Raw genomic sequence first — 60948 nt, 5'->3', positions numbered from 1 at the left:
GTTTTCAAGTATGTGTAAATAATGACTAGGCTGAATCGGTTTGGCGGGTCGGTGACCTGGTTGAGGGCGTGCCACCATACCTCGGCAGGGTCGCTCATAATACCAACCACGGGTTAGTATTGATATAGTCTGTCATACAGATGCTGAAACAAATATATCCAAGAAAGCCCATGCAAGTCTAGAATATGTGGCAAGTCTAGATTTCCACAGTTTCTGAAAATGAAGAAAATCTCAGGCTCCTTTTCATTATATTTTTTTTATTATGAACTGTTGTTTCTGTAAAATATGTTCATTTCAGAGACTAGTCGTAGTCTAGTATTGATATAGCTGGAACATTGCTGATTCGGACCTCCTGGCGACTGTTCACTTGTCTCTCACAATCTGGCACCTCTATAAACAGGAAATTCTATCCAATGTTAGAATAGACATGTATATATATACCTATGTATATGTTTAAACCATATTGTCTATATATCATATACCACTTTGAATTTATTTTACACGGCCAATGGCCTATATACCGAAATAAATTCTTCTATACCTCTATAAACACATGTTCAAGCTTGAGACCTTCATGCAGTCGTATATGGGTGAGTTTGGGTTTTTTTAGTGACCGAGCCTGGTTGTACAACTCTTGTAGCAATATTCCGGGTGAATACAGTATCAACGCGTACACATTAGCCTATACTCTCGCCAAACATGGAGATGCTGTTATATGGGCTTTCACCCACTGATACAGTGGATATGTTGTGACGTTTCCTGTCATTTCACGTCGTGGTCTGTCATGATGTGTCTTCCGGCTTGTCATGGTGTTTAAAGTGACTTGCGTGTTGTAGCCTGTCATGCTGCCGTGCTGGCGCCTGTGTGTCGTGTAATAGCCTGCCATATTGTAACCTGTCATGTTGTCGGGTTGTTGCTAGTCATGAAGCGTCATGTCCGCCATGTGCTGTGGTCTGTCACGTTGTGTCGTGTTGTGAACTGTCATGCTATGTCGTGCTGGGATCTATCAAGCTTCCTGTTGTGGCTTGTCATGCAGCGACATGTCATGTTCCGCACTTCTGTACCCTGTCACATGGTCTGTCATGCTGTGTCGTGTTCTGGCGTGTCATGTTGTCATGTGGTTGCCATGCTATGTAGTGTTGCAACTTGTCATGCTATGTCGTGTTGTCGCCTAATTGCTGTCTCGCGTTGTGGCCTGTCATGCTATGTCTTGTTATGGCATGTCATGTTGTCATGTGGTTGCCTGTCATGCGATGACGTGTTGTGACTTGTCATTCTGTCTTGTGTTGTGGCCTGTCATGCTATGTCGTGTTATGGCATGTCATGTTGTCATGTGGTTGCCTGTCATGCTATGACGTGTTGTGACTTGTCATTCTGTCTTGTGTTGTGGCCTGTCATGCTATGTCGTGTTATGACATGTCACTACTGTCGTATTGTAGCATGTCATGTTGTCATGTGGTTGCCTGTCATGCTATGTCGTGCTGTGGCCTGTCATGCGATGTCGTGTTATGCCATGTCATACTGTCGTATTGTAGCATGTCATGTTTCATGTGTTTGCCTGTCATGCTGCGTTGTGACTTGTCGTGTTGTGGCCTCCCATGCCGTGTCGTGTTGTCAACAGTTATGCTATTATCACCAGTATTTTCTTCAGTGAGAGCAAAGCCAAATAACACTGCGAACATAAGCAGCTTATACCATGTCTCTCCCCTGGGCCACCCAAGGGGTACTCGTGTATATTTACAATAGGCCTTGACAAATACATTCAGAGGTTAACACATAATATCAAATAGAAAGTGGTCAGATGTAACACATGTTATATATGGAATTACCATTTCTCTGTAAGGTACTCAGAGTCTGGGGGGTTGAGCCCTATCTGGGCTTCGAACCAACACTCTCAGAGTTTACTGAGAAAGTGTCATACCAAATATAACATTTGACCACTTTCTAAATGGCTTTGTATAGTCATGGCTTTTGTCCGTGGGAGCCTTGCCAATTTACTCGTCAGAGAGGTACACAAACTACTGATCAAGAATACCATTTGCTAGACTTCCATTTTTGTGGCTGAGTTGCTTAGATCGCTGACTTTGTGTGCTGGTAATTAAGTGCATCGAGTATTAAATTATGTACACTACTGATAAAGACTAACAACAAGTAAGACATACGTTACATTCAGCAGTATATATATTATATACATTCTTTCTGTGTCACATATCAGTGTTCCGGAGCTATCACGGTTTTTACCGTGAACCATTTATCTATCTTTAAATGACATTTTATAAACAAACGTATGAAAGAAGTCTAATCTGACCCAGCGATGTCCACAATTCAACAAACACCGAGAATAAAGGGGTTGAAATACATCAACCCTGTCTTGACCCTATTAAAGAAATAAAACTCTACTAATCCGCCGCCACGTATTTGTACTTTTTATTCACCTGACTATAACCCAACCACCAGGTAGACCTTAATCTAATAATCCAGTGTTTATACCTTTAATACCGTTATATAATAAAGCGCTCTCAGAATCGAGCACGCCCACACGAGGCTCCCATATGCCTGTTAATAATATATAGGAATGACGAGCAAGTCGATAGGGACACGGTGTGTGACTGCTAGCAAGTATAACGACTGCATGGTACAAGGACCGGGTGTGTTATGGACAGATTTTCTTTCTACCATTGTTCATGGTCCTTTCAGAGCTGACCCTACTATTTCTCCTCACTAGTCCTGAACGCCGCGCCGCTCATTGTTTGCTTTGAAAGGATTCGATCTGCAATTGACAACCAATCCGATTCCCTGTGAAGCCTGCTTTCGATTGCTTCGATCAGTGACGCATGACAGGTCGCTGCTTTTGCGTCTTTGGAACCTTGCGGTTTGTGAAAATGCTTCAGACATTTGGTGGAGTTTACACGCGATATACTTGACAAGATACAGATGTTAACAATGGGAAGTTTTGCTGTAACAAGTTCTCGACTACCGTCAGTCTTCAAAGGTGAGTGTCAACTTTTAGCAGGTGTCCTTCAGACATGTTAACCAAAACACAAGCAAACAATGTTCACATGCCTTGTCAACAGCCCCTGTACATGGCGAAGTTGTTTTCATAAATCATCAGTCAATTTAAAGTTCCATTTACCAGAACAGATCCAGAATACAAGTTACTGAAAGTTGTCCACTGTTAAGGTACTTTGCGTGAGTATGTAATATGCGTCAATCGACTTAAGCAAGCAGCTTCTTTAGAATGAGTTCGATATGCTATTGATTCTTGTTGTTTTGCCCGATCTCCCGTACAGAATAACAAATACTTTTAATGCATTGCATGCCTGTTTCCGTAGCACAGGCATAAACTGAGACCTTACATAATTCAATAAACACTCCACTAGTTTGATAATAACGCTCCACAGGCCACGGACAACTCAATAAAGGAAGCCTAGATCTTACCAGGCCGTTGAACAAGTAAATGTGTTCAGGTATTGTACTACACATTGCCTATGTTTGTGAAATGTTAAACGAAGCTTTCGAAGGACTACCGTAACACATCTACCCCCACCTCAGTACAATATTCACAGTCTGATGGATAACATATGGCGTTCTTACGCTAAAACATATGATTATATTTATATGTTAAATAAGAAGTTAGAACACTAACACGTGGTTTACTCCCTACCCGAGGCCTCATGGCCAAGTTTACAATACATACGATCACCCACGGGCACAAGGACAGGTGGGACAAATATTACACTATTTTAGTATTTGTTTAATACATTGAACTGGCATTGATAACCTAAACGGTTTTGATGTGAATAAATGATTACCTTTTGTTCGCGATGGATACATGTAATTGTGCCCGTCGATGTAAAGTTTCCCCTTTCCTTGTTAAATGGACCAACCAAGACAATGGTATTCCTCTTCAATTATATTATGATCACATACACTGTACTTACAATGTTTAAGTGGATACCATGGCTACTGATATCTATATCAGATTCCATCATCATGGTATAAAGGTTGGCTTTCACACTGCACATCTGCTTTTGACAAAGGTTTCCCAGCGAGTACATCGGTACACACATATCTTGATAGTCTTAAAGGCCTTCAGATATGCACCTGGAAAAATAGCAAATTAACCCTTTAGTTATTCTATCCAATTTTGAATTATTAACGTAAGACATTAATCTCCTTTTGAGGAATTCCTATGATGGCACTGATACTTACAACACTGCATATTCCTGGAGATGGTTGCATGTCAGTCATGAGACATATCGTATGTTGCAAAGAGGCGGAGGAAGGAATGAAAGCGCAGTTTATGAAGTCTATCGAGTCTGGACATGCATTCCAGTGAAATATCATGTGCATCGATCTCAGTAATTTGGAAACAATGACGTTCATCAACGACATCAACGATCCCGACCACCCCATCCCGTAAGTCGCCTCATACTTCTAGTAGGGGACGAATGCTGAAAAACACGTCTTACCCAGACCTCTTACCTGTTACCTCTTACTCGATGTCTGTATTTTATTATGATTATGCAAACAAAATCAACTGTTCATTGAAGAAAAATTAAGTAAATGGATTATAAATCCGAACGTATATGGTAAGCGAGAAAGTATATGGTAAACGATGCAAACATATTTCCTGTTATCAATCTTAATAATCATGAATTCTGTTTTGACATATATGCAAAATATGTCAACTTACTCGTGAACTCCTAACACCGAACTGAGTGAAGTTATAAATTTGCATAGTTTGTTTGTTTTTGTATCCTGTTTGAATTTGTGAGTTAATATCCCGCAGTTTAAGACTTGCAAATAGGCATGCATCAGGTCAGGTGTAAAAAGTGAGCGATGTTTTTAATTTGCGCCTTTATAACGAATAGTGTTGTATTAGTCATGTGATAGTCATGTATTAGTTGTTTGTAAGTCATTTTTTTCTCACACGTATGTGTCATGTGTTTGTCATGGATAAGTCATTCTAAAAAGTCAGTTAAGAAATAGAGTCATCACCTTGGTTCAACTAACCAGAACGACAGCACTACTGTACGGCGCGTGAAAATAACACATGGAGTCACCCAAGGTTCAGTGCTGCAATCCCCCTTCTTATAAACCATTCTAAATCACACTGTAAACTATACTTATACGTAACTAATACACTAAAGTCTGTGTCCACGACATGTACAAACTTACAGGTATATTTGTATGTGCGTTACCGGGTAAGCATTTACGGGTATTATCCTGTCATTCTTGTGATACAAAATCAACTGTGAATTTTGTACACATGAATATTAATTTAGACACGCACGTCAGTTCCTCTAAGCCTGTTTTAAGGAGTAATCGAGGCACCATTAGTGTGTTCAGCAGGGACTGAAAAGCATAGGCTCATCGCAATTGTGTATTGGTGTGCGTTTGGATTACAATAAGTCGAAATAATCGCCACAGCCGCTTAGATTCTTAACTTGGTATATTCACTGGTTTGTCAGATTGGGCGTTAGCAACCATGAATTTGACCACGTGTAGGTCGTGTCTGCAGGTGTAGGTGTGTTGGGGATTGAGTTGGGTGTGTATGTGTTGATGTGTTTTGGGTGGAAAGGGGTGGGTGGGGGTGGCATGGAGTGTTAACATTACACACAGGTGCTGAAATCCCCTTACAACAGTTTGACACATGGTTAGCTTTTGCTTGAACGATTATGAGTTATGAGAACGATCATGCATAAAGCAGACAAGAATTTTACCCTAACTGAAATAATACAATGAAGTTCATTCCACATACAGTGGGTCCAGGAGCCGCTGATGCCTCAGTATTGAGACGCTGCAACTCGCTGTACAGAGTTGCGTCCCTTTTCCCCAAATCGGAAACATTAATTTTGAGACCTTTCTTGGGGCTTACCTCCCATAATTAACTGAAACACCGTGATATAAGTGAAAGCAACGTGACACCCATGTCACAAACCCTGTGAACCACCTGTGGGACCAGTGGAGATTACGGATGAAACAGTCGTTCCTATGCAGAAACGACCCGTAAAGATCCGGGTAAGAATTGGCCTTCATAACCCATGCTTGTCGTAAGAGGAGACTAACGGGTACGGGTGGTCAGGCTCGCTGACTTGGTTGACACACGTCATCGTATCCCAGTTGCGTAGATCGATGCTCATGCTGTTGATCACTGGATTGTGATCACTGGTCCAGACTCTATCATTTACAGACCGCCGCCATATAGCAGGGATACTGCTGAGTGCGGCGTTAAACAACAACCAACCAACTATGCAGGAACAGTCGTTCCTCCGCAACCTATGCGTGGGGAATGATGCACCTTAATCTATAGCGTGGTGAGGTTCAGTGGTGAGGTTCAGTGGTGAGGTTCACAACCACGGATGTAATATGGACAACGCAAGAAGCGAATCTATTCGAGGATTCGAACCATGGTGTTCGTTTCCTGCACGCCCAAGGGTCGCAAATCTGCCCTCTGCCGAGCCACCCGTTAGGCCGCTTGACCATACTCAGAGTGTCAGTGATAGGTAATTATCCCCTCACCTTTCAGTACTACCTAGGCCTCCTGGCGATAGTTGACAGGGTCAGGTAATGTTTCCAGTATGTTGACACTCATTTCACCTGATTGATGTATCTGATAACCCTCAGGCCATAGAGTAATAGAAGGCACATCCGCCCCAAAGTCATATCCGAACACATGTGGCAGAAACGGTTAACAACAATATATTATTGAATTTTCCTGCTGTCAAAGCACCGCGGGTTCACTGCCATACAGAATATCATTGTACACGAAATCACTCTCCTACCCAGAGTTCCATGCGGCCAGCAAGCATAGTTCCTCTGCCACAGGCCAGAAAGATGTGACGATTCGTCACATGTTGTACCGTCCTTTCAATATAACGTACATATTTCTTAACTCTTTAATTTTTGACGAGTCTACACATCTAATTAAACACCTTTGATAGAATGGTGTAGTTTCACTGTGAAAATATCCTAAAACGTGTAACACTATTTCAACTGCGTAGCGGTCCTCTGTTTACATAGGTTGTACGGCTCCACGTGCTGTCATCGAAGCCGACGGAGAGCAAACTAAATATCTAAATATGTACCGTCATAAATCTTACTGTCGTAGTTGGGGAAGAATATATATGTAACAATGTAAAACATTGTGAAGGGCGCGCCGAAAACTTGCGTAAGGCCGGTCTCTTCTTATTATGAATATGCGCGTTTGTTTACAAACAAGAGAAAAGTCCGGTCACGTGATATGCAAATTAGCCTGTGGCAGTGATGTTATGCTGAGTCATCACTGCGCCGGAGTGTGACACGAAATATGTAATCTAATGTGAAGCTGTTGAGTATTCACACCTCGATATCCGATAGTGGTCATGCAAGGATCTACGCTGCTTTCAACACTATTTCAATCACTGTCACCTGAATATTGAATGAAATCAAAAAGTAATAAAGGTATTGGACGCTTACTATTCTGATGGAATCAAGGAACACCTTAATACTGTAGCTCAAACCTAGTAATATATTAAGAGTGAATTCTGATTCGAACCCATGATCGTAGTTTTAGGGTACGTTGTATTGACTCAATCCGGAAAGTGCGGCTTTAAACTCAGGAATCAATTATGCTTCTAGGTACAATAATATTTGTTGACCATTTATCATTATATGTGTATATGTAAGCTTCATTGAACGGTCTTTCTTTACATTCAGTTCTCAGTATTATAGTATACATGCCCTAGTTTCGATTACCAAAGTTGAAGGGGTCGTTAGGTTGTGTTGGAAGCTTTCCTTACAAAACGAAATCGTTTACTGGACAAATATAGGGGAAATGTTTTGATGTCTGTGAGGAACATGACGTTTCGTACTGTATTCATAAAATTAATACTAATGGTGATGATGATGATAAAGATGATGGTTATGATGATGCAGGAGTAAAAGTGTCCTCCGAAAGTTCATGTTCCGCATAATACAGAAGTTTGCATCCATAATTTCCACCCCAACACCCCCATCTCCTCACCCCCCACGTGTTTTACTTCTAAATATCATTCACAAATTTGTGGAACAGGTAATCTAAAACAAACTGAAGTTGTTTGGCTTATCCTCTAATAAATAGTTGTATTTGTTTAGCACAGACTAAACAGAGCATTCTAGCTCATGCAAAAATGCCATTATGATAAAAATTAAAAACATGATCAAACCCCAACTTTACTTTGGCTTACATACACCGAACCTCTCCATCTTGTTCATCTCTGTGTTCCACAGCTGATATGATCTGCTCCTTTAGACAGACAGGACAATTTGTGAAATTATTACTTATCTTAAGCATTGAATAATATACATGTACTCATTCTGTTATATATTGAGTGACTACCGATTGTCTTTTCAAAGAAATTGAGTTTACACTAACAATAGATCTTAACAGGTTGGTTTTAAGCTTATAACGACACCACTGTAGATGAAGCCTAAAGAGATTAGTCAGAGGGTCAGATTACGAGACTCGTCTTCGATGGCATTGTTCCTCCACATGGGTCAGATGCGTATCTGAATGTGTTTGTTTTCAGTCCAGATGGAGCTGACCCTACCACTCTTAACACCTACAATTTAGCAAACGCATTTCTATAACGTTAAGTATGTGCATATGATGCAATTCCCTATTTTGACTTGTAACGCATAAACCCGTGCTTGTGTACAATTGGCGTGCCATTGCGTGTGTTTGTGACTGTGCCATCGCTGGTACAGGATCCGCTAACCTGCCGTAACTATTTGGTAGTGATTCACCAACACTTGGCTGAAGTTAGAACCGTGGACCCTGCTTTTAGCGGAGATATATGTAGCTTATGGAAATACTTTCGTCGCTTTTTTGACATACGTTTCAACATCGCAAGCAGTAGTTTCGGCGTCGTTGCGAACCTTCTTTGCTCGTATCAATCTACTCACACAAGACTTTACAACAGATTTACTTTATATGTGCGTCTTTGTTTTCTTCTTCCACTGGAGCTGATAAGGTGAGTGGGTGAGTATAGTTTTACGCCACCTTTAGCAATATTCCAGCAATATCACGGCGATGGGCACCAGAAATGGACTTGTACCCATGTGAGAATTATAACCCGGGTCTTCGGCGTGACGAGCGAACGTTTTAACCACTAGGCTACCCCACCGCCTGGGAGCTGATAAGCAGCTCCATCTTCAATCACTTCAGAAACACCTCACTGTCATGGCTCCAATCATCTTCTCCAGAATACGACCTTCAGCTATGCATACTTAATAACGCATTCTGCTAACATATTTTCTCACGTTCGGGTACAGTGAATCATACATTCCTGTGATCACACGACACCAGAGTTTGACGTCATCGCATTCTGCCTCTTCCAACGAAGACAATAGGTGTTATCAAGGCTGTTGCATCGGGTAACGTTCACACAGCTGTAGCTGTCCCATCTGGTGTACTTCGACCCCCCAATAATTGAGTGTCATCGATTTATCGGTGACACTGGTATCCGTGCTGCCTTAAGCTTCTTTTCTTGTGTTGTAGGGATAACGGTCATGAATGAGTGAAGGCGTTTTGGCTTGTGGTGTGTTTGTTTCTGTCTTTCTTAAAGCATGGGAGGGAGCAACGACGTCGTCAACGATGGTAGGGTAGCTCGTGAAGGCGTGTACCCGAGTCCCTCAAGAACTAGGTCAAGCACCCAAATGGGTCCAATGTGTGAGGGACAAATTTGCTTGTCTGGATTAATGCTGTGTGGCCCGAATAACCCATATCAATCAGATACACATACACACGCATGCACGTCGTCATATGAGCGAAATATTCTCCAGCGCGACGTTAAACCCAAGTTCACCTCACTACATCTACAACTACCACCACCAGCCTAGTGGCTAAGGCGTTCGCTCGTCACACCAAAGACTCGGGTTCGATTCCCCACATGGGTACAATGTGCGGAGCCTATTTCAGGTGATATTGCTGGAATATTGCTAAAAGCGGCGTAAAACCAAACTCCCTCACTACCACTACTACTACTACTACTACTACAACTTTAATTTTTTAATTGCTATATCAGGGTCCCGATCCACAAAGCGTTCGCAGCGCTACGACATTCGTAAGCCTATGATAAACTATAGAGTTACGACAGGTCGTAACGTTACGAACGCTTTGTGGATCGGGCCCCAGCACTGTAAAAGTTGAGTCAATAACGAAGCATACAACTTTATTGATAACAACTCCTTGTTTTCACTTTTAACTTGATAACGGTGTAAATATCTACACCGAAACGTCACTCTATGCAATAACAACAAGTTGTTGTCCATAAAGTTGAATCCTCTATTACTACCTGCTGCTCTGTCGAGTCCTTAGCTTGGATTAAGCCTGCTTGCCTGAAACATGAAACTGAAAGTTTTCCGTTTGCTACTCAGGACGCTTCCCATTCGTAACCAGCAATGTGCGTGTTTGCTTTAAAATGTAAATTTAAAATGTATTAAATACCTTAAAGCAGCTAAGTTCCGCCATCGCTGTACAGATGAAGTTCAATACATTTGCATTCAGTTCATTAGTTTTGGTCTCGATAAAACCTCATCAACATTTGAATAATAACACAAACCTGCTAAGACATTTGATGGTTATTTGCATAGAATATTATTGATTTGTTGGCGCTGAATCCTTCCCGGTGTGTTTCCCTGGAGACTCAACAGTAACTTGACACGCTGCCATGTAACTGACACTTGCATCCCACTGATCTGTTGATGTTTGATCGTCTTGCTTACTTCCATACGAGATGTTATGAACGGTACGCTGAATACAAATGTCGACGGATGTTTATCAAGTGCACTTAAGACAAGAGACAAAGGCTTTCGTTAACTCACTGAATAGAATTATAAACAAAGAAAAGGTAAAATCCTTTCAGAACTGCTAGGACGTTAATGAGTAGAATACGCACAATGCGTACGATTGAGAGCGACGAAGTACCCGTCAATGTTTCATGTAGCCTGCATGGTGTTATAAATACAGGTATATAAGCGATACCACAAGTCATACCTGTTTACTGAGTCATTAGAATGACTGAAACTTGATATGATGTTACATTTCCGCCGCGTTTGTGGAGCACCGAGATTGCGGGCATTGCAGTGCTTCCCACGGGCGTCCATGTCTCTTCCATTTCAGACGACTGCCCCTTGAAGTTAGAGAGAGATAGACGAGTATTATGACGAAATCAGTCGCACAGTACCCGTCGTTCGGAATGCGTCGTGCTAATCTTCTCCAGATTGAATGGTTGGATTAGAGGTGAGGTGAGGTGAAATTGGGTTTAACGTCGTGCATGAGAATATTTCCCTCATATGACGACGTGCATGCGTGTGTATGTGTACGTGCGGCTGCTTGTACTGGTTCATGGCCGGGAAGGCTAAAATAGTGACACTTCTCGGTTCAATGAGCGTAGCCTTCCCGGTACTTGCAATGCATTGTTACAGGAGAATACGAACGAAACCAAAACTTTTGATATGTTGTAAAGGACATTCTAAAAGTCACCTTCCGTGATTAAAATTGAACAAAAGGTTTTTAAAATAGCAATAAAAAAACCAAAACGTACTCGTATTTCCGCCTATTACGGAAACACCCGACAGTTAATGAGCAGAGGGGGTATCACGTGACCTGACGTCATAAGTGCCTGTTGCTGATGGCTTCCTCTTTGATTTTACCTCACAACTTAACAGTGTCCGTGGATGCTGAAGCAGTAAAAGATGTTCCTGATGTCATTTCTGAAATGAACAGGGCGCGCCTCACTCGGAGGCTCTGACCAATTACAAAGAAAACAGGATTATCAAATATTTACAATTGGAAATTCCCAAACATGCCCAAAACCAAGTTCATACAAAAACATTTTAACACTACGTAACCATGATTTATAACCATTATTTTGATCATTTAAACATAAACCATAAACGGCCCGCTGTATACAGTTGTCACTGGGTAATAACTTAAACCAATAGCGTAACACACTGATGTACCTATTTATATACCTTATATATACCTATGTAGATGATTTGGCATTGATGCGTCTGCAAAATTGTGAATTCTTCAAAAATTCAGAACATTTCACAATACTTCGCCATACATCATAGTAGAGGTAACAAAAGTGTCGAATAGTATACACAAGGTTTTCAGTGAAAAGTTGATATCTTTAAGACCTTTGCCTGCTAGAGTTCTATAAGCTTGTGTAAAGGAGCCTGTGTAAGAAAGCACTATATTTCCCCCGGTCGAAGCACTATATTTCCCCCGGTTGAATCTTCCCTCCTTTACAAAAACCCATAATTTTATTTTTGTCTACATTAACGTTAAGGCTCCAGTCGGTGCAATAATTGGAAAGTGATAGCTCCCTTGGAAATTGGAAATCCGAAATATACATTTTAGCCTTCCCGGGACATCTGAAAAATACATTTTAGCCTTCCCGGCACGACACCCTTGTACTAGCCCAGACTTAAGCTGGTTTTATAGTGCTAGCCCACTGAGATACCATGCCGCAGTGAAGCATGAATACCCCACTCAGACACATTATACTGACTCCGAGCCGACCAGTCCTTGTTGTATCCATTAATGCCGAGCACCAGGCAGGGACCAACAAGTACCATATTTTAACGTCTTTTGGTATGACGCGGTCGGGGATCGAACCCGCGACCTTCCGCTCTACACCACGGAGGCGGTCCGATTGGATTAGAATGATCAGACACATTTGTAGTTTCATTAAACATTTCGCTCTGATTTGTCTGTGGAAAACTTTCGGATCTTTGTGTAGCAAAAGGGAAATCTGAGATATGATATTAATGAGATTGCAGAGAAGACAGAATTTCTTGCTCAAAGTGTACTCTACAAGAACAATTATGATGACAGCATCGACGATGGTAATGACTATGTCAACAACGATGATAAAGGATGATAATCATTATCATTAGTAGCATCTATGAAGTAGCCAATAGTATTCCCAATGTAGCGGATAATAAAAATATTGAATAACAATAACTAAGAATAACTGAAAACGTCAAATAGCACTTCGATGTTACAGTGTTATTTTGCCTACGCAATTTTCGAACTGTCAAAATCGGACTTGAATTAGCCATGTCAATATTTTACATTTGTACATCACGTTGATGGTTTAATCAGAATCTAACTAGATATTGAACACAGTTACTTACTCAATACTTAAACGCTGTACAGATTGTATATTATATGTGTGGAATGAACAGTGTGCTGCGGTACAGTATGACACTGGGTCTGCTCTTGGTTAGGAGAGAAACCCGAAGCAATACTCTTGTTTGTGATGTATAATTGTAAACTGCGTGGCAAAAGAAAGTAAACTGTTTTATGTAATTCAAAATTGAAACGCGTTTATCAAATTGGATTATATCCATTAAAGAGTTTGTGAAAGCTGTGACTGATTATCTTAGTATTAAGCAAATTAGTACAAAGAAAGAAATAGAGCTAACTGAATTGGCATACACACGTCTCCAACCATGTTTGAAATGTAAATGTTACGGAAAAAGAAAATTGTTCTCAACAAAACAATGTCAGTCATCCATCAGCCGTTTAGTATTGGATTTCATTTTTCATATTCTGAAGTTTTAAATAAAAGTAAACTTTTGAAAGGCGACCAGCACCACACTTAACAAGAACTGAAGAACCATAAACCATGTCATGTTGTTATGCTAGGTCAGCTAACGATTGGCACTATCTCTCGCTCACATTGGCACAGTTACCTGCCATGGCGGAAGTCCTGATAACGTCGACTGCAATAAAGACCTGTGCACGACCGAGACGGTGCAATTCAAAAGTACCAAGGCATATCGAAGTAGAATGGACAATTTGTGGACCAGGGACATTCTTCTACGTCATAGTCTTAGAACCGTAGCTGCTTCTATCCCGGAGGCGTGTTAATGTTTCATAAACCTGAACTTGCCAAAAAAATGATTGTGTCTAATTGTTGTTATATACAATACCGACTGGCCCGTGGTGGTCATAAGTGGACTTGTTTTTGTTACTTCAGCGGATTAGTTCATTTGTTTGACCTCTGAAATGAGTATCAAGGGACCCATGCTGTCGATGTTAATCGGTCTCCTAGGATTATTGATTATCGATTATCGATTATTGATCACTGATGTAGGCCATGTTTCACCTTCTGGAGATGCTTGTATTTCATAGCGTTGGTTAATCATTACGTTTGTTCTATGTATTGAGAACTATTTTAATGCATGGTAGTGATGGTACTGTGAATTACATTATGACACATTACAACCTGTGATGACCCTGTGTAAAGATTTATCTGAAGCAACCCATGCATGTTGTATCAAGCGACGAAAGGGATCGGGTGATCAGGCTGGAATACCATCGTATTCCTATTGAGATCCCAAAGATTGGTTCCCAGTTACTAGATTGTCTGTTCCAGACCGCAGTCGTATAGAATTGATGAGTGCATGCTACAAACAAATGAAAATATATCAAAATAGAAAACCTTATTTAACTCGAACACTTTCAGTTAACGGAAACGACATAATATTGAGTTATCCGTCGTTCGAGAAAACAATAGTTTTTTTCCATCTTCTTGTCTGTAACCATATAATGAGTTACTGGAAATATAGATCTGTGAGAGGAAGAACTGTGTGCTGATGCATGACTCAGTTTGGTCCTGCAAACGATGGATATGTCGCTTTCTCCTATCCAAACAAAATAGGGCAAAGAAGACTCCCTGTCGTAACCCCATTATAAAGTGTAATCGGATCACTTCCGTGGGCTACTAATAAGCGTCTGTTCTGAGAGCAGAAAGTCAGTGGGTCGATCCCAGGCTGCATTATACAAAAGCTCCTTAAAATATGTTATTTGATGTTGCCCTGCCTGACTCGGCATTTAGGGGATTAATTTTTCTTGGTTTACTTATACACTTTTCAATAACCCGTACCCACCCCTTAAAAGAAAAGAAAAATCTCATTCCGTTTGTTTACAGTTTATCCACTTGTCATGCCCAATAATGCTCACCCTGTTTAAAGTTTAAAAGCTAAATAACTGTTACTTAAGTTATTTGCATTTATGCCGAAAAAACATAATTAAGCTTAAAACACGTATACGTTCTATGCATATTTTGATTATGGTGATTTTGGTTTAGCCCCTGGGAGTCGTATTTCATATGTTTATACCCTAAACATGTTTAAATAGAACACACCAAATGTGTATTCCGTCTTAAAAACATTCGTGAACATACAGCAATGTACCTTGAAACCTATAGCACTACATATCATATAACCTAAGCCTCTTGTATGGCCGGGAGCATATCTGTACATTATGATGCCTATAAAAAGGTATTGATTCCAGCACATATAAGTTTGCATACAGTTCTTTGAGACTAAACGAAAGACTTATTTTTTTAAGAATCAAAAGAATGCATGTATAATAACATTTGCATTTGTATGTTAGCTAGTGTTATTTTTTTGTGTTTGTTTTGTTTTGGTGCATACCTGAAAGTGTATCTGAGAGATTTTGTGTACAGGAGCGATGCAAATTTGAAATAAAAGCAGCGGTTTCCTGCACGTATGTGTAGGAGAATAGAATGCGTTCTATAACAAGCTGAGTGCAGATTATCAAACACGAAGAACATTTGCTAACGGCAGAAATATTGACCGATCTCTCAGGTGGAGGTTAAGCATGGATTGAGTGTGTATTGAAACTGATCGCGCCTGGACCGATGTTCGCAGACATATTGATTTTTTAATTTTTAAAAATGCGAAATTCTTTTCATTAAGGGATCATAATTTATAGCTAGGGGCGTGGGTTGATGCTGATTTTGCGTGTGTTTGGGGGGAAGGGGGCTGTCATTCACATTGTACATGCTTCACCTTAAAAATCATCACTCTCCCCAGCCATAAATTATGAACGGCCCCTTAACCTTCTCCGGTAACGATATCCAGTATTGCAACAGTAAGCATATTAGGCGATTTGGGCGGCCATTTTGTTTTTAATTTTGATGGTCAAAACCACTTTTTTTCAGCTTGGTATCCTCTTTTTTCGTGATCGGCACCGTCTTCATAGGTAAAATACCCTGGAGACCAATTCCTTCTAAAACTGCCTCAACATCTTTGATTTGAGTCATTTCCCAGAATCGGTCTTTATGCAAGCTCGTCAAAGTTCATCTGGCTGAAGTACGGATTAGTCTTGTTGGTTTTTTCGATCGGCCCGTTTCCTGCATGATATCGACCCAGGTGAAGGGGTAATTACGGGCAGGTAGGAGACATATTTTATTGAGATGCTATCGCACACCCGGCAGCCCTAAAGTAAACAATACAAATAGACTGAGCCACAATGACAAACGCATTGTGATTCATTGATTAAATATTGAACTGTTGATCCGGTAGCCGTGCGACGGAATTAGAAAAACAGAATTGCTGAAACGGATACGGATCGGGTGGATCGTTTGGTCTTGCTGCACGTGCTCGTATTTAACTCCCGGACAACTTCCGCCATGTTTTACATGCTCCAAAAACGAAACTTGCATTAATCAGGTTTCTTTATTGATAGATGTAAAAATGGATTGTTGATAGCGATCGTTTAGAGTCGCTTTTAGCAATGGTCCAGCAATATTACGGAGGAAGAAACTACCCTGTGGCTTCATATATTCACACTTCTCATGTTGGGAATCGAACTCAGACCTATGGCGCAGAGCAAACGCTTTATCGACTGTTATACACGCTATATGCTCTCTGTTATAATGGGATGTGAATAGGGAGGGATTAAGAGATAAACAAGCTGTGTTGGAAAATCAGAGGTATATATCGAAATTTTAATAGCTCTAAATGATTAACAACCGATCCACATTATTAAAATTTTATAAACAAATACATACTGTGTTGCAAATTAGAGGTATATAACGTGACTACATACCTCTGGGTGACTGTAATTAATTATCACAGTATTATTGTCCAGTATTTACTGAAGCCACGGTAGAATATGTGTGTTATAAAGGTGCGTTTGGTTATATTATTACTGACTGACTGACTGACTGAGTTTGGTCTACGCCGCTTTCAGCAATATTCCAGCAATATCACGGCCGGGGACACCAGAAATGGGCTTCACACATTGTGCCCATGTGGGGATTCGAACCCAGGTCTTCGGCGTGACGAGCCAACGCTTTAACCATTAGGCTACCCCACCGCCCCGTTATATTATTAATGCAAAAGGGAATTAAAACTATATTTCCATTCGAAACTGAACGTCCTGTTTAACAGAATATATGAATATCGTAATCGCACAGAACGTCCTTTAAGCTGCACTACGTTATTTTACACGGAGCTGTTTGATATAAATATGACAAAAGCTTATAATGAGTACATGTTTACAGAATCCAGATGATCAAATTCCACGCGCGACAGAGAACGTGTTTTCAAAATTCAAAAGACTCGCTGATATCAACAAAGACTAACCCGGCATGAAATCGATCGTTAGATACAAGTTACCGATTACCAAGAAGAGAATCGATAGCACTCGTGCCCAAACACCGCACAGTAAACACATTCGCTGTTAAACATCCCCATGACATACTGTAGGGCATCTATAACTACTGTCAGCAGCGCAATAGACACATGTCTATTTCAATAGCCAAGTGTAGTCGGATATGCGTGACGCGTGTCTATTGTCTGTTCATTGCTATTGACATCATGGTTTATGGAAGTACAAAGATATGTTTTGTTTGAAGTGCATTGCGTTTGACAATGTAGGTCAGTGGCTCTTTCTCTGGCATCAAGGATGATATGTAACCTGAACTTGTGGTTGACTATGTCACTGCAGTTAACGTTCTAGGTGTGAGGTATGAGTTCTGGTGTAAACTTTTCAATGCACTGTGATTAAACCCCGCGGATGCCAGAGGGACATATATGTCCCCCCTATCCAATCTTCAGTTTGAAGTCGAATAAATTCAACACACAAATATATTTAACTTTTTGAAATTTCAAGTCTCTTAATATTATTCAACGTCATTCTAAGCAAAGCAAGATTGTTGGCAATGATGAAAGTGAGCTTCATCGTAAATCTCGACACATTACGAAATCACCATTCACGGCGTTATTTGGTGCATGTTTTTGAATGTGCACATCGTGTGCACATTGAATTACATTTCAAAAATAGCATTTTAGTGATCACTGATATACGTTTTTGATCCAGTCACCAATAATTAATCTGAAACGTCGCCGGTGACCCGAATTCTGGTTGAAATGTTTTAGAAAACACGCAAACACAAACACTAAGCTTTCCGTCATTTTGGATAGTGCTTACAATATTTCGTTTCACCATATGCTGTTACTTTTCATATCTTATAGAAATGTGTTAGAGAAATAACCGAAAAGAGACTAAGAAGTGAATATGGTTTTACGCCGCCTTTATATCCAGCAATATCACAATAGAGAACACCAGAATTTGATGTGTGTGTGTGTGTGTGTGTGTGTGTGTGTGTGTGTGTGTGTGTGTGTGTTTTTTAATCACACATAGGTGTGACCTTTGTGTACCCTAATCGATTGTTGAACCCCAACCTCCTTTGGGAGTCCCCTTTCCGGCCCAGGTGTGTGTGTGACCTTCAGGTTCACCTTAGTGGTCTGTGATTATTATTCAATTATATTATGAGTGGTATGAGTTTGCCGACTCGAGTGTTCACACAGTAAACGTGTTCAACGTAGAATTAATATCACACTATGAGGGGGAATTTAGCTGCTATTTATTAGGTCAAAAGTTAGATCAGAGCGCATTTTGTTAAATCAAATCACTAGCCAGTTTAAAATACGCTGTCATTTGGTACACAAGGAACAACTCCGAAGTTCTGAGTATTTATTTTACACATCTGTCAACAATAAACGTTTGTAGCTGTTAAAATTCAAGCGTCATGTGGGCCCGTATATGATATGCGTGAATGGGGCGCTGTCTATGCACTAACAGCAGAATCGCTTGCTCGCTAAGCCGGGCCGCAACTGAAGAGACATGTGACAGCTGTGATTGGATGAAATAGTGTAAGGTGTTATGTTTGTTAAAAACACCTCCATTCAGTCATTAAAACTGACCACCATTTTAAGTATTTAATGCTGTCATTTGTATCACTTATGCTTATGCGTGTATAGATATGTTCAAGTAGGTGCGGACCTGGGAGGGTTGATGTGTTTAGCTTCCCGTGTGTGGCTTCCTGTGCTCGCAAAGTTAGCCGGTTCAAGTTGACCAGAAATTGTTTTATTGTAATTTAAAGGTCAGACTATAATCATGTGTACATGGAATGGTTGTTGATAATTTTGAGCGTGATGGCGCACAGCCTACAATGAATGTATACTCACAAGTGGTCAGCTTCCGTTCCGAGAAGTGTCTGACCGGAATTAAAGACAGGAATTAGTAAGCAGTTGAGGACTGATGGTCACTGAATATCTCAAGTATGGAGTCAAGTGGTTGTACAGTGATGAAATGATTTAGCATTTGTCATATATATTACTGGATAAGAAAACAAATCTACATGTGTTCTCCTGTAAAACTTTCCAGTGCTTTTACTCAAAATGTTAAAGCTGAACTTTACTCTCAAACTGCAAACATAAAAATAACCATCTGATGTCCATGGATACTATATATGACACTTTTTTTGCCATTATGTGACAAATAGGTTACTCACATGCCGTTAGCCGCTCTTATTCCACAGACAGTACAATGAAATACTGGTGTAAGCTTCTTGTGACTGTATTGTGTGGGGTATGAAGAGGTTGGGACCTCCTGGTGTTAAGAATTGTATTGTAGGTTAAATGTATTCAGTGACATAGGAAGGATTATTTATCAGTTGTAAAAGAAAGATTTGTACAACGAACAGTTGTCTCATGTCAATCCTTCAGCAATGCATTGAGTGAGTGAGTGAGTTTAGTTTTATCTTGCACTCAGTAATATCCCAGCTATATGGTCTGTAATAATCGAGTCTGGACCAGACAATCCAGTGATCAACAGCATGAACATCGATCTACCCAATGGGCATATGATGATGAGATGTGTGAACCATGCCAGCGAGCCTGACCACCCGATCCCGTTAGTCGCCTCTTACGACAAGCATGGGTTACTGAAGGTTCATTCTAACCCGGACCTTCACGGGTACAATACATTAAGAAACAAGAGAGATATACAGGTTTCATTGATTATTAGCTCCGTTTCAAATGAGTAGGCTTTAGGATAGGAGCTCTTGCAAATGTTTACTTTACATGTTGTGCAAATTGTTTTATTGTCCTTCCTCATCGTCCTGTGCAGTACCTTCACTCGTTTGTAGAGCCATATAATACGTTCAGGATAAGGTTTAATGTTCATCCGTTCTAAAAGATGCTTTATTATGTAGGTTTTCCCACAGGAGGTGGGCCCTGAGACGATCATGGTAAATGGGTGTATTAGTCTAAATTCTTCCAATGACTAGGTAGTACTTTCTGATGAATGTGGTTGCACTGGTTGCATCATAGGTGATGGTACTTGTGGTGGTTGTGGTGTTGGAGGAGGAGGAGGAGGAGGAGGAGGTGCTTGGTGGTGGTGGTGGTGATGGTGTTATGGTGCTTGTGGTGGTGGTGGTGCTGGTGGTGGCTGCATTGCTCATCTGTGTTGATTCCTGTGATGTCTAAGCATGGCATCCCTTCTGGAAAAATTGAAATTGCACACGGGACACGTTGTTGACTGCATGGTGGTCCGAGTCTAAATGGCAGGGAACCTGTCTACTGGCTGCTTTTATCTAAAAAGTCATCTTCCATTTCTTCATGGGAATCTGGGAGGAACTGTTTTTACCAGCTTTAGTTCCCTCTTTCTTCTGCATCTGAATACGAGCCTTCGCCTGTTCGACCACTTGTTGAGTAGGAGTAACAAAATTAATCTTAGGTTGCCCTGAGGTTTCTGGTTTTTGTTTGTCTTTCTTCCACTCTGGATCATACAATTCCAAACATCGATCGACAGACATCATGGCAGATTTTTCTCCTCCACGCATTATAGAATGATAAGGATCTCCTTTCCCTTCAGCCTGGAGCATGTAAAAGCAGGTCCATTTATCGGCATCGGGTACGAAGAGTTTGTATTGTTTAGCCCTTTTCTGATGTTCCCCGCTGTGATATGGCCGGAATACGGCATAAAGCGGCGTAAAACTAACCCACAAAATATCTTTGGATTGGGCACGGGCGGCCATGTTGTCTTGGGAGCCACAGTTTCAATCTAAAACCTCTCATGCTCAGAATTTTGCAGCACAATACCTGTGGTGATGTGTTGTACCGAAGTGGGAACTGACTGAGGCCTGCATCACTTCCGGCTTTCTACCATGATATATCTATACTCACTCACTCACGTACTCACGCACACACAGTTAACGTATAAACAGTCAAGTGAGTGAGTTAGTTAAGATTTAAACTCACATCGGCAATAGTTCAGTCATATCGTGACTAAAAGCAAGTAAGAATTTTAGAATAAATATAGGTAAATATAAAAAGGAAATGTCAGTGAATGACAGTAAAACCAACTAGAATTTCACAGATATGAATATAAAACAGCTTAATTTCAGAAGACAATACAATATGAAAATAGGCTATATATTGCCAACAACTGAAGGTAGATCGCCATACAAGGGACCATGGTGACTTACAGTTCTTCTTTACTTCCTGCATGGAGCCTAGCTGGATTTACACCAACCCTTCAGCTGACAGCAAATTTAGACAATCTAGCCATAAATTAAAATGGCATATATACTGAGGTTAAATAGTCAATAAATGTCTAATTACTTTCAGCATCCAGCATCATTATTAGTGAGGAAACAAACTGGCATCGATTGGTTGTGGCATCCGGGACTCAACCTAAAAAGTATTAGAATCTGTGTATTTCATAGCTTTCGGCCGTGGGAGCCGTGCCAATTAACACTTATCAGAGGGGTACACAAAGTCTGCAAAGCTACAAAGACGGTCTAGGCGTCTGACGTTGTGTGCTGGCGATTAGGTGCCTGACTCTGAGGGTGCGGGTTCGAATCCCGGATGGGACTCAACCCCAAAAGTACTAGAATCTGTAATCCCAAATATAACATATGTAACTAAGACCTGTTGTGTTGAAATGGAGAATGTGTTATTTATCCAATAAAGTTAGAATAGGACATTGTTTATCCACAATGTCTTTATTCCATCATGGAGGTAAGCTCCTGTACCTATGCTCTCTGATTTGGTAAACCTGCTTTGACGGATGGTTGATTCCTATCTACTAGACCACAATATATTGAGGGAGAGCTTTATGGATGCCAACGTCTTTATTTTGAGGAACACAACGTTTCGGAGAATAACCTTACTCCTTCGTCCACATATTGACTGACTGACTAAGTTGGTTTTACGTCACTTTTAGCAATATTCCAGCAATATCACGACGGGGGGACACCAGAAATGGGCTTCACTCATTGTACCCATGTGGGGATTCGAACCAGGGTCTTCGGCGTGACGAACCAACGCTTCAACCACTAGACTACCCCACCGTCCCGTCAATATATTGATTATTGAATCGTAGCATCAATTATTTTTCATGGTTTGGATCAGTAATTCGCGCGTTATTGACATGCGTTTTAGGTCATGATGGCTTTGCACAGTATTTCCGTTCTATGGCGTATCAGAAGTAGTCGTGGCGATACACGGATGGAAGACTTTAAACATATTGTTGACACAAACGAGCATAATCTGGGATTCAAACCAAAGTTAGCGGATCCTGGTAGACTAAGGGACGCTACTCTATACGGTGCCACCTTTAACCCAACGTGTCTGATAACTTGTTCCCGGGGTTACTGAAGCTCTCCAGCAACCCGGTCGTTAGAGGCGAACAGCTGAATCAGATTGTCTTCTTGTTTGATAGACTGTCAGCCTACACCGGCGACGTGAATTATTTGTCCCAATATCAATCAATGAATTGTCTTTTATAAATAGTTAACTCCCTTGTATGGGGAAGGTCGTTTATAGTCAGTTAACTCCTAAATAACGCGTTTACACCCTTGTATGGGGAAGGTTTTATAGTCAGTCAACTAACTTGTCTTGAGGATGGTCTTTTATAGTCAGTTACCTCCCTTGTCTCAGGAATTTGTTTTCTTTTAATAGTCCATTAACTTCATTGTCTCAGGAAGGTCCTTTAAGGCATATGCCTCCCTTGCCTGGGATTCTAATCAAAGTTAGCGGATCCTGAATCGGCTAATGGACGCTACTCTACGGTGCCTGTTATCGCAAACCTGTCTGATAACAAGTTGCCGAGGTTATCATAGTTCTCCACCAACTTTGTTGTTCGTTAAAGGTGAAAAAATGAATCAAATGCGTTTTTGTTTGGTTGACTGTCAACCTGCGCCGACAACGTGACTTATTGCTCACATTTTCAATCAGTGAATTGTCTGATCCAGACCCGACTATTTACACAATTACACATATTGCTGGAATAAAAAGTTGAGTGCGGCTTTAAACAACTACCAGAACATAACCGGCCCTGTCGCTTCTCCTTGAAGTCACCAATATGTTTGAGTTATAACACCCTTGATGTTTTAGGTAAACACAATATTCGATGCACAAATTGGCCATTGTTTATTGATCACATGTAATGCAATTATTGTAACTGGTCCTCTCGAGAAATCGATATTTCAGCAGGGACCTGTGTTTGGCATGAGTGATGGACGCATTAGTTGGAGGATGCGGTGCCATACGTCACCGTCGTCCCCACTCAACCATCGCAGTACGGCTTGTATTTATTGCAAATATCTTTTTCACGCGTGTTATTTGCCGTATGACCCGTGAAGATCCGGATTAGCATTGATCTGCAGTAACCCGTGCTTGTCGTAAAAGCCGACTAACGGGATCGGGTGGTCAGGCTCGCTGACTTGATTGACACGTGTCATCGTATCCCAATTGCGCAGATCGATGCTCATGCTGTTGATCACTGGATTGTATGGTCCAGAATCGATTATTTACGAACCGTCGCCATATAGCTGGAATATTGCTGTGTGTGGCGTAAAACTAAACTCACTATTTGCCATATTCCTGAAACCACATCCAGCAGAAGAATATAGGTATTTGAGTGATTTTAGGTCGCTTCAACCAGTATTGTTTTCCAAGGGGACAACATCTTTTTTAAACACAACCAAAAACAATGATGGGAATGAATTGACGGCTTGTTTGCAAATTCTGCAATAAATTGAAATCTGTTGACTTTTTATCAGTGTTTCTTTGCGAGTCGATTTTATTGACCTCGCATAGATTTGTTTGTCCGGTCAGAAATTACTGCGAAAGTCAATATTACAGAATACTTGCATTTTCTTCACCTGGAAAAGAACGGTCAAAATTACCCAATCCATGTTAGTCTAGGGGCAAAAGCGTTAGCTCTGAATAAAGAACAAAAGAGAAGTTTCCATAAACGTGTCAAGTGTTCACGTTCGCCCAACTTCTAATATCTTTCGACCCGTGAAGGTCCGGGTTAGAGTGAATCTTCTGTAACCCATGCTTGTCGTAAGAGGCGACTAACGGGATCGGGTGGTCAGGCTCGCTGACTTGATTGACACGTGTCATCGTATCCCAATTGCGCAGATCGATGCTCATGCTGTTGATCACTGGATTGTGATATAGCTGGAACATTGCTGTGTGTGGCGTAAAACTAAACTCACTATTTGCCATATTCCTGAAACCACATCCAGCAGAAGAATATAGGTATTTGAGTGATTTTAGGTCGCTTCAACCAGTATTGTTTTCCAAGGGGACAACATCTTTTTTAAACACAACCAAACACAATATCTGTCGACGCCCCTTTACGGTACACATGGTTTGCAAATTCTGCAATAAACTGAAATCTGTATGACTTTTTATGACCCGGATTTCTTTTGTCGATTTTGATTGGACCTCGCATAGATTTGTTTGTCCGGTCAGAAATTACTGCGAAACTCCAAAATTACAGAATAGTTAAGTTTGTCTTCACCTGGAGAAAGAACAAAAATTACCCAATCCATGTTGTCTAGGGGCAAAAGCGTTAGCTCTGAATAAAGAACAAAAGAGAAGTTTCCATAAACGTGTCAAGTGTTCACGTTCGCCCAACTTCTAATATCTTTCGACCCGTGAAGGTCCGGGTTAGAGTGAATCTTCTGTAACCCATGCTTGTCGTAAGAGGCGACTAACGGGATCGGGTGGTCAGGCTCGCTGACTTGGTTGACACATATCGTCGGTTCCCAATTACATAGATCGATGCTCCTGCTGTTGATCACTGGATTGTCTGGTCCAGACTCGATTATTTACAGACCGCCGCCATATAGCTAGAATATTGCTGAGACCGGCGTAAAACTAAACTGACTCACTCACTCTAATATCTTTCAAGAACTCGTATATATATTCCGTTCACTTTCACGTCTCGGAAAGGTATTTTGTATCCAGTTATCTCTGCTGTTTCTAGGTGATGTGATATGGTTTGAATCATATTTACTATCTGTCAAGTACATCGTTCTTTCGCCTACAAAACGGGGAATATTTTAGTGTTTGGAAGTTCCGACCTTTTCCTTTGCCTAAAACAGAATGTGCAGAATAATTCATCATAAACGGTACATGGTGATCATGGCGTGGGTACAAGGCTCGTTACCCACAGCGTTAGCAGGAATGATTCCTGCTTTGTGTTCACCATGACCCTGCGTGACTTCATCGTACAAATCACATTGGGCTGACCCACCTAGATTATGCTGGCATATTGCTTACAGCGGCGTAAAACTCTACGTTCATATAGTCCTACAATGACATGTATGTGTGTGCGTGTGTGTGCTTCCAGCTGGTCTTTAGTTATCCTCTTCTCCCTATCTTGTTGTTGCAGATGCGGTCCTCCTCCTACTATTACACATACAGTGTACATCATCGACAAGTAAGTGCCAACATACATGTACAGTAAAAATATGCATATCAAAATGACATTATATGCACAAAGTTTGAAAGTAAAGGTGAGGTGAGATGAAATTGGGTTTAACGTCGTGCTTGAGAATATTTCGCTCATATGACGACGTTCATGCGTGTGTATGTGTATGTGCGGCTGCTTGTACTAGCCCAGACTGAAGCTGGTTTTATAGTGCTAGCCCACTGAGATACCATGCCGCAGTGAAGCATGAATACCCAACTCAGACACTTCATTCTGACTCCGAGCCGACCAGTCCTTGTTGTACCCATTAATGCCGAGCGCCAGGCAGGGACCAACAAGTACCATATTTTAACGTCTTTTCGTATGACGCGGTCGGGGATCGAACCCGCGACCTTCCGCTCTCCGGGCGGACGCTCTAACCACTACATCCGAAAGTAAAGGAGCCAAAAGTTAACGTCCGAGATTCGAAATGCTCCAGCAACGAAAATCGGAAGCACCAAAAAGCAGCCATGTTAAGATTAGATCATTATCAAACACACATTGTCTCTGCAATTCATGCTCTCCCTAACCTGAAACTACGACAAACCAATAAGAATGCACGTATGAATGACATGTACTAAGTATTTGTCCTAATCCCGACCTAATATTTCTTGTTTACCTGAATATTTTGTTCAGGTATTGCCACACTATTGTAAAAGACAATCGTATTGTTTAGAAAATATCATTGCACACTTTCACAACAATGGTGAATGTGGTACAATAAATGACAGTTTCGTATCAATGCCCGTTTGCTCTAAGACGGAACCCAGTTGGAAACATGACCACAATAGTCCCTGTATGAATGATAACACGGGTGGTCTTTTGTTAAATGATGGAAATAATACGTTCACTGATAGATTAATATAATAATGCCATTACATGTAGAATTTCACCCAAGAGTCTTCAAATTTCAAATGTGTCCAGATGAGTTGCTATGAGATTATGATTATAGTCATTTTTCTCGAAAGCTGTGAACATCCTTCAGCAACCCATCCTTGCCGTAAGAGGCGACCAACAGGATCGGGTGGTCAGGTCTGCTGATTTTGTTGACACAGGTCATCGTATCCTAATTGCGTACATCGATGCTCATGCTGTTCATCGCTTGATTTTCTGGTCCAGACTCGATTATTTGCAGACCGCCGCCACATAGCCGGAATTGCTGAGTGTGATTTAACAACAAACAAACGAGCAACATTCTTCTCAGTGACTGAGTTTGGTTTTACGCCGCTTTCAGCAATATTCCAGCAACATCACGGCGGGGGACACCAGAAATGGGCTTCACACATTGTACCCATGTGGGGATTTGAACCCGGGTCTTCTCCATTCTTCTCAGTAATCAATTATAGGCAATAGCAATTAGTGTCTTGCGTGTAAGCAGTACAGCTTACTAGCTTCAGCAGCGGGGAGTTGTGTGAAAAAGTGATGTCGAAACGGCATGCAAAGTATTGTGATGAACTTTCATTGAAGCTATCTACCTTGTGGAAATCAGTTCGGGATAATAATGTGATCAGCAAATATTCCATCATGACCCATCTCTGATATGTTTCGCTTTTACGTTTACAGATTGTGGGGGGTTCCATTCAATACACGGGGCAGCTTTGGGCGAGATCACGAGCCCAAACTATCCCAACGCCTATCCCAACTTTACCCGCTGTATCTGGACATTTGAAGCCACGGCGGAGTACCAGGTACTACTGACCATCAACTTCCAGGGTCAGCAGGAAGGGAATGTCTGCCATGACTACATCAAGGTAAGCATCCCTGCTTGAGGTGAGGTGAAATGGGGTTTAACGTCGCGCTTCAGAATATTTCGCTCATATGACGACGTGCATGCGTTTGTATGTGTGGATGTTTGTACTAGCCCAGAATGAAGTTGGTTTTATAGTGCTATCTCACTGAGATACCATGCCGCAGTTAAGTATGGATACCCCACTCAGACACATGATACTGACTCCGAGCCGACCAGTCCTTGTTGTACCCAGGCAGGTACCATATTTTAACGTCTTTTTGTTTGACGCGGCCTGGGATCGAACCCGCGACCTTCCGCACTCCGGGCGGACGCTCTAACCACTACACCACGGGGGCGGTCCATCCTTGCTTGATGGGGGAGGGGGGGGGAAATTCTCGCCTATTGTGTTATTTTATCACAGTTCTAAACGGTTGTTTGGACACAGGTGACTGTCGTCTTAGACCCACAACCTGATGTGCAGGATTGCCGCTCTTGGGCACACTAGACAGCCATAGATCATGGTTTCGAATCCTGGCGTAGATTGTGTTGCCAAGCTAGAATACTGCTCCACCCTATTCAGTCAAGCGCGTTTTGCGAACCCAAGCATACAAGGTCCGTGGAAGGCTTCAACTGTTTTTTACTTTTTTTTTATAAATCACAAGTATCATATCAAAAGACACTTGAAGTTATTCTGGTTGCAACGATGACATTTAGATAGTATGTACATTGTTGTGAGTTATGCTTTAGTGACTTTATCACGACTGTGTACATTCGCTTCACCAAGTTCATCTGATTTTTGTATAATTTCTATTCAAATGTATGTGCGAATATTCACATATTCCACTGCAGGCAATAATCTATTGGTACTTAACTTGGCCACAAAAATGAAGAAGATAAGGACAACCTTTAGGGATGAACAACTTCTTTATTCAGCTGGTGCGACGTTTCGATACAGATTCTTGTATCATTGTCAAGTTGTCTGACAACGAAATACAAATATCTGTATCAAAACGTCGCAACAGCTGAATAAAGAAGTTGTTCATCCATAAAGTTTGTCCCTATCTGACTCTCCACCTTCAAAAATTGCCACTCAAAGAAAAACTTAAGAAAGCCGCTCTTTTAAACACAGACGACTCTCCCATTACAGATCCGTGATGGCAGCGCCAAGTCTGACGTTCTGTTCACTTCCTGTGGTAGTCTGACGTCACATAACGTGACGTCAACCGCCCGATGGCTGCGGATCCTGTTTTCCAGCGACGGGAGCGTTGGAGCTCAAGGACTCAAAGCCACGTATTCACAGATATATGCAGGTAAAACCACTGAATGAAGTACTAATACTTGATGAGGGAAATGTTTTGATGAGTGCGTCGTCATTATTGAAGGCATAGGCAAATTACGATGATGGTAAACACTTAGGCTCTAATAAGTTTAGATTGTAGAATATCGATTCATATTTGGATTGGTAGCTCGAAATAAATTTATCATAGATTTGTACAGCATGACGCTGATATTGTGGTCGGTGGGGTAGCCGAGTGGTTAAATCGTTCGCTTTTCACCCCGAAGACCCGGGTCCGGTTCACCGAGCCCCACATGGATGCAATGTGTGAAGCCCATTTCTGGTGTCCCCCGCCGTGAAATTGCTGGAATATTGCTAAAAGAGGCATAAAACCATACTCACCCACTCTTTCTGTCGGCATGTTTAACATAATAGTCAATGCTTATGCTATTAAAATACAGGCCGCATAGCATAGTTACAGTATCATGTATATGGAGCTGCATGGTAGAAAGCATTCCTGTGTTCACAAGAGCATTTCAGTGACAAGAGATTGGAGAATTGTATCAACTGTTATCCAAACGTTGTTGGGGCGGTGGGGTAGCCTAGTGGTTAAAGCCGTTCGCTCGTCACGACGAACACCCGGGTTCGATTTCCCACATGGGTACAATGTGTGAAGCCCATTTCTGGTGTCCCCCGCCTTGATATTGCTGAAATATTGCTAAAATCGGCGTAAAACTAAATTCAGCCAGTCAAAACCTTGCTATTTTGCATTGTTTTGTTTTGTTTTCTATGCATTGTTTTTCTATGCATCGTTAACGTTCTGGGGTGGTAGGGGACTAACTGGTTAAAGCGTTTGATCGTCAAGCAACGGTCACGGGTTCGATTTCAGACATGGGTCTGATGTGTGAAGCCCATTGCTGGTGTTCCCAGCTGGGATACTGCAAAGCGGTGTACACTCTTCTCACGCACCCATTCATCCACTTACACGTTATCCAATCATTCCATTATAAAAGGGTGGGTGAGGATGTTGCTTGTGATACTTTGTATTCTTTTAATTGAGCGATTGGGTTCGAATCGAGCTGACAAAAAGACAGAACAAAATAAGAATAAAATATACAAAATATGTCACACTGTTCACACTGGCGTTTTTTCTGAACGTTATATTCATGTTATTGATTTGTTTTCGATGTTGGATTCGTGTGCTTTACATTTTAGCCTTGTCTCTCCACAGGTCCCGTCATAAACAACATATCATCACCGATACCTGGTATGTAATCCACAGTACTTGATAATGTCATATCACGATTACACAATATCTGGTATGTAATCCACAGTACTTGATAATGTCATATCACGAATAAACGATATTTTTTATGTAATCCACAGGACTTTATAATGTCATATCACGATTACACAATATCTGGTATGTAATCCACAGGACTTGATAATGTCATATCGCCAATACACAATGCCTTGTATGTAATCCGCATTACTTTATCATGTCATATCACGAAAATACTCTGAAGTACATGTAGTCATGAAAAAACGAATTTGCCTGTGAAGATCCGGGTTAGAATTGGTTTTCAGTAACCCATGCTTGTGATAATAGAGATCGGGATAGGGTGGTCAGCCTCGCTGACTTGGTTGACACATGTCATCGGTCCCCAATTGCGCAGATCGATGCTCATGCTGTTGATCACTGAATTGTCTGGTCCAGACTCAGTTATTTACAGACCGCCGCCATATAGCTAGAATATTGCTGAGTGCGGCGTAAAACTAATCTCACTCACTCACTCTAATATCTTTCAAGAACTTTTATATATATATTCCGTTCACTTCCACGTCTCGGAAAGGCATTTTATAACCTTGGCACCCTCAAGTTTATTTTTTCATGCTATCGATTACACGTCACTCACGGGGGCAACCGGGACGGTGTTGTAGTCATATAGTGTGACAGTATGTAAAAGAATAAAGTGATATTCAACTACTTCTAATGTCAATTCAAACGATCACATCTTATTTCTAACTGTATACAGAGGCGGTGGGGTAGCCTAGTGTTTAAAGCGTCCGCTCGCCACGCTGAAGACCCCGGGTTCGATTTCCCACATTGGTACAATGTTTGAATCCAATATCTCGTGTCCCCGCCGTGATATTGCTGGGATAATTCTAACGCGGCATATAACTATAATCACTCACTCACTTTCTCTTTTCATGCTATCATATAATTGATTATCAAACCGAGGCACGAGTACTAAACTCACTAGTGCAACCGATGGCGTATTGTACGACAGCTTGTACTGATTCCATTTCTTGTACTCTTCCTATTGTTGTATTATCTAATTATATTTTGCATCTGTGGTTTCAGTTTGTCGGAGTCATGAGTACCTCTGTTCAAATAAAGAATGCATTAGCATGTCCTATCGGTGTGATGGGTATTTCGACTGCGGCTGTGCTGACGGAGGTTGTGACGAGGATGGATGCGGAGGCATATCAATGAGTGAGACATTTCACCAACATTATTTATAATATCAGTGATTGACTTCAGGTGCATCGATCTGCACAGTTATGATACAATTTAATAGTTTAATAGCACCAACTGTGACCTGAGTGATCAAAATCACACCATATACATGAAGTCATTGCTGGTAAACTCGTGACGTAAACTGTGACGCTTGACAACCAAGTGAGTGAGTGAGCGAGTTTAGTTTTACGTCGCTTTTATCAATATTCCAGCAATATCACGGCGGGGGACATCAGACATGGGCTTTACACATTGTACCAGTTTGGGGAATCGGACTCGGGTCTTCGGCGTGACAAGCGAACGCTTTAACCACTAGGCTACCCCACCGCCCTTGACAACCAAGTAGCTGGATCGTTTATATTGTCATGGCAATTCATCTTCATGACAAATTAAAAAGACAAGAGACACAACAGTTGGTATAATTTCACAAATATTATACCCAGGTTCGATTTCCCACATGGGTACAATGTGTGAAGCCCATGTCGGGTGTGCCCCGCCGTGATATTGCTGTAATATTGCTAAAAGCGGCGTAAAACTAAACTCGCTCACTCACTCACTTGGTTGTCAAGCGTCACAGTTTACGTCACGAGTTTACCAGCAATGACGTCATGTATATGGTGTGATTTTCATCAGTCAAGTCACAGTTGGTCCTATTAAACTTAAAGTTAATGCTTGTCGTAAGCGGCGAGCGACGGAATCAGTGAACCTCGTTACCGAGGTAGATGCATGTCATTGTATCATAACTGTGTAGATCGATGCTCCTGAAGTCAATCACTGAATTGTCTGGTCCAAACTCGAATATTTACAGACTACTGTCATACAGTCGTAATATAGCTGAGGGCGGAGTTAAACTACAAGACTCCGACTAACTCATTGTTTTGCTTGTATGTTCTGGTCGCTTGACTGCTTAGCGACCTGGTTAGAATTCAGCAAAACCCATGCTTGTCGTAAATGGCGACTAACGGGATCGGGTGGATCGGCCTTGGTTGACACATGTCATCGCTTCCCAATTGGGTAGATCGATGCCCACGCTGTTGATCACTGGATTGTCTGGTCCAGACTTGATTATTTTCAGACCGTTGACACATAGCTGGAATATGGCTGAGTGCGGCGTTTAACAACCAACCAACCAACAACCAACTTTGACTGCTTTAATTTTTCAGAGATTAACGTATTTCCGATATATTTCAGGTTATCTTGCTCGGATCGCAATGGGGATAGGCATTGGGATTGGCATGTTCGTGTCGGTGTGCATGCTCGCCTTATTCATTGAGAGAAGACACAATTGGGCAAAGTTGAAACGGGAAAAAAATGAAAAAAATAAGAACAAGCGCAAGAAGTAGTAATACTGGCGGCGAGTTGGAACATATGGCATCAATGCAATCTTAGTCTTGGTTGAAAAACTGTTGAGTGAATATGGTTTTACGCCGCTTTTAGTAATATTCCAGCAATATCACGGCGGGAGACACCAGAAATGGGCTTCACGCTTTGTTCCCATGTCGAGGATCGAACCCGGGTCTTCATCATGATGAACAAACGCTTTAACCACTAGCTTACATACTGCTCTGTTGAAAATCTGGTACTTGTACGGGAAAGATTGTCTATGAATGAATGTGATTTTAACTGATAATTAAGAATATATTGGGATTCACGTGACTGATAGGCAGAACGAGTCCTAGACCAATGAAGATTCGGATTCGAATTGGTGTTCAACCCATGCTTGTCGCAAGAGGCGAGTAACGGGATCGAGAGGTCAGGCTCGCTGACTTGGTTGACACATGTCATCGTATCCCAATTGCGTAGAACGATGCTCATGCTGTTGATCACTGGATTGTCCGGTCCAGACTGGATTATTTACAGACCGCCGCCACAAAGCTGGAATATTGCTGAGTGTGGCGGTAAACAACAACAAACAAACAAACAAACAAACAAAGGCACATTGAATCCTGGCTTTTGATATAAACCAACCTAAGAGACAACACGACGACAATTCGAGCACACGTACGTACCATGCGGTTGATAACATCAGCTGTGGTGAAAATTGATCATGAACAGCTGCGTATGTGTCAAGATCACATGATGAAAACACGCACCCATGATCTCCACCTGCAACGAATCACATTCAATAGCGGCCACCCTCAGAATAAAAATGGACTCTTCCGTTGCACACGGAACGCTCGCAGTCACCAAAATGCGGTTTTCACATGTTTTGAATTTTCATGTCTTGAATGCCAAAAGGGGATGACAGGCATGCATTGCTGCAAAGGATGTGGTAAAATGAATAATTCTAAGCAAAGACCAATTTCTACCGTCCCTGTACGTTACTTTATCGTGGATTTTGTGTAAATAGATTCCTCTGCTAATAAAGTTGAAAATAAATATATCATATTAGAGTTCTGCACACGAATTTTCAGCACATGATTTTACATACGTAGAGACATTCTGCTCCCTAGACATTGTCCTGTTCCTTGATCAAACATTTTCACCATGTCACACTTGGTCATGTGTCTTCTGCTGTCCGACCTATGTAGGTTATTTTATATTCATTTGTAAATAAAGCATCACATTGAACGTTTGGTGATGTCATTTACTGCAGACGACTGTCAAACGAAGGGAGGATTTTATGACGCTGTAGTCAATATTACAGCCGTAAAACAGCGGGTAGAATGGAAACCGTATCAGATATAGAGTCAACGTTGGGATGACGCGAAACAGTCTTCGACATGTTTCAAGCGAAAAGCTATTCCTGGGTATAAACAACTTTAATAGGCATAATCAACTCATTAATGTAACAAAATGATATACCCGTGAAGATCCGGGTTAGAATTGGTCTTTTGCAACCCATGCTTGTCGTAAAAGGCGACTAACGGGATCGGGAGGTCAGGCTCGCTGACTTGGTTGACACATGTCATTGTATCCTTATTGCGTTGAACATGCTCATGCTGTTGATCACTGGATTGTCTGGTCCAGACTCGATTATTTACAGACCACCGCCATATAGCTGGAATATTGCTGAGTGCGGCGTAAAACAAACCAACTAACCAACCAACAAAATGTAATGATAAACGAAGAACTTGTAGTATTTGTTGAACTTCTATTTCCATAAAAATAATGAACTAAGTTTTGTCTGAAAATAATTTGCATTAATCAATTCAGGAGTTATTTACATTCAGTAACAATTTACAGCGCAATCATCTCTATGATTACACAATGCCATCTTGAAAGTGTTCAAATGTAACATATGTTATATTTGGGATTACACTTTCTTAGTAAAGTACAAATTCTAGTATGTTTTGGGTTGAGTCCCAGCCGGAGAAGTACTAGAATTTGTACTTTACTAAGAAAGTGTTATCCCAAATATAACATATGTTACAAGCATCTCTACTCCCTACTTCCAAAATCTGGGCCGAGAAGATCCGTCAGTGGAATATATGTAACTATGCTCTTTTAAAGACCCGTAAAGATCCGGGATAGAATTGTCTTCAGCTACCCATGCTTGTAGCAGCTTGTTGCAAAGGCAATTGGCTGGATAGCGTGGTCAGGCTCGGTGATTTGGTTGCGTAGAACTATACTCAGTGTTACTCGCGATGGCAATCACTGGATTATCTGGTCCAGACTCGATTATTTACAGATTGCATCTGAAATATTACTGAGTGCGGCGTTAAACAACATACAAGTAATACAAAAACCTGTAATCACTCACCCGCATTTCGAAAAAGATCTGCGTCACAACAATCACTGGACCATCATTTCCCAAACAAAATGAATTTACCGTTTCCAAAGAGCTATGTATCCCCCATTTCCATAAAGCTGTACACCTCCCACAAGGTGCATCCTGGCCTGATATTTAAAAGAACTCCGAAAGTGAGTGAAAGTTGTATGCCACAATGTCTTATCTGTTTTATTCAAACGAAGATCATTACACGATAATGCTGGAGGACTAAAATGTATGGCAAGCTTTTGTTTTTGCCGGTGAAGTAATTATTCATGTATGTTTTTTCTACATGTCCTTTTTTTCATTTATACACGTAAAAACCGGTTTTGCAGACTTTGTGTAAATCCGCTATGCTCATTGTTTGCATTTCTTAAATAGCCTGATATAAAAATACCCAATCTGTCGCTGTAATTGGGATTTAGTTTGTTGCATATGTATTGCAAACATACAGAACTGCACTAACTGTTTTGACTAACTAAATGTATGGTTTAACGCCGCCGTATTATGGTTTGAATGTTGCTAAAGGCGGCGTTAAACCTTACTCGCCCACAATTTCATTCAAAGATAACAACCTACGGAGTGTCTGCTATTAATGATATCAGCATGTTGAAGAAATAATTTAATATTAGGCCCAACTGTTACCCAGTTACGTCGAATATTAATACATCTGGTAGAACTACTGTATATGGTGAATATAAAGATTATATGAATGTGCTGTCCTTTTAAAAAACAATATTATACTGTTTGTTTATTTTTAAAGATATATAGTCATTTGTGACTTTTCAATGAGTCCAAAAAATGTAGACGAGTGACTTACTATTTACTTTAAAAATAGGTCACCTGACGCCTGAGGACAGAAGGTGTTCAAAAAGGCACGTTCTCTGATCGCGATCAATGACCCGGTGATCAAGAGCACAACTTGCTAACCGTACCTCTTTCCAAACTTCCCCCTAAGGATATAATAACTTGTGAAACGTGTAACCAAGAAGTTAAAGCTGAAGGGTCACCCACCTTGTTGTTGAGGGATACGACTATCTACACCACTGTACGTCCTACTATAATTATGTGATATAAGAACTCCTGATTATATGTATTAATATGTTTTTTCCTTAACCTGAGAATCAGAAAGTTATTTTTGACGAACATATATTTTGGAAATTTTATATTCATAATTTAAAATTTGATTTGTGTAGAACATTGATATTTTCCGTAACATATGTTATTCAAAAATATATTTTGTCCAAATTACTTCGTTCAGTTGATGGGCGGTGGGGTAGCCTAGTGGTTAAAGCGTTCGCTCGTCACGCCGATGACCCGGGTTCCATTCCCCACATGGGTACAATGTGCGAAGCCAATTTCTGGTGTCCCCCGCCGTGATATTGCTGGAATATTGCTAAAAGCGGCGTAAAACTGTACTCACTCACACGTTCAGTTGATATGCGGATGCTGTTTCACTTTCTACTACCAAGAGCATTGCAACATGGCGGAGTCATTTCTTTTTCAAAGAAAAGAAACTAATTAAACAGAAATGATTGAAAAGCCGAAGGCGAAGGTAACGGTGCATGACTAGGGAACTCATACTGCGAGAAAGCCGTCTCTCCAGATCTTGACAAACTTGACTGATGATCCCCAGCACAGACAGGAAGTCAGAGGATTTAGGTGTGAACACCTCCAAGCGAAAACGTCATACTAAATATACTTAATATACCTCATTACACAATCGCTAAACAACGTTATTCTCAAATCACCATGACTAACCCTTAAAATAGCATACACGTTGCGTCAACGCCTTAAGGTATGTATGCGGCTCTAGCACAGGAAGAGAAACATCCACACCTGTTGCTACTGGACAATCACAAACCTTGTTGTATGAACAGCGATGACAACGGAGGCGGTCTGTAGCACCTGAATCTGTGATGGTGATGTTCACAAACTGCATAGTTAGCCTTATCAATAATATATGTCTCAATATGTATCTCTCACAAGTATGGCGGGGACAACCGTAGCTTGTCTTAGGGCCATTTATTTTATGGAAGGAAATAAAAGTACATAGCTGTTGAGGCAAGCACGTAATAACATTAGATTGAGAAGTAAAGCAAACTTTCAACAGAACATCTTTCTCGGGAGCTCAGTGGCCGAATAGTTGGACAAAATATGTTGTCACCATCATAGCCTTTAAGGGCCATTTGTACCTTCAACGTCTTTTTGAAGAAATGTCAAAATGCTATGTTGAATAAAATGGACACAATGCATTTTAAGATAATGAACTACCTCGGAAACATGATGTTATTTGTTTTCTTTACACTGTTTTTGTTCCTTTACTAGTAAATAAGCAAATGGGAATCTTGAAATCTGAAAAATGATATTTAAGTAAATGTCTTCTTTACTGAAGGGCCTCTGTAAATTACAGATGAGGACAAAAAAGATGATGATCTGTATGTTGTGAAAGATAGGCCTTACTGAAGTGATATGGTAAGAGCAGCGACGTTCAGCAGGGCGATATACTAAACCTACGCTTAAGCAGTTACATGACGTCATCCAATCATTTATACTCGCAATCTCGCACCATATTATCGCATGTCGCGATATCGCGTAAATCATACACGGCGACATGGAGCCTGGCCTAATCAGCACCAAACATCCCAAGGGGATATGAGGAATAATTACACATGGCCTCATGATGAATTATTGCAATAATCAATTAGTTCCGGGAATTCATGACTGTCTGTCCATGTTCTAGATGACCCCACTTTGATTGGAAGCCATATTCAATTGTAAATCTGTTTTGTAGGCCATTGACCCTTGTACGATGTAAAACAAATATTATATTTATTCATACAGCACATTGGATTCTATTATAATACGTTTGGGAAACTGACATAGTAATACAGAGTTAAAGCTTCAATAATGTACTTTGATCATTTTCTAATACTATGTGTACAATTACTACCTATTAATTCATATTATCCATTAACAATCCTTAATTTGTCCAAGCCTATTTGGTACGAACGGTCTCGTAGGCTTGACAAATCAAGAAATGGATCTCATTATTTACTCATATCACCTCATATTACACTTTAGTCGCAGCGCTTGTTAACTAAGAAAACAAATACAATGTACATATTCTCCAACCTTTACCTGAATAATGAAGCTAACATAATATTCAACATTTGACAATAAGGCACTGCCACTTTATAACAACAGTAGTTATCACCCTGTACAGTGATCCAACAAGATAGACTCATTATCTGTATCTCAGGACAAGCATTTCGGCAAAGCAGCACCGATCCGTTCCCATGGTTCTCGCGATTACCTGCCCTTGATTTTCATCGACACTTTACCGAACAGTCACAGGACAAGAAAGGAGATTCGTACATCACATGAAATGCCTGGTAGCAAAGGGTATAATCATCGCCAGGTTCGGCAGAATGTTGTTGACATTCCACAATTTGATCCTTCAGTGACAAAATGATGTCCGCTGCAATTCCGTATTTTGATTTTTACAATATGTTCACCTTTTTTCAGTGAACAGTTAGCTCACTTGCCTTAACATATGTTTATGACTTGTGCCTCCGATGGGGCAGATACGTTCACCTTGTGTCGAACATCTGATATCATCACTATTTGATATTGATTCATAAACAAACGCTCACATATCATCGAATCTCATTATTTCATTCATCAGATTGTCCGGCCCTAACTCGATTGTTACAGACCGCCATCATACAAGCTGTAATATTGCTGAATAATGCGTTAAACAAACAAACAAACAAACAAGCACAGGCTCTTAATATACTGGACAAAAATAGTTAGGGATATATGTAAATTTTGAAATTATGAATAATGATCTATTTATTCATTGACACACTGATAAAGTATCAATCATAACAATACCAACATCCCTAACTTATTTTGTCCAGCATATATGGTCGGAATTGAACAATCGACAGAGATTTCTTATGAATGTGGAAAGGGCTTTGTCGCTTTTATGTACCAAAATGCAAGTCCTGGAGAAACAGGGTGGATATACGTCTACACATGAAAGAGTCAGCTAGATGTTGGAAGGGTTTATTGCCGGCATCGGGCTTCGTCATATTTACAAAGTGATAATTCAATATTATAACAACTTCATTCCATATTTACTTGTCCACATGCGATGTTCATATGAAAATCCTATTGTAGTATGTTTGTAAAGCCATTTCATGTTAGCAGTGAGAAAAGTTATATTTAACTGTTCAAACTCAAAGATATGTTTGAATGAAACTACTCTGACTGACTGAGCCACAAGATTTGTGTTGATATAGTGTGTTTAAATGATGCCTGTGGGACAGATCACTGTATGACTGTTTAGATGCGGCTTTTCGGAGTCTACGTCACTGACTACACTAAGATGACCTCTTCTATGACACTACTGTATATTGCAGCATACATTAAACAACACAATGACATGGAATAAATGCAACACGAATAGGTTCATGTTACGGTATAAAATCCATTTTAAAATGGACATGAAATCACAGAAGCTTTCCAACTTTATTGCTCGTAGAGTACCATGTATGTCAGATTCCAAACACCCCAAAAACAATCGTCAATAATACTGAGAGGGACGCAGTATGAAATATCATATTAATATCCAGAAAACCATTGAATATTTAAGGCAGAGACCAGAATTGTTAATACATAGTGAAATATATTGCTTATACATCTGTTAAAATTTTCAATGCAAATGCTCGTTAAATTAAATGTTACGATTTGTTTATATGTATCAATTTAAGATGTTTCCTGTCAGATTATCCGGGTACAGAATCCAAGCATGCACCATGTCCTTGTGTATGTTCCAGGAAGTTTACTTCTTCTTCTTGCCGGGGAACATCCCTGCAGCGGATTGACCCCAGAAGCAGCTTCCCCCCTTGCCACCAATAAGGGGATTCCACTTGGTCAGGGAGTCCACCCTCCCGATTGTGAACGCACCATAGTCATCAGCCAGACTTGTGAAACTGAACGTCAGCTGGTCATAGAAGGTGGGGGTTCCGCAGCCAAGGATCATGAACTGGAAATATAATGGAAAACATTACTCATTCAATATGTGTATTGTACAACTGAACGTCATGTGTTCATAGGACATTGTTCCGCAGCCAAGGATCATGAACTGGAAATATAATGGAAAACATTTCTCATTGATACATTGTGGAAATATAATGTTCCGCATCCAAGGATCATGAACTGGAAATATAATGTACAGCATTACTGATTCAGTATGTCTATTGTAAAAGTGAACGTCATGTGTTCATAAATGTTGGAGTTTGTTTCACATCCAAGGATCACAGACTGGAAATATAATGTACATCATTACTGATTCAGTATGTCTATTGTTAAAGTGAACGTCATGTGTTCATAAATGTGGGAGTTCGTTTCACATCCAAGGATCATGAACTGGAAATGTAATGGAAAACATTACTCATTCAATATGTGCATTGTGAAACTGAACGTCATGCGGTCATAGGACATTGTTCCGCATCCAAGGATCATGAACTGGAAAAATAATGTACAGCATTACTGATTCAGCATGTCTATTGTAAAAGTGAACGTCAGTTGGTATTAAAGGTAAGGGTTCCGCATCTGAGGATCATGAACTGAACATACAACGATACTGATGTCTATGTCTATTGTACAGCTGAACGTCAGCTGGTCATAGAAGATGGCGGTTCCGCATCAGAGAATCTTGAACTGGAAATAAAACGTGAATTTCACTGATTCACTATGTCTATTGTACAGCTGAACGTCAGCTGGTCATAGAAGATGGCGGTTCTGCATCTGAGAATCTTGAACTGGAAATATAATGTTGAACTTTACTGATTCACTATGTCTATTGTACAACTGAAAGTCAGCTGGTCGTGAAAGATGGGAGTTCCTCTTCCGAGGCTCATGACCTGGAATTACAATCAAGATCTTTGCTACCTCACTGTATGTATTGTAAAACTGAACAACTGGTCAAAGAAGGTAAGGGTTCCGCATCTGAGGATCATGAATTGGAAATGTAATGTAGAACTTTACTGATTCAGCATGCTCATTGTATGACACATGCAACTGCCCCAGTACTGTACAAATGATACAGATGGGTTAATTATTATCTGAGGAAATATGTCAAGTTCATGATTCATTTCTGTTCAGATGTCTATTGACTGAGGACTTGCACGGAAGCCGCATAGCGCCTATTTGGAAGCATAAATCCAATTTTACACCGAAACTATTTCCTCATTTCGAATATTTCCTAGGTACTTTAAGTTTATTTTAAAAACTCGATTGAAATAACGAGAAATTCAATGAACTAACGAGAGAAAACGTATGGTATCCGATCGTGTCTAGTCATCCGCTCAATATGTTAAGGCAAGCTCAAAGGACTGCGGACCATTCTACCACTTCAGCGCAGTTTCAACAGTCTTCAATGAAGGAACCCGAGCGAATTGTTTAACTCAAGTTATCCAATCATGACCATTCCAGATAAATATAATAACAACAATTCCCACTTCCCCAAAAATGGTTTCCCTAGGTGTAGCAGTACTCACAGTGGCAGGGATTCTTCCGAGGTACTTGTACATATCCAGGATGATTCCTACTCTTCTTAGACGCAACAGCTCAACGGTGAACTTCCTCAGCGATGTCTGATATTGTGTAACGTTTCCTTGTAACCAAAGTTTGTTCATTTGTTATGTCGTAGCTATGGCAACGAGACTTAAGCAAAACGCACAGCATAAATATCTTAGAAGATACACATACCTACGTTAGCTTGTTCCGGAATATTCTATATTCTACAAAATAACAACAGTTTAAAGTTCATATTAAAACTTTTCTAGGACACAGGGGACCCAGTCGTTTAAGACACCGTAATTCGCTGTACAGAGTTGCGTCCCTTGGGCTCTCCAGAAATTGATCACTATGAGTTCAAACTCCGGTATTGTTTCTTGGTTTGCAAGTACCTCACCCGTTTGGCCAAAGTTGTAAACCCTTGAGACCCGCTTTCATACGAAATCAATCCGACACGGAATAAAAAAACAACTTTAAACCCAAATCTGTCACTCTTGTTGATATTCACTGGCTTACATTGTCGGCATTCATTCCTACGGGGTACCCACACTATTTCCAGAGACAAGTTTCATGGTTTCTATAAAGAGATCATCTGTTCCCGTAGCTATATGGTAAAATAGTTTATAGAGACTTTATAATTTAGCAGAAATATCACGGCGGGTGAACACCAGAAATAGGCAAGACATGTTATACCCATGTAGGGATTCGAACCCGGTTCTTCGGTGTGAAAAGCGAACGTATTTCCACCAGACTACCCCACCGCCTTTACTTGGTTTATAGTGTTAGCCAAGTGAGACACTATGCCGTGGTTTAACAGCTCCAGATCAGTCACAGTATACGACGAGACAACCTATTCTTTGTTTCCCGAGGGTCATGCAGGGTAGCATCATTTACCATTTATATACGTCATTGGTATGCCGTGACCACGGGATCGCGATCTTCCGTTCACCAGGCAGACGCTCTGTCCACTACACCACTGAAGCAGTTATCTTCTTCAGATATAGCAACATCATGTAACTAACATATACTCATGCCAATAATGGTTGTCACCCCCTTCAATTTGTTTAATTCGAGAGGGGTGTGGGGTGAGGTGTGAGGTGTGGGGTGGTGGGGTGGGGAGGGGCTGACAACCATTATTGGCATGAGTATATTATCATGGTATTTGTCATCAAATCATGACAACCGCCACCATCATCATGACAATAGCGTTGAAATACAAATATAAAATACATCTTGAAAAGAGATAACTTTTTACCTAGGGGGACGATTTCGAGCTCCATCAGATACACCCTGGCGCAGGGTAGAGCCCTCAGGGGGGCCACAGCTAATGGGGGAGCTACTCCGTTAAACAGCGAAAACGCCTCAAATGAGTACAGAACAATTGCCTCTATTGCCATTCCGAGGTTTGTGATCTCCACAACGAGGTTGGAGAGGATGCCTGGCTTCTTCACCTTGGCAACTGGAAAGGAATAATGATCAAGTTATGAAGTATCTTGGACTTCCCCATAATGGTCCGCGTAGGATACGTCCGTGAGCAAGATCAGTGCATTTGAGTGGTCCTACTTCTTGATATGGTAGCCTGGCCTTAATAATTCCTCCGACATGGAACGTTGGATGCCTGGGATCTGGGATTATTTTGACATTCAGAGCTTCCAGACATTTTCCCCACAACCAACCCTTTTTTAACTCAACATATACTACTCACACTTTGCTAAGGATAACAAAACTTTCACGAGTTAACTTAAACGTAGATTCATAATTTGAAATTGTATCCATTTAAAACTGGATAAATTATAATATGGTAACCCCTCTTTAGCCATGCAGTCACTTTAATCTAACCTTATGCACCTGATACATGAGGAACCATAAAAATGGTTTTCATGGCACCAGTCAGCCATTTTGCAACTCATGGAACGAGTCACTGACAAGTACACAACACCTGTCATCCACAAGATGAAATGACTAACTGAAACCTAGGACCCATGCTTATAATAAGCTTAGATATTTAAACCAAATTTGTCCCCACATCATAATTTTTTGTTGAATCCATGATTTGTTCCTTAGCCAAGTGTGAATAGTATATATTTTTCCGATCATCCCGCATGTCCAGTGACAGCGTTATTATTGTGTACAACCTGAGACAAAATATTTGTTTAGTATTTTTTATCGGAAGAGTTATTTTTTCTTGAAATATGTCAAAATGGTGTCAAACCATATACTTGATAACAAATTTGAATTTGAAATAAACCATATTATAAGTAAGATATGACCTCGTTGAGTATATGCCAATACTTATGCCAGTGGATTCAGTCTTCATTTTGCGAAATGCCTGGTAATGTTTAAAACGGAAACTCCTTACAGATAATAACTTTCTCTGAAGATCACGGTCAAATTGTAGCTATCAAGAAAACAGTTATAGTAAAACTATCTACTCTTTTCTACTCTCTACAAATGAAGAACTTTCTGCTACAATCCGATGTACTACTCTGGGACCACTATCAATATATCAAATAGTGGTTGTACTTGGCGTTCGCGAAAAAGTGAGCGTAGTCACCCTGCCCTTCCAGTAGCAATCGGCACGTAGCAAAGGCTATTCAATTGTTCATCTGACCAAAGAGGGCAACATATGGCACAAGTCAAAACATGGAATAGAATCCGACATACATGTGTACGATTTAAGAATATTGTACATAAGTATTCTTTTTAAATTAATGTAATAGTGTAAAGAAATACAAAATATTGAACTTACTTGCGGCGATCTTCTGGTGACCTGCAATCTGAGATGCCATTGGTGTAAGTAATAATCTACATAAACATCTATTCCTGATTTTAAATCCATGTAAAGAAACGAAAATCAGTTACTATGGAGACGTCATTTCTAAATGTAGATAAATGTAAGATAAATTTCGTTTTTGTACATCGTCAACATATAGTGCAAGTCTGCAGCAGGAGCCTAACACTGGATGCGTGTGTCTGGGTTGCTTTTCCGGCACCTTCAGACTTGTACTTTTCGTTGTTTTAACAGTGGTTGCCCATTATCCATCTATTCAGTGTGAATCAGGCAACATCAAGATGTTCTTAAACTGTCAACTACAGTGTCACCATACTCAGACCCACTGTTGCTTGTTGGCACAGGTTTATGTTTGACAACTGGGTGACCCTTCAATAATGACGCTGAGTTTATTGTTGGACTAAGGTTATGTTTTACCAAATATTCACTTGAACAGTCGACATACCATCACACTGACGTCCGACGATTTGTCATTGCAAATAAAAGTGACAAGGTCGTTTTCATGTTCTGAAGAACTTTCTGCTACAATCTGATGTACTACTCTGGGACCACTATCAATTATTAAATAGTAGTGAAAAGGTGAGCGTAGTCACCCTGCCCTTCCAGTAGCAATCGGCACGTAGCAAAGGCTATTCAATTGTTCATCTGACCAAAAGAGGGCAACATATGGCACAAGTCAAAATATGGAATAGAATCATACATGTGACATACATGTGTTAAATTCATGACCTGAGCGTGCTTTTCGTTTTGTAAATATAAATATTTTCGAAACGTAAGAATAGTTTGATGGTATTTTTCTCTCACCAAGAAACATACCTTCATCCTATGATCCAAGTCTCATCGTAGTTAGCCTTAATATCATCTCAGGTTAGCAATGTACTTTGAAATTGAGTTATGTGGCACTTACAAGTACTCCCAATAAAGCGTATCTTCTAACTTAGATGCAATGCAAATATTTTGATGTGGTAACAGAAATTTAATACTCTTTTTCAAGATACCGAGACGAGAACACATTCTTACCAAATATAACAAAAGATGCCAGTGAGACTGTGTTCAATGAATTAATACAAACAGGTAACATTGTCACATTAACCATCATGATACAGCCACATAAAATGTCAATTGTTTAATCTTTGACACTATAATATTTTTTAGTCGTGCTAATAATAGATACATCTGCCATGGGTATCGGTTTACATGCGCTCTCCAATCAGTATATTTTCTATTACTACAGCGGAATAGATTGGATATAAACATGCGTTTCGTCATAGATGTGCCATGTCCTTTCAAGGGATTCACTTTCAATATATGTACTGAAATCGTTTTATGTAAAAAAAGTCCCTTTTCTTGTATATATATTTTAGTCCAATCCTAGATTCGAACCCACACTCTCTGAATGAGACACCCACTCGCCAGAACATAAACTCAGCGATCTAGCCCACTCAGCCTGCGCAGCTTTCCCTTGACAAATGTAAACTGGCATGCCTCCCATGGCCGTAGCTATGAACTCACAATGTCTTTTAGATGCGAATCACGGATGGAACAAGGCCAAGAAAGTGTCATCTCAAATATATATATAGTAGGTTACATTTGTTAACTTTCTCAAAGGCATTGCTATTGGAAGTATACAATTAAGCGAACACGACTTCGATGAAACCCTTGAGAACGGAGAGGAGCTATGCATGTATAAGATTCATCAGGGAGTACCCTCTCATGTAATACAAATACTAACCTAGTTAGAAATTTCGAGGTTTTTCGTCGAAATTTGTTGAAGGAAACAGATCAAATATAGTCCTCTCAAATGGATAGTATGATTGATGATAGTAGTGTTCTTATCACAGAGAAATGTCAATTAAGCCAATTCCACCACGATTCAACTGTCAGTTATGTTGTGTGTAAGTGTTCATTCTTTTGTTAAAGAATGAGGTATTTAATCAAATAATAACTACAAACAGATATGCCTTACTTTGACATGACTTCAGTTTGTGTCGATAGAAACTGTCAAATAAAGTCCGTTGAAAATCAATGTGAGCCTAATATACTAATATATTACCCTTGGTACATATGAGGGGTTCAAAGCACAACAATCAGATAATGGATGTGTCTCATGTGGGTCGGTATATCCGAAGGTTACTAATGACAGTTTTACGAAAATATACCTGAAAAGTTCGAAATAAGAAATGGATACCTGAAAAACGTGGATCGGAGATAATTTGGGCGCATAGTTGTACAGTAGTTGTCCTGCTGCGCTGTATGTGGGTTGAGCATAAGTAGGCATTCCTTGAGTTGGGTAATATATCTCAATGTAGTAAAACTCACAATCCGCACATGGAACAGTTCCATCAGCAACCCCGAATGCAAGAGCAAATAGGGTTATAGTAACCAATCCGAGAAGCCTCAACGACAGAGACATCTTCGCCCGACAGATCTCCCGGGAACTGTGACCGTGGAAAGGAAGCCAGAGTAGAGTCATACAGATCTAATGCTGACTTGGTGTCCTGCAGGGCGCACCTTTCAGCCCAGGACTATTCCTAAGGCGTTCGGGTTTTTTTTCATGTTTCCTCAGCTGTTAGTGCATGACGCAGGATATCGATTAAGGTGTTTTCATTGATCTTGTATTGAACCTTAATTATATATGACGTTTAAACGATCCTTAATGCTTTTGTGAAAATAAAATGATGGTCACATCTTATTTGACGATAACTGGTATTTTTGTGTGTATGTGTTGTTTTTTTGTGTGTGTGTTTTTGTTTTTCTTATGTTTGTTTTTTGGTTTTTGTTGTTGCTGTTGTTGTGTTTTGTTGTGTAGACTTGTTTGGGTGATAAAAAGGGCCACCTCAGTTTTTTTCTAATTTGCGTTGTAGTAACATCAGGAATGCGTTCAGCAAGCACATCAGTAGTGATTTTGCATTCATAACATTTGACACATACACTTCGTCGACCACCTACAAATATGATTGAAATCCACAACATAAAATGTCATAATAGTAGCAGTATGGACAACGTATCGTTGCATACATCACTGCAGGTCTGCGTCCCTACTATCAACTCGTCTCTATACAGTCAACCCTCACAGACTAAACATTTTATATTCCCGTATAAAAATAGAGACAGATTGTTATGTAAATATATTCGAGAAAATCTTGGAAAAATCATGTATTATTCAAGCAGAAGTAAGTTAATAATCTGACAAGCTGGATGCTATGAGAAGTAGTGTGTTGTATGGAGCTGTTTTGCTTCTCCTCAAAGTAGTTTTCTGTACACAAATCACTGTATTAAAACAAAAACCGTTGTGTTCACCAACTTTATTCTACCATAGTGTGACAAATGTAGTGATTGTTACACAAGTATACACGTTCTTCCCTTTTCACCGGTATAAAAACAAATATGTTGGAAATAATTTACGTGATAAGTGAATTGATTCATGGAATACTGATTGAATATAAATAAGATTCATTGCGACGTCTAATGCGTCCTTCCTTGAATAAAGGTTGTTTATCATTTTTAAAATCATTTTCCTTATTTTATTTATTCATCTCGGCGAGACATTTTTCTGCAATTTCTCAATTTATTTTAAGTGTGGATATAACGTCCACATCAAAAGTTATGACTACTACGTAATTCATTCTGTATGAGGCTCAGCACTTATCCATCAGTTATTTCTTTCCAGTAGGGAAGAGGCCTGCCGCGTTGCCACCCCAGAAACAGGCTCCACCCTTGCCACCGATAAGAGGGTTCCATTTGGTGAGGGCGGTGGCACGTCCCACTTCGAAAGAACCGTAATCATCAGCCATACTGCCAATGCTGAGCGTCAACTGGTCGTAAAAGGTGGGTGTTCCACATCCAAGGATCATGAACTGAGGAAAAGGAAGATGTGAAGATCATGTGCTAATGTAAAACCAGGTTTAAAGGATCATGAGCTAATTAACACAGGGCATAAAGGATCACGAGCACCAATAAATGCAGGTGCAAAGGATCTGCAGTAAAGTAAATGTAGGTGTAAAGGATCATGAGCTTAAGTACATTCAGGCGTGCAGACTCATTAACTAAAGTAGAAGTAGGTGTGAAGAATAATGAACTAAAGTAAACATAGGCGTAAAGGATCTGCAGTTAAGTAAATATAAATGTAAACGATCATGAACTAAACTACCATATGAGGTGGAAAGTAATGAACCGATATATCAATGCATGTCCAGAAAGGTTGATATAGAGAGGATTATGAACTACAGCAATTTCTCAGCATTTTGCGCAAACGTTTATCAGCTTCCATTGTTGATACAAATTCACAGTGAGTGAATGGGTGAGTGATGCTTACAGGTGCCCTATTTCGTTCAACGTTAAATATTACTTCATCTAAACATCTTTTTTGGGATCTCACAGTAGCGATTAAACTGTTCTTGCAAAGCTACGGCTTTTCGTGCAAGTTATAGGTGGTTTTCATTTTCACCTGATTCAGGACAAATCATAAACCACTAAAACTTAGTTAAAGCAGTACCTTTCATGAAAGTATCTGGCATTTTATTATCATTTGTTTAATAATTAGAGTAGTATGCACAATGGGGCTACGGGACCAGGTCCCCCCAAGGGCTATTTTTTAAAATAAAAATTGAGCCTTTGGGAAGTCCCTAATCCCGTGACCCCATTGTGTATACTACTACTGAGTTGCATGCAAAATTTGATGAAAATCGGTCAAATAGTTTAGGTAATGATCACTTTTTAGTGAGCATGGGGTCTCATATTTTATACAACATGAGCATGGAACAAATTCTCATATTTTATAAAACAGAAGATTAACTCACAGAGCTCGGGACAGTGGCGAGAAACTTGTAGGCGTCCATGATGATTCCAGCTTTCTTCAGTTGCAGGATCTCTTTGGAAAATTCACCAAGGACCTTTCGGTATTCGGATGAATTTCCTGAAACATGACAAAAATATCTCATATACATGTACATGCGCTGATAACTGTACCATCCTGACTTTTTCACACTTCCATATATATCGGTACATAATCCAGAAAGGTGCCGTTTTTACCTCAAAACAACAGACAATTGTATAAAAAAGCATATTTGAATTACAATTCAACAAATATCTAAATTATGTTTAGTTAGTATCTCATCAGTTAAATAATTATTATATGAGTTTCATTTCAAGAGGAGCCACAGACAACCCAGTCTTGTAATTCGCTATACAGAGTTGGACAAGCAAGAAGTCTTTCGTCGTGCGCGAATCCAGGTTCGCCCCGGTTTCTACTGCTCCTAGCACCGGTGCTCATGGATTTTGCCCAAAAATGGTAAATGTCTGAGACTTGCATCAATTCAGGATTTCCTCCCATATCAGTAAGTGAGTGAGTGAGTGAGTTTAGTTTTGCGCTGCACTCAGCAATAGTCCAGCTGTGTGGTGGCAGTCTGTAAATAATCGAGTCTGGACCAGAAAGTCCAGTGATCAACAACATGAGCATCGATCTACACAGTTGGGATACAATGACATGTGTCAACCAAGTCAGCGAGCCTGACCACCCAATCCCTTTAGTCGCCTCTTACGACAAGCATGGTTTCCTGAAGATCAGTTCTAACCCGGATCTTCCCGGGTCTCTCCCGCATGGCACTGACACGTCGTTATGTGACTGAAACACTGTTCAAACAGCATCAAGTCCAAACAACTTACTCTATTTCCCGAAACCGATACAACTGCTGTGACATTCCTTTGTCCGATGTACCCTAATCATTCCGACCATTGATACAATCCTTTTACTTACCGGAAGGAGAAATGGCCATCTCTATCAGATACACCCGGGGGCAGGGAAGTACCCTGAGGGGCTTCAAGGCGAGGGGTTGGGGAGCGCCAGCAAACAGGGCAAATGCTTCAAAGGAGTACAGGGCCACAGCATCGATCTCCATCCCAAGGTTTGTCACCTCGACCACCATGTTGGACATCACGCCTGGCTTCATTACCTTCAGTACTACAATTGAAAATAAATTGTCTGATTAGAACTACAACATAAGGTAGCTAATTTGAGTAATGATGACAATGATAATGATAGTGAGGAGGGAGACTAAGGAGGAGGATAAAGATGATGATGAGGATTACGAGGACGATTAGGAGGAGGAGGAGCTGAAGGAAGAGGAGATGTGATGAGGAGAAAGAGGAGGAGGAGGAGGAGGAGGAGAATGATGGGATGATGAGGATGATGATGAGGAGGAGAAGGAGCATTAGGAGGAGAAAGATGATGAGGAGGAGAAGGAGCATCAGGAGGAGAGAAGATGATGAGGATCGGGTCGAGGAGGAGGAGGCATCAGGAGGAGAAATGATGATGAGGAGGAGAGAGGAGAAGGAGCATCAGGAGGAGAAAGATGATGATCGGGAGGAGAGGGAGGAGGAGGAGAAGGAGCATCAGGAGGAGAAAGAGATGATGAGGATCGGGAGGAGGAGGAGGAGCATCATTAGGAGGGAGAGGAAAGATGATGAGGAGGGAGGAGAAGGAGCATCAGGAGGAGAAGAGATGATGATAGATGAGACAGGAGGAGAAAGATGAGGAGGAGGAGGAGAAGGAGCATTAGGAGGAGAAAGATTAGGAGGAGGAGAAGGAGCATTGAGGAGGAGGAGAAAGATGATGATGAGGAGGAGAAGGAGCTTTGGGAGGAGAAAAGATGAGGAGGAGGAGAAGGAGCATCAGGAGGAGAGAAGAGATGAGGCAGAAGGAGGAGGAGAAAGATGATGAGGAGGAGGAGAAGGAGCATCAGGAGGAGAAAGATGATGATGAGGAGGAGGAGAAGGAGCATCAGGAGGAGAAAGATGATGAGGAGGAGGAGAAGGAGCATTAGGAGGAGAAAGATGAGGAGGAGGAGGAGAAGGAGCATCAGGAGGAGAAAGATGAGGAGGAGGGAGAAGGAGCATTAGGAGGAGAAAGATGATGATGAGGAGGAGAAGGAGCATCAGGAGGAGAAAGATGAGGAGGAGGAGGAGAAGGAGCATGAGGAGGAGGAGGAGAAGGAGGAGAGAAAGATGAGGAGGAGGAGAAGGAGCATTAGGAGGAGAAAGATGATGATGAGAAGAGAAAGGATGAGACCAAAAGGGGGAGGAGGAAGAGGGGGACGCCGATTGGGATGTAAGGGCAAGGAGGAGGAGGGGGAGAAGGAAGAATAAGGAGGAAGACGAGGAGGAAACTGATATATTTATATGATCATGGCTTACTTTCCCCTTTGTAACGAACTTGGAGTTAAAGTAACATTTCATGTGATTATGCTGAAGATAAACATGACGACCAGTGAATAGTATTTGTCCCGTGTGTGATTTAGGTCAGTACATTGTCGAACGTGTCAATACAAATGAAATTAACAGAATAAAATGCCAATACGTATACTTACTAGCTGCAATTTTGCCGACCCCACAACCTGTGGACAGAAAGAATTACAGTTCTATACGAACAACATCAACACACGCACGGAATGCAACCATTAATGAGAAGGAACATATGATATAGGTATAAATTATTGTCCACCAGATCCCGTTATTCGCCTCTTACGACAAACATGGGTTGATGAAGACCAGTTGTAACCCGCATCTTCATGGATTAAATTTGTGTATGCATTAACTCATCACTTACGCCGACATAATCACTCTTCGGTAGCAGCAACTCAAGAACAAATATCAGTTCCTCAAACCTCTGTTATTGTAATTGTACATTTTTGAGTTATTATTCAGTAGTCAATGTACACGAAAACTTGCAAACCTTTAGTTGTTACTCATCAAATTTAGATCAGATCCGTATCCAATGTTGAGAGGGAGGCGGAGAATAAGTATCCTGAGGGGATAATTTTTTTAATAATCTAATGGCCTAATTATATATGTTGTTTTTTTCTTCAGTTTATGTACTTTATGTTGATTTTGCACTTGGATGGTTCATCACAGTGACACGAGTCAATGCACACATGCAGGTCGATATGAGTACATATTCTGAAGCAGGTCGTTAAGGAAGTTTTAGCCCACCTCTGGTCAACAAGGATGAACCCATTTATCACATATTTAGCCGCGGGAGCGAAGTACTAGTCTGTCATTTACAACTCCTTTAATCCATATGTACACTGGTATAATTAATATGGTATGTTTATCAAATGGACAACGAAATATCACAATGGCAAAGACTGAACACTCGTTGAATATTATTGAGCGCTATAACATCATGAAGATGATGATTATTGTTTGAAGCAGTCGTAGTAGTGGCATCATCATCATCATTATAATTGTTATTATTAGAAAACTTTAGAAAACAACTAAGCTTAAAGGTATCAATTGTGACATGTAACTGTAAACATCTACCAAAGCAGCAAACCTTGACCAAAATACCGATGGAGATATAGATGCATATTACTGTAAGAATAAAAAGATCTTGGTCGGTCGTAATAAGAGAGAACTACTCTTGGCAATTTTGAGGTTTCAAATCACTTTGTAATAGCGGAAGAGATGACAGGGGCGGCATCGCTTGAGGCTATCATTATCAGTACATGTGTACTATCAGTAGGACTGGTGGAATTAAGGAAATAGCGTGAGTGTACTGATTCACGCAAAAAGTCTTTTAAAAGTCTGTATTACACTAAAATCAAGTTATCCTGACAATACGGCCGTCCTGTACAAGATCATAATAAAACGCCTTTGCGATCTGTCAGTTTAATTATCACTATATGACGTAAACATATGACCTATTAAAGAGCACTTTTAACATTGTGATGTGGACGACGTGAAGTCACAACCGAAACCATGTTATGGAAAAGGACACCCTTATGCGGCTCTACCATTCTCGATTTAATAAAAAATCAAAATACATCAAAATATTCACAGAAGACGTTTAAAATCAAAGCCCGTACTTTTATTCTTAGTTTCTTAATAATATGAGAACGCATCCTTGGTCTGCCCGGAGAGCGACCGATTATTTCATGACGGGGACACCGTGTAGATATACGATCTTCATGCATCGGAAGTCAAGGGCATAACACCCTCCCTTAAGCATATGTTTACCTATGAGAATTATGGCCGTCTAAGTTTGCTTTATGGAACCAAACCCAGAGCCTTTGAGAATCGAACAAGGGTCTTCGCCGTGACAATCCAATTCTTTAGCAATAAGTTTACCTTCAACTGACATAATTAATCTCACCTGAAAAACGTGGATTGGGTGGACTTTCGGTGCGTAGTTGAAGAGCAGCTGTCCGGCGGCGCTGAAAGATGGCTGTGAGTACAGGGGGACACCCTGAGTTGGGTAGAATATTTCCACATAGTAAAATTCGCAGTCAGCGCAGGGTGCTATTGCGTCGACGACCGTCACACCCACACAGAGCATACCCAGAGAGATCAAACACAGCGCTTGTACTCGTGACAACATCTTGCACTTCACCTGGGTATCTGCAATTCAGTAAACAAAGCGTTTTGAAAGCACAAAAAACTAACTGAAAGTACTGTGCAACTAATTAAAAGTACGTGTCTCTTGAATCATCATCATACTGCTGAATATTATTTTACGGTTGATGTGCTTCGCTTTATAGATATTGTCTTAAAAGCTATACCTGTAAGACAAGCTGCCCAATAAAGAAAAGCAGAAAGATTCTGAAAATATTTGTAATACATTAAACGGAACGAATGTTTTTGAAAGGTGTAAGGTTTGCGTTTTTACAGAAATTGAACGTCAAAGTCAACGAAAAACATAATACAGAAGAAACGAGAGAGCGTGGTGCAATGCAATAATATACGTGCATGGAAAACCCCATGAAGACCCGGGTTACAATTGGCCTTCAGAAACCCACGCTTGTCGTAAGACGCGACTAACGGGATCGGGTGGTCAGGCTTGCTGACTTGGTTGACACATGTCATCGTATCCCAATTACGTAGATCGGTGCTCATGTTGTTGATCACTTGAGTGTCTGGTCCAAATTCGATTATTTACAGACCGCCGCCATTTAGCCGTTATATTGCTGAGTGCGGCTTTAAACAACTAACAAGTATACTCACTTGCAAGGGAATATTCAGAGTATAAGCAGTTTTTCGTGTAGCTTCTATATATAAATACATATAAATATATGATCATACCTTGTTTCTGATGCGATGACCAATCTGTCGTCTTCCCAGACCAACTGTCACTCTGAAGTGGTCAGTCGATACTTGTGGTTTTATTTAAATGCAGCTGACCAGGTCCAGATCAAAGATGATTGATGATGGGCCTTCTTGACCCCTTGACTGCAAGTGGACACTCCTCTTTAGGTCAAATCAACACGTAACTGGATGTAATAATTGCCTATCGTGTAATTCACTTCCGGTTTTAATTTAGTTATGGACATTTTTATGAACACTGTATGCTAATTAATTAACTTTAATTTAACTTGAACATGTTGCAAAATATTTCTCTAACACGGAAAGTGCAATTTATTTTGATAATAGTGCATCTCGTCTGTAAACAGTAAACTGTGGTGACAACGAACTCCCAGGGAACACTAACTATAATCCGTTATACGCATTTCGACTAAGGTATACAGTAAGTGGTCAAACAACTAGTTCGTTATATCCGTGAGTTCGTTACAAACGTAGTGTACTGTGCGTGTAATACATTGCCATGATGGGTACTCAAGTGCAACCCTTATTGTGATCGCCAATTCGTTTTGGTTTCTAAATCCGAGGGAATTAACAGAAACAGAATAACGCCGAAAGACAGGCGTGTCTTCGCATCCATGGCTAGTCATGAAGAGTAGTTATGAAGATAGTTGCCATTAAACCGATTTTGAATCTCAGTATCCTAGCCGTGATGACAAAATATCTGCCTGGAGTAGAGTAGCGTGATTCCAACAATATCATGTGCGTGTGTATATTAAAACTATATATAAAAAAATAATGATACAAGGTTTTAGCGAAAGGTGAGCGTATTTTCTCATCAGACAACAACGTCACAAACACTTGCTAAGGCAGGGCAATTGTTCATCTACAAAAATACAGTTACAGTGGACTACTAATTTCAGTTCGTTGAAAGCGGATTTCGTTATATTTCAAATAGATATACAGCAAAAACAAAAACACCAGCTCGTTATTATCGTAAGTTCGGTACAAGTATGTTGTTATAAACGTAATGAACTATATAAACAAAACGAAACACGGGCACATATGGTCCAATAATAAACAGGGAATCAAAGTGGAAATTGCACGACGCCTATTTTGTCACTGATACGTGAAATATTCACAATGTCTACCACAAAGCGTTGTATATGCCCTAACCGTGTCATACTATTATAGTTTAGTATTCTGCATATATTTTTATGCCACGTAAAGGACTTTCACGGGACGACTGAATCAAAGTATGGTATTGTGTTGCTCGAGGCATAAGTGTGCTTCACACATTGGGGAATCGACACATTGGGTGACGAGCCAACGCTTTAACCACTAGGCTACCCCACTGCCCCTTCGAAGCAAAAAGCTACAAGTAAACGGTTGTCGCCTACAAGCTATGTTGGAGACCATCCGTCAACACTTTCGACACTTTGGACTGAAAGAACTGAAAGAGAGATCTCGGTTACACCTTGTCTCAGACACAATCATGGTAGGGATCCATTGTTCGCGAAGTGACTAAATCAGATCGAGTGGTCTGACTCGTGCCGTCGGTGATGCCGTGTCATGCCACGACTGCGTCTGATAATGCTGAAAATAGCAGCAAAAGCTGGCATGTCTCGTGACGTCTGTTGGTGAACCACGGACCTTACGCTCACCGGATTCATGCTTTAATACCATGGGATTTAACCTTATTCGTTACTACATACTAAAGTTCTAAACGTTAAACATTAATCAAAATTAATATGTAGCTTATTCCTCATATCCTACATTTGTTTTGGTTTTCATCCACCCATGCTTGTCGTAAGAGGCGACTAACAGGGTCGGGTGGTCAGGCTCGCTGTCTTGGTTGAATGATGTCTTCGTATCCCAATTGCGTAGAACGATGCTCATGATTTTGATCACTGGATTGTCTGGTCCATTTACAGACCGCCGCCACACAGCTGGGATATGCGGCGTAAAACTAAAGTCACTCACCCCCACTAATATTTTCCAACTACTATCAACTTCTACCCTGAGTGTTCTATTTTTCATATGTCGTCAGGACTTGTTTGCCCATCCAGTCCATGAACAAGTTACGGAAATAAATAATGTTTAAATCACCAACCACTACACTTTAGACGCAGACCTTGCAGCAATAATTCAAAATGGAAAATGGATGCACATATAATATACATTTGCTTAACTGGTATGGAGGGGCTATCAACAAGTTTTGAGACTAAAATACTTCTGATATGTGCATGACAAAAAATAACTGCATGATATTGAAGAATGGTTTCTATCATTCACATAAACGTAGTATTGACAAGTAATATGCACATGTCGCTAGTAATCACATGTTCCCCTACTGAAACGGCAGAAAATACGAACCATTCATCTATTTCATACATAGAGGATATTATTTGAGTGCCCATGTCATACTATGTTTACGACACGAGTGCCTAAATGTTGGTATTTCCCGAGCGAGAACGAGGGATATACCAATATTTAGGCACGAGTATCGTAAACATAGTATGATATGGGCACAAATATAATATTCTGTTTATTACCGAAGTCGTCAAATTGAGGAAAATAAACCCAAATCTACTTTCAAACATAGGCTAGCTACCCGCCGTCGCTGCATGTAGAACGCAACGTCACAGAAGAAACGTGACGTCATAGCATTGTTCATGACGTCACGTCACCATGACAAAGTGATATTTTGCCCTAGGGCATCGTATGAAAAATATGAACCCGGATATTTTCGCCCTCGTAAGTAATAAAGTTAGTTTTATTATGCACATATCAGATGTATTTTAGGCTCAAAGCCTTTTGATTGACTCTCGTTTTTAATGAAGCAAAAGCATGTTGATGTAAAACGTCAAAACCACCAGAGAATAACTTCAAAATATGTTTACTTTCTATTCATGTACATAGTCTTGTGCTTATGTAATACGGCATGGTTCTGACCCACAATTGCCGTTAACACCTGACTTGTTTCTATGGGCAACACGCTAATTCCGTCTAATAACTGAATTGGTGAACACTGAATAACTTCTTTAAGGGGCATTTAGAATTTGGTATGATGAAGAGGAATACTCTTGGAAGAGAATAACCCACCCTTTGTCATCTGGCTTCAATCATATCTGTAATCACAAGAAGCCTCATTATATACACTAGACGCCAAAAGAAACGTTACCCTCCTACTTTATGAATTACTGAAAAACTATCAAAGATAACAACACAGCTTTATGCAAATCACGAAAAATAATTCTCAAATGCATTCACATTTTGGTGAAATGCATCTTTTTCAGAAGAGTTAAATTGCCCTATATATTTCCATGCCGATATAAACCAATAATAGTGATTTTGATGTCCAAAAGAAAGGTTGAAATAAAATTCTGCTTTGGGACAATGATAAACCATTTAAAGTCACCAACTTCAGCTATGAAAAACAAGAAACAACTGTTGTAGAGTGTGTAGAATTGTAAAATTATCAGTGCTATATGATTTCAGTCTTTTAAATCATTTTCTGCTGATTTGTATGAGTAAAAACAAGTAAAACGTGTCTTTGATATTGTGAAAAAATGTCAGGAACATCCAAAATTATCTTTGTTAACATTTTTACTTGCAAAATACCCATTTTTTCATTTTCCGTTTACACATAGCAATATCAATCGCCAAAACGCAGCAATATTCAAGCATTATTTACATCCATTTCACATGTAGAATTATTCTATAGGGTATAAAGAGAGCCTAGAAGACATGATCTGATACACAAGTACGAGAAATATGCCACGATTAACGGCTGAAGGGAGAGAAAGAGCCATTGGGATGGTGCAGATGGGGTCGCCATGCAATGCTGTTGCCAACGCCCTCGGATGCCACCGTATCACGGTTATAAGACTTATTCAGGGCTTCAGACAGACTGGGATCACCGTAGACAGACCAAGAAGTGGACGTCCACGCACCACAACGCCAGCTGAAGATAGCGTTTAGTGTAAACATACCGTACATCAACCTCTTCAATTTTACAAACTTAAATGTTTTTCATGCATATATTTCTCCTTGTGCATATGTTGTGTATCATTTGCTTGATAACGATGTCGGGATCTACACCGAACCGTCGCAACTATTGCAATAAGAAGTAAACTTGTCTATCCATAAATAGGTGCTCCTCTTGAGCACTGAAGTGTTTGTCATGTAGTATACAAATGTTCACAAGCGCTACTAAACTGATTAAGTTTTCATAGATATTATACAATATACAAACTTGTATTCATAAGTTCTATGTTCATGCAGTGTCAACATGTTTGTGGCCAAGGGCTACAGGATATTGATTACTGTGACGTCATATCTACAATATACACGGTATATCTATTGCTCGTATATTCGTCATCTGGTAAAACTACACCATGTATTTATAGACATTCACGTAAGAACATATTTTTCTAATAGGCCCAAGGCTCCAGGTTCGATTCTTCAGATGGGTACAATGTGCGAAACCAATTTCTGGTGTTCCGTCATATTTTTTTATTATTGTTTCAAACGACATGAAACAATTTTAACTCACTCACTCCATATCAGGTTGTTAAATGCAATCTGGTTTACCAATTTGTACATCGAACATAATCCTGCTGACATTCGGAAATACAGTTGGATGTTTTAATATATGTTGTTTAGAAATATGAGTGAGTGAGTGAGTTAACATTCCACGTCACGCTTGGCCATATAATGACGAGAACAGTTATAGTAAATATGATAAATATCTGTCCCAAAGAAAAGTAGAATATTCGAAAAATATCACAGAATTCAAGTTTGAAAACGAACCATTCAAATCCTAAAATATATTCTACTCAACACAAATCGATATCACATTGAATAGGCCTCCAGTTCAAAAACCGATGACCTTGTCCATCGGCGGGGCCATTTGTTGTAACCACCAAGTTCAAGACAAGTAGTGGTGCTGCTGATGTTATCAGCTGAACACATACACTTAATATACTTTATTCCAAATTCTTAATAAACTACCTCGCAAATGAAAACATAAACTTGAAAACTGGATTTTAAATAAATCATTGTACCAATTATCATCAAACCTTTACTAGGCTGAAAACAGTTGTGATGTATGTCAAGACTATCATATCCCAAAACATTCTAAAAGTTCTTTGTCAGTAGCGGATTTTTTCAGATTTGGCAACACACAACGATCGAGGTTTATACTCAGAACATATTAAATCCTAAACTCTGTGGAACAATGTTCATGCTATTGTTCTCCGGTTTTCTTGATACAGATAATTTACAGTCTGTCGACATATGCAACTGACACTGTTGCAAATGCATAGTTTACCTAATTCTGAGGCCCCTGTTCAAACTTAAACCAAACCAATTATATTATTTGTTCAAAGAATGAGTTACGATGTAAGATACAGGGATTGTACAACGGATTCTGGAAATGTTTATTTTGTTTTTTATTTTACCAAGTTTTTGAATTATGAAATAAATGTTCAGTCAATACAAATCAACACAGAGTGAATGTAAAAGGAAGTTGGACATTTTCCCAGCGCCTCAAGCCATGATGTCAACTTGACATGACGTCGTTTACACTCCCTGGTTCGTTAAGCGGTGTTAATCGCCATACGTCTATACCTCTCAGCCATCTCATACTAGGATCACTTAGACAGATATGTCCTTACCGGGAAGTTCCATTGTACGCGAGGTAGCAAGACTATATAAACAATTACACATGTATAAATGGCTGCTGTACTTATATGCCAAATGCTGTATTGATTGCTACGTTCTGTTGGAATACCTAATACATGTTCGGAATTTCTTGTACTCTGTGATATAAGTAAAGCATCTCAATAAATAATAAGAAGTTAAATAAACGTGTGTTGATCATTGTAGCAACGTGTATGAAGTGGAGATAATCATGCAATTTCTTTTCTTCTGTTCTTCTGGAATTACGATTTAATATTTCGGTCTAATTTTTTACTTAAATGGGGAGTAAACTCACGAAAAGGTATAGCATCTTTGTTTTTTGTGTAATTTGAAATTCAAATAACTATTTTAATTGTGCCCATTTAACCATGAAACAGTCAGTAAAAGTTTATACATGGTAGGAATATTTTGTGTGAGAATATATTGATTCAATGAAGACGCAGACTTGTGTAAGATGACATTTTGTATCAAATGACGACTGTTATGCTTGAGTATAAATTTGTGCCGAAAATGCTAATTCATTCATTTTCAAAGATAAGGCGTCTAATTTATCAGTAATTGTGTATTATTACGCGGGTAAGTTTCTTTTTAATATTGTAAACCCAAAGACATTTAGAAACATGTATGTGTTTACTTTTAGTG

At 40.2% G+C, this 60948-nt stretch overlaps 1 protein-coding gene across 1 annotated transcript; it reads left to right on the top strand.

The window, feature by feature from the left end:
- The first annotated feature begins 2587 nt into the window (after positions 1–2587).
- Positions 2588–34013, top strand: LOC124283623 (tolloid-like protein 1). The gene is made up of 7 exons (XM_046719612.1): positions 2588–2992; positions 25835–25882; positions 27476–27663; positions 28789–28951; positions 30149–30184; positions 31283–31414; positions 32630–34013. The coding sequence occupies exons 1-7, from the start codon at positions 2935–2937 to the stop codon at positions 32779–32781; spliced, it is 777 nt and encodes a 258-aa protein (XP_046575568.1). The 5' UTR covers positions 2588–2934; the 3' UTR covers positions 32782–34013.
- Positions 34014–60948: the final 26935 nt, after the last annotated feature.

Source organism: Haliotis rubra, unplaced genomic scaffold (assembly GCF_003918875.1).
Source record: "Haliotis rubra isolate DU_JTF1 unplaced genomic scaffold, ASM391887v1 Scf319, whole genome shotgun sequence".
Classification (NCBI taxonomy): domain Eukaryota; kingdom Metazoa; phylum Mollusca; class Gastropoda; order Lepetellida; family Haliotidae; genus Haliotis; species Haliotis rubra.
Note: the sequence above shows the minus strand (reverse complement) of the source record. Positions and strands in the feature narration are given on the sequence as shown.

What these genes read in the sequence shown, in the direction of transcription:
- LOC124283623 (XM_046719612.1), top strand. Translation starts at nt 2,935, where the DNA reads ATGTTAACAATGGGAAGTTTTGCTGTAACAAGTTCTCGACTACCGTCA. An exon ending in ACTACCGTCAGTCTTCAAAG is followed by an intron (nt 2,993 to 25,834) that starts GTGAGTGTCAAC and finishes TTGTTGTTGCAG; the next exon opens with ATGCGGTCCTCCTCCTACTA. An exon ending in GTATTCACAGATATATGCAG is followed by an intron (nt 28,952 to 30,148) that starts GTAAAACCACTG and finishes GTCTCTCCACAG; the next exon opens with GTCCCGTCATAAACAACATA.